Here is a 72,073-nt window from a genome sequence, read left to right as displayed (position 1 = left end):
TGTACTGGTGTATATACATGGTCCGTGCGAGGATATATGTGTGTGTGAGTGTATGTGGGTGTGTCTGTGTGTGTGGGTTTGTGTGTCTCTGTGACTATATGTCTATGTGAGTGTGTGTCTGTGCTAGTGGATATTGTGGTCTGTGTGAGTATATGTGTATGTGAGTGTATTTGGGTGTGCCCGTGTGTGTCTGTGTGAGTATATATGTGTGTGTGAGTGTGTTTGGGTGGGTGTCTATGTGAGTGTGTGTGTGAGTGTGAATGTGAGTGTGTATTTCTGTGCTGATATATATGTGTGGTCTGTGTATGAGTATATACATGTGTGTGAGTGTGAGTATATTTTTTTATTTTTTATTTTTTTAAAGATTTATTTATTTATTTATTTGACAGACAGAGATCACAAGTAGGCAGAGAGGCAGGCAGAGAGAGAGGAGGAAGTAGGCTCCCTGCTGAGCAGAGAACCCGATGTGGGGTTTGATCCCAGGACCCTGAGATCATGACCTGAGGCGGAAGGCAGAAGCTTTAACCCACTGAGCCACCCAGGCATCCCTGTGCTAGTGTATTGTGGTCTGTATGAGTATATGTGTATGTGAGTGTATGTGGGTGTGTCTCGGTGAGTATATGTGTGTGTGTGTATATGTGTTTGGGTGGGTGTCTATGTGAGTGTATGTCTGGGTGAGTTTGTGTGTGAGTGTGTATGTCTGTGCTAGTATGTATGTGTGGTCTTTGTGAGTACATATGTGTGTGTGTGAGTGTGTTTGGGTGTGTGTCTGTGAGTGTGCTTCTATACTGGTGTATACACATGGTCCATGTGAGGATATATGTGTGTGAGTGTATGTGGGTGTGTCTGTGTGAGGGGCTCTGTGTGTCTGTGTGACTGTATGTCTATGTGGGTGTGGGCCTATGCTAGTGTATATTGTGGTCTGTGTGAGTATATGTGTATGTGAGTGTATTTGGTTGTGTCTGTGTGAGTATATGTGTGTATGAGGGTATGTGGGTGTGTCTGTGCTAGTGTACATGCGCGTGTCTGTGTGCATCGGTGTATTTGCTCTTGGTATCCCCGTGTCTGGCCAAATACCTGTCATACATGGGCAAGAACTGCAAAAAGAGGTTTCAGGCTTTAAACAAAGAAGTCAAGGACGAATCGTGACGACGCAGAGAGCAGGAGCCGCAGAGACACAATCATGCATCGGCCCCTGTAGTCGGAGCTAGGACGGCTTCCTCACGCTCTTTGCTCCCTGAGTAGGAATGGCCTGTGGGAAGTCGGAGTAAGGACATTAACCCTGCTGAATCTGGCTCTTCCTCAGGGCAAAATCCCTTGGCACGCTGGCCGGTCAGGCTGTAGCTCGCAGTGAGCAGCTTTTCCAGTTGAAATGTTCAATCATTTTTCTTTCATTATTTTTCCTCCCCTGGGCAAATTTACCTCCGCACAATAATTACCTTATTCAGATTCTTTGAAAATGTCACTGGGTTTGATAGCTTCTCTGGTTGGATTTGCCCTCGTAGGCAGATGGGAGGGCTTTGACAGTATTTATGTCCCACTATGCAGAGTGAGCAGAACAGAGAAAAATGGGCAAGAAACACTTAGGTTTGGAGAGATGGTTACTTGGAAAAAAGCAAGTTTTGAAGAACAGGAAAAACAGAGCCATCGATTACTTTATTTTTATTTTTATTTATTTTTAATATTTTATTTATTTATTTGACAGACAGAGATCACAAGTAGGCAGAGAGGCAGGCAGAGAGAGAGGAGGAAGCAGGCTCCCTGCTGAGCAGAGAGCCCGATGCGGGACTCGATCCCAGGACCCTGAGATCATGACCTGGGCCGAAGGCAGAGGCTTTAACCCACTGAGCCACCCAGGCGCCCCCATCAATTACTTTATTAAATATATCTTAAAATTTTGTGTTTTCAAATGCATTATTTTTTTAGCCATCATTCATTCATTCATTCATCATTCTCCGCACTAGACTTTCACAGTATATACCCCACATGCTGTAGGGGAAAGGACCACAGACCTAGAATTCGGAAACAAGACTTCACCGTGCGCAAGATCTGCCTGGCTGGGAAGGAGGGGGAGTGTGCCCACCAGCAGCTCCCTCACACATTAAAAAGTCAAGACTTTCCTTTACACCTGAGTAAAACCCAAGACCCTTCCAAGGTTTGCCTTGTAATTCCCGGGGAAGAGGAGTCTTGTGACCCTCCGGCAGGGAAGGTGGAACTTGAAGACACAACCCAGAGGAGAAGGAGGAGGACCTTGGGGTTGGGAGTCAAACTCTTTGCAAGAGTTTTGGAAGGGTTACAAATGACATATATCTGTAAGGGGACACCAGATTTATCCCACAAAATATTTAGGATCATAGCAGGTCATGGTATTTATGCTGGGGAGTGAAACAAACAAAGTCTACGTAGGAGTTACAGCATCTGTCCAGGAGAATAAAATATTATGACATCCAGATTCTGTTTGCTGGGCAAGATCCTTTTCATTTCCAGAATAGGTGACCTGAAGGTCTGAAGTTACAGAGGGACTGATTTCCTGGCCATATGTGCCTTCACTGTGTGGGAGTCGAAGGTGATTTTAGTCTGGTCTCTGTCCTCTGGGTGTTCCTTGACTGGTGGGACAGAACACTAGAGATGGCCCAGACTTGAGAGCGACAGTGTTTGCGTAGCTTAAACTAGATTACTTCCAGGAGGAAACAGGGGGATATCTAAAAGTGAGCCCCAAAGCATTTCACTTCTCCAAACACCCCGGTTGTGAAAATCTCATTCTGGATGCCCATCACAAGCTCACACCAGACATTCAAGGAACCACGGGGAGATGGACTTGGAGGCCCAGCAAAGCCTCTCACCTGGGGCCAAGCGACTGTCACCAGTCACCTGGTGACTGAATCTACAGTGTCCCAGAATCTGTAGAGTAGATTTCAGAGCCACATTGAAACCCTCTCACCGCTCGGATGCTGCTGGCTTATGGGACTTCAGCGCTAAAGTGGGTAGGGTCAGGAACGCAGGACTAGTTATTGGTGGTCGCTGTGGGGTCTGGATATCAGAGACTGGACGGTCAGCTTCCTGGCTCAGAGGTGGCCTGGCTGCTCAGGACATGGCGGGGTGGGGAGTGATGGGGCGCGGGCCAACGACATTAGGTTCTTGGCATTTCACTTGACTCTCGGCATTTTGCTCGGTGGCCATAGTGGAGGCTGTTTTCACATCAGGCTGGAACTACGGCTCATTATTCTGAGTTTTACTTTTGGACGCTTAGCTTCTGATCTGTTTATCTCCCTGTGAGCTAACTTACCTCCTTTAATAATTCCTGTTTCTGGGGCTGCCTGGGTGGCTCAGGGGGCTAAGCCTCTGCCTGCGGCTCAGGTCATGGTCTCAGAGTCCTGGGATCGAGTCCCGCATCGGGCTCTCTGCTCAGCAGGGAGCCTGCTTCCTCCTCTCTCTCTCTCTCCCTCTCTGCCTACTTGTGATCTCTCTCTCTGTCAAATAAATAAAATCTTTAAAAAAAAATAATTCTTGTTTCTGCTCAAACTAGCCAAAGTAGACTCTGTTGACAACTAAAAATCGTGACTGGGCCACTATGTGTTTGAGGGACCTTGTCCTAAAAGTAAGATCAAAAGGGAGGTTGGAAAGGAGGGAGCGAGGGTGGAGAGAAGGTTGACCAATGGATGGAGAATCCGAAGCCTCTGGTTACAGAACTGAGCAGTGACTCTGGGCAAGTTTTTTCTTATTTCTTAGCTCTAGAGAATTCATAGTATTCTGGGTAAGGTATTTAAAAGTTATTATTATTATTTTTTATGAGTAAGTTTTAAAGGTCCCTTCTGGTTTAAACATCCTTTGAAACAATGTGATAGTTCAATGTTTTATATGATATTTGCTTTTTGAGTCTTTCTTTTTGCCATCGAATGAGTAGAATAAAGTAAGATTTAGACGGGACCAGAGTCACTGATTTAGATCAGTCCAAGAAAAAAAACAAAACCCATTACATTTTCTTCAGGAAACTGTGGGCAGCAGCCTCTCCCTTTCCCCCACTACAGGGCTGGGGCTCAGGGAAGAAGGCAGAGCTCCCCATGCCTGGAAAAGGCTTCTCCTTGGCTGGCAAGCTTTGCATCATGAAGCAGCCCATTCCTGTCTTTCATAGTGTGATATAAAAATCCATGAAATGGAAATATAAAAGAGACATTTATCGAAATCCTCAGCGTGGTTAAATCGGTGAACTGTGCACCAGCACATTTATTCTTATTAAGCACTAAAATGGCAGAAACAAGGGGTTGTCCCCGTATCCCCCAGCAGACCCAATAAGGTGGGAAGACTACCTAGCAAAGTTTCCTTCTAGAAGACCACGTGGGCTGGCCAGCTTCATGGTATGGGGTGTGTATCAAGATGGTGGGGTCTGAGCTTTGTGTCCCTCTCTCTGAATGAAGGCACTGTCTCTCTGGCTGTAGATGCAACACCCTGTTTCAGGGACAGAGGAGGCCAGAGCAGGGGACAGCCTGTCTGTCATGAGGAGAGTCTCAACATTTCCAAATTCTCCTCCACCCAGAAAGAGAAGCGGTGGTGAGACTAAGCTGGGATTCCAGCTGTCGGGGTTGGTTTTCTGTGTCAGCGCGGCTGATGCTTCCCAGTTGTTTGGTCAGACACTAGTCTGATGTTGCTGCGAGGGTATTTTTAAGATGTGCGTGACATTCAAATCAGTAGACTTTGAATAAGGCAGATTACCCTTCCTAAAGTGGAGAGGCCTCATCCAATCACTTGAAGTCCGGAAGAGCCAAGACTGAAGTTTCCTGAATAGGAAGGAAATCGCAGAACGGCAGCACAGAAACCTGGCCTGAGTTTCCAGCCCATTGCCCTGTGGAGTTTGGACCCAAGACCACAACATCAACTCTGACCTGAATTTCCAGCCTGTCCTATAGTTTTCAGACCAGCCAGCCCCCACAGTCTTCTGAGCTGGTTCCTTAAAATCTCCCTCTCTCTCTATATATATCCAATCTATGTCTATCTATATCTGATCTATATTTATCTAGCTCCTCTTGGTTCTGTTTCTGTGGAGAACCCTTCTGATTATTCTATCAGTCCTGTTTCTTTCCCCATTCATAGTGTTTCCTCCATATTGTCAATCTCTTCACCTGTAGAATGGGGATGAGACAACATCCCTATGAAGTCCACTAAGAGTTTTTGGAAATACACTCCCATCACCTTCCGTGTTAAGATCTCTTCCTGGGCTATAGTCTTTCAGTTATACGAATGCCCAGGCCCCCTCTGAGAGTCTGGGTCAGCGGACTCAGGGTGGGCATTGGGCATTCAGTCCTTAAAATGTACTTCCAGATAGGATGTGTAGGGGAGCACAGTTGGTTAAGAATCTGACTCTTGGTTTTGATTCAGGTCAGGATCTCAGGGTTGTGGGATTGAGCTCTGCATTGGGGTCTGTGCTCAGGGTTAAGCCCTTGGGATTCTCTCTCTCCCTCTCCCGCTGCCGGTTCCCTCCACTCACACGTGCTCTCTTTCTCGGAAATAAATAAATAAAGAGGGTAAATAAAAACGTACCCTAGATAAGTTTGGTGTGAGGGAAGCTGAAGACCATCGACTTGGTAGAACACTGGGCTTTCTTCCCATCCCAGGAGTGTGATGATCTGTTCACTCTCACCATCTCGCACACCAGTGGAGATGTGTGGAATTTTCATACCTTCCTCTCTGACTGTTCCCGCACACACTTTAATCCGACTGAAGTCCACCCCAGCAGACACATGCTCTCAGGTTCAGCAAACTCCTATTCATCTTTGAAGGCTCTGCAGAGAGGCCACGTTGGCCGGGTCTCCAGGGCACTTGCCTATACGTCCAAAGCCTCTGTGATGACACTGATGGCATCTCACGTTACCATGGTACCGTCTACCTGCTCTTCTCTGGTGGGCTGCAAGCCCTCAGAGTGGAGCCTCACATCTTGGTGTCCTCATGACCCTACGTGGTTCCTGACATATAAAGTTCATTAAATTTTTGCTGAATTTAAATTGCAAAGCAAGCTTCTCTTGTATGGATGCCAAGCTCACCAAGCAACCTTTTGATAATTTGACTTCCCCGGTGGCTGCCAGGGATGGAGCAAATGCGTGTTCCGACAGATGTGACTGTCTGAGCCACACGACAGGGCATTCATTTTTAGCAGGGAATTAATAAATTGGAGTCTTGGTTTACATATACAAAGTTGGCTGAATAAATGGCTTGCTTGTGGTCATAGCTCAATTACGCAAATACAGATGATCCTCCTAGCCTATTATTTGCAGACTGATTTTTATTTATTTTCTTGAATTGGCTCTTGTTTTCAGCCCTGACTTGTTTCCTCTCTCCTCCCTTTTTTATAAGCACCGATGTCATGTCACCGCTAATGTCCCCGATGGTTGGACTCAAATCCAAGGCGGGATCCGCCAGATGTGGGTACCGTGGGTCCCAGCCCCATTCCTGATCTACCTAGATTGCTGCGGCAAAATGTAGCTCGGGACGGTGTCTGCGTGCATGCCGTGAGGAAGACAGGGCCCTCACTTCTTGGTTGGAAGGTGGGTGGTGAGGGCTGAGTCACGCTGACTGGTGTAAGTAGACTCTGATCTTCCCGCCCTTGAGGTCTGAGACAGATGGGCCATCTCATGTACTTTGCTCTTCGGAGCTGCTCTGACTGCGGACATTGGCATTCTAGCTCGGTTGCATAAAGCAGGCTCTCTTTGGTGGCTGTTGAAGGCTGTAAGCCCCTGGGCAGAGGAGTTTTCCCCAGATGAGCCCTGGAGTCAGTGCAGGATAGCCAGAATCCCCTAGCTAGGGATCGGTGGGTGTAGGTCCCAGCTCTGCCTGCTTTGGTCCCTGTGCCTCCCTCCCGCCGTGGTCTTACCACCTGCGTGCACATTGTGGGGCTGCTGCAGGAATGAGACCCCCTCCCAGCCTACCATCCCGAGGAGCTACTGATCTTATGCTGAAGAGGGGAGGGTGACAGGGGCCGGAACAACCAGCCCCCCTGGCTTGTGCAAAGACATGTGATGAAACCGTAACACAGCTGCCCAGGAGACTGAGTGACCGCACCAGCCCTCTGCGTTCTCTCTCTGAAAGTCTGATTTGGGGAGGTAGGGTGGGGGTCCTGATGCCTGGAGCAGCCTGGGGTGGGTCCTTCAGCCACTGACGGGGTGCTCTGTGTCCTGTGGGGGTTTGAGAAGGCAGTGGGGGCCGAGACGAATCAGGGAGAGCAGGTACAAAGCAGAGCCCAGAGGTGGGAGCTGGGGTGTGGATGTGGGCAGAGACCAGGCTGGAGCATGGAGAGGCCCCAAGCTGAGTGGGGGCAGGGCTGGTTCCAGGACACAGCAGGGCGAGTGTCATGGAGGAGAAGAGCCTGCCGGGGAGCCGTCTGTGCACTGTGCTGGGCAGTGACTCTACCTGTCCACGATGAAGACTACAGGTGGCTCTCCCAGCCCCTCCTCCCTCTGACCCCAGCCAGGCCCCCCCACCCAAGAAGCTCTCTGTCTCTTCCTGGGCCAATCTCAACAGACAAGAAATAACCACGAGGAACCCCAGATCACTGCTTCTCCCTCAAATTGCTTCATAATATGCCTGAGCCCCATCCAGAATTCTTAAATTACGTTTTTCAGGGAAGGAGCCCAGGAATATGTATTTTTAAAAAAAGCTTTCTAGGGAATGCTCATCTGTCTCTCCAAAGGGGCTTTGCTATGATACATCCGAGTACTTTTTACAGCTTACCCAGAAGTCGACACTCAGTCCCTGGTTCACCTTTTATGGCTCCTAGTCCTCTTTCACAGACAGCGCTAGGGAAAGGGCAGGAACTTTGGACATATTTAATGATGCATGCAAGGCCCGGGAATTAAAGGCCACAGTAAGCACACACAACCAAGCACACAGACGTTCCCAGATGATTGCATGTGATTCGTTCCACGGGAGAGAAGCGTCTGCTGCAGGAAAATGACAAAGGGCCAAAGAGAATGAAAAAGAAACCGGAAACCACCTACATTCTCTGTGCGCTCTCAGAGACGGCCGATCCCAGGTGCTCGCGCGTCGTCTGTGGCTTTGGATCGACACGGGGTCATGCTGTGTACGCTCTTTTATGACTGTGCCCAAGCAGGGATTTCATTAGGAAATCATTATCAAAAATATCTCAAGGATGGGATATGGGAATCCAAAATTAAAAGTTTGGGATCTCCCCCAACCCCAATATGTATCTGACATGTACATCCATCCATACACATCCTCAAAACATAGCATGACACATTAAATATTTAATTTGAACACATGATATGAACGTATTTTCACTGTATTACTTTTCTGCTCCCTCTTTCCAATAATTTGGTGATCTGTTAATAATTGTAACAAACTCCCCTCAAAGGTGGTGCCTTAAAACAACAATTCATCATTTCTCGTGGTTCTTTGGGTCAGCAATTGGGGCTGGGATCAGCCAGACACTCCTCCTGGTGAATTCACCTGTAGGATTCTCAGATTTAGCGAGCAAGGATATCCCGTTAAATGGGAACCTCAGATGAGCCGTAGCTAATTTTTAGGGTAAACATGTCCACGTGATATTTGGGAGAGAATAATGGCAGCAATTACACTTTCTACCATTTCAGCGGGTCACCCTCCTCACCTGGGGTCACTCATTCTGGTTGGAGCGCCCTGGTTCCCCTCCGGGTGGCGGCTCACCTTGCTTTAAGCTGGATGGGAGTTCATCACAAGGTGGGCTCAGAGCAGTGTTTCGAAAGGGCAAAGGTGGCAGCATTGGAGGTCATGCAGTGTCCCTTCATCCTCCTTCTAGAGGTCCAAAAGTCACAGGCCAGCCCGGTTCAACAGATGGGAACGAGGCTCTTACTTTTTGTTTTTTTTTTAACATTTTTAAAATTCATTTGACAGAGAGAGAGAGAGATATCACAAGTAGGCAGAGAGGCAGGCAGGAAGAGAGGGGGAAGCAGACTCCCTGCTGAGCAGAGAGCCTGATCCCAGGACCCTGGGACTGTGGCCTGAGCCGAAGGCAGAGGCTTACCCCACTGAACCACTCAGGCGCCCCACAGACTCTCACTTCTGATGGGAGGAACAGCAAGGTGATGCTGTGAAGGCCCTGGATCTGGGGTGGGAGGCATTCTTGCAGCCGTCTGTGCAAGCAGAGAGTCAGCATCTTTCTCTAGCATCGACAACATGGCCTTTTATTCTACTGTGCCATGATTGTTTCCCATGGTCCATATTTGATATTTAGATTTGATGCCAAGAACAGGATTTTTTTTTGTGTATTTGTCTGATTTTCTTGTATACTTTTTTTTCCTTTAAGAGTTAAAAACAGCTGCCTGGGTTCAGAGCCCAGCTTTAGCACTTGCTAGCTGTGTTTCCACGGGGAAAATCACTTGACATCTTTGAGACTCAGTTTTCTCATCTGCAAAATGGACACACCACTGTGACTCACCTCATTTCTTACTGGGATGCCTAGATAGATACTGAATTTAAAATGACCAGTCACTATTGGTCCTTATTAAAGGTAAATTCCTAGAAGTGGAATTTTTAGGTTAAGAGATGTAGAGATAGTTAAGACATTTGCTATCTATAAATTAAAGGAATCATATTTTGAATTCAGGAGAAGAAGGCTGAACTCAATAGCCTAGGGGTTAAGAATACGACTTTAGAGCAGGAGGCAGTCAAATATTACTATGACTTGGCATGTATGTATGTAGGTATGGTCTATACTCAGTGTGGAGCCCAGTGCGGGGCTCAAACTCATAACCCTGAGATCAAGACATGCGCTGAAACTAAGAGTTGGATGCCTAACTGACTGAGCGACCCAGCTACCCCTGTTTTGTTGTTGTTGTTGTTGTTTGGTTGGTTGGTTTTATTGGAGCACAGTTATGTCCTTCTACTAATGCATCATCTCACAGTGCTTTTGCCCTATGAAGGCAGAGTTGAGTGGTTGCTGCAGAGACCTACTGGCCCACAAAACTGAAAATATTTACCATCTGGCCCTTTCCAGAAAATTCTTCCACTACCAGTTTGGAGTAGGAGAAGACTGCACTCTGCCAGGTATCCTCTGTGTGGTGGCAGGTGTGTGTGTGTGTGTAACATGTATGTAGCCAGAGTATGGGGCATGACCATCCACCTTTGAGCTGTTTAGAAAATTTTCTGTACTCTTAATACTGCTATTGACAGAACATGCTGAGCAATGCTAGAAGGTGCTAGAGGAAGATGTGTGGAAGTCTGGCTGTGGGAAATATTTAAGGAAGTTTTCCATCAGCAGGAGCCTTTCCAGTGTGCCTGCTCCCCCAACAACCAGTGGCACTGGTCTTGCCTGCATGGCCTGACCTCTCCTAGCACATAGCTCTGGCCCCACCCACTCCCAATTCTGGAACCTTCTGAGCTCCTCACACTGCATCTGTGAAACCGGGGATCTGTCCTGCCTTCTGTTGACCAGAGGGCCATTGTGTGCCCTTCAGTCCATGGACCAGGGCAAGGGTACCAGTTAGGTCCTGAGCACTACACTCTAAGCTGAACATTGGTTACCTTGGAAGCTCTGTTTCCATCTTTACACCAATGCTCTGAGGTGGGTCTTATTCTCTTGACTTTATAGACTCAGAAACTGAGGTTCAGAAAGGTCACATAACTTTCTCAAAGCCACACAGCCATGAAAGGACTGGAGCTGGCGTTTGAGCTATGTGACTCCAAAAACTTGTTCTTACTACCGCACCAGAGATCTGACAGTCTAGCAGAAAAGAGGTCATGGTACAAACATTTTAATGAAAGTCCCAAGGACATCTCTTCCATATAAAGGTAGATAAACACTAGGAGAGTCCAGAAGAATAAAGGGTTATCTTATTAGATAGAAACATTTGATCTTGATTGGAATTCCAGATGGCTAGGATAAGAATATATGTTTTTCCCAATCTGAGGTCTGTGGTAAAATTAAGGAGACAGAAACAGTGGAACCAGATATGTTGGGTCAAAAACTGGGAGGTAAATGATCATTTCACTGAAGAAAGAGGTTGACTCTGGGCGATGTCATGGGGAGGTCCTCCTGCGTGGGACCCACAGGCTGCTGTGGTGACTCCAGGGGGAGGTCCATCACGGGCCCCAGAAAATGTTTAAGGCAGACACACCATCACTTGTGTCGGGCTCTGTCTCTTGGCTCCTGAAGCCACCCCACCTGGTCTTCACTGCGTTTGCTGACAGTGCAGCCAGTTGAAGTACTAAGGTTGTGGGCGCCCCCTCTGCCCAGTCCAATCCTGGAAGGGAATAATTGTCACTCTGCACTCTCTTCACAAGTCTTGAGAAGCAGGAAACAGTCATTCAACAGCACTAATAGGTGTTAACTGTGTGTCTGTGGACAGCAGTTCCCAACCTGTGCACCTGCCAGCCAAGTCTCCAAGAACCTCGTCTCCGGTCTAGGTGAGAACTGGCGAGGCATGTCCTGCAGAAGCATTATGAAGGGGCGATGAGACCCACATGCTCATGCTCCCACCCAGGATGTGTTAGGTCGAGGAGCTCAGGAAGAGCTCATGGAGGGAAAGAAAGACAGAACACCACTGAATGTCTCCATCTTGGAATTGCTGAGCCCAATGCTGTGCAGACGTGACACATTTAATTTTCAAAATATGATTCTCTGCATGGATGTTTAAGCTGGAACTAGAGGAGATCAAAGACAACTGAGTTTCAGCTTCAGGTAGTCCAATTTCATTGGTCTGGGAAGGAACCCGGGATGATGTTCTTAAAATGCTCTCCTGGTGATTCTGACATGCTGTCAGGACTGAGAAACGCTGGGATGTAATCCAACCTGAGTTCCAAACTTTGCAGGGAAAGAAACTGAGGCCAAGAGAAAGGCTATTGCTGGGAAGCCACCTGCCATGAAACAAAATGCAGAAAATCTGCGAGGCTAACTCTTGGGGCTTCTTTCATTTTGTGTTCCTTGTTTCTCTTTCCTCTTCAAGAGAAGTTGAACTTGGACCTGTGGTCAAGATCAGACATCAGCCCTTTCCCCGGACCGTCTATGACCCTGTGACTCCCTCCTGTCCACTTTTTGTTTCCCAAGTGACTTGGTTTCCACTTTTGTTTTAATTGATAAAATGTCCCTTCTGGAATGTCATGTCTGTTTTTCCTGCTCATTCTCCTGGAAGCAAACGGGAAAGATTTATGGCTCCTTGTAAAACCCCAGCCTTGTTTAGAAATTGCTTGTGATTGATTAAGTAATAAAAATGCTTTTAAGACAGGGAGGTAAATCTCCCTGCTAATTGCCCTGTGCTTTACATTAGAACCTTGTTACACTGCCTGATGCTTTCCCAGGCTGGACAACTTTGTAATTTCCATCACCCTGAAAAGTCACATTGGAATCATTGTCTGCAGCTTTTTTCCAGGACTGAGACTGTTAAAAGACACAGACAGATAATTAATGGGCCAATAAACACAACCAGCAAAGCATTTGAAACAAGAGAGCAAATCCCTTCTTCCCTCTGAGTGTGAGTTCCGGCGTTCATCTGGGGGTGTGAATGGGAGCCAAGCCCCCATGGAAGGATGGTCCAGATGGGAGATAGAAGGAGTTTCTCAGCCTCCACCTGCCCTTCCCCTCTTTCTAGCATAATGGTCTGCGGACCCTAAAAGATGAATGGATGATGAGTCAGGATCACTGGATTCCAGCCAGAAGGGATGAAACTTGCATCCCAGGGGGGAGAACACATTCCTGGACAGGGGGACAGGGCACAGGGAGCATCTGGTATGGGGTCTAGTGTGCCTGGATTAGATGGTTGGCTCTCTGAGCCCTGAAGGGATACAGTGATGCAGCCATCACCAAATTCACTCTCATTCTCCATCAACAGAGTCATTGTACTCTTGTACAACCCTCTGCAGTTTTCAAAACTTTTGAAGCCCACAAGAATGGCACGAGATACTGAAACAGCTCTTTGTGCCCCTCTTCTGACAGCTGTCTCTGGACACGGGCAGTTTCTAATCAATCTGGGGAGCCAGGGAAATAGTTCCACTATGGAAACAGGAAACAGGTCCCCAGGGAAGGTATGGTATAATAAGAGTGATATTTGGTCTTTGTCCCCGGTTCCTGGCACCAAGCTTCTAAGTCCTGGGAAGGTTTTGAGTGATAAGGGTGACAGAAATCCTTTTTGTTCTGAAGAGGTAGTGGGTCCTTAGACAGCTTCAGGATGGGGACTAGTAGTCAGAAATATTAAGCTTTGATTAGAAGCTTGGAACTTTCAGCCTCACCTCCCAACCTCCTAGAAGGGGAAAGGGGCTGGAGATTAAGCTAATCAGTAATAGCCAATAATTTATTCCATCATGCATATATAAAGAAACTTGAATAAAATTCCCTAAACAATAGGTTCAAAGAGCTTCCAAGTTGGAGAACAAATCCACATGCTGAGAGGATAACACACCCTAACTCCAGGAAGGCAGAAGCTCCTGTGGTCAGGACCCTTCTGGACCTCATCCTATGTACCTCTTCACCTGGCCGTTAACTCATATGCTTTATAATAAACAGGTTTCAATAAGTGTTTTCCAGAGTTTTGTGAACTATTCAAGCAAATGTGAAAGGGAGGTTTTGGGAACCCCCAGATTTTGTAGCCAAGTCAGAAAGATGTGTGGGTAATCCAGGGATCTGATATTTGTGGCTGGCATCTGACGTGGGTGCAGGCTTGTGGGATCGAGTCCTCAGACCTGTGGAGTCTTTACTAACTCCAGGTAGTTAGGTTGGAATTGAATGGAATTGTAGGATACTAACCAATTCTGGTTTGGTGGGGGAATTGTCAAGAGTTCTTACACATTTGGTGTCAGAAGTGTGAGTATAAACACCTGACAAAGGGTTTCTGAGTGTGCGGGGAGAACTACCTAAGTGGTCTCTGACGTTTCTTGTCTCACCATGGCCAGCTGTCTGATTACCTCTACTTACCACTTTTTAACAGTAGCAGCTTTGGTAGGCATATTTGCCTCGGGGCAGATCTGATTAGCCAGCGTATTCTGCCTGGTGCAGATGTTAGGGATATAGCAAGTGCCTGAAAAAATAAGGCAAATTTGTAATTGGCCCAATGAACTCAGGAGAGCCCTAAGTAAAATTATTTAGAGAATGATTTATGGTTTTGAGCATTTTTCTGAGGAGGGTCCACTTCCTTTATCAAAGTTTTAAGGGAGTTACAAATCAAAGACAATTTTAAAAAATTATAGGGCACCTAGGTGGCTCAGTGAGTTAAGCCTCTGCCTTTGGCTCAGGTCATGATCTCATAGTCCTGGGATTGAGCCCTGCATCAGGCTATCTGCTCAGCAGGGAGCCTGTTTCCCCCTCTCTCTGCCTACCTCTCTACCTACTTGTGATCTCTCTCTGTCAAATAAATAAATAAAATCTTTTTTTAAAATCCTAAAGTTGGGTTAAGACTGTCAGAAAGGTCGTAGGAGCATCAATTCTGACTCAGAGGGTCACGGTGGGGCTTTACAGAGGAAAGGACATTTGGACTAGGACTTGAGGGAGAATAGGTTGTCCAGGAGACAAATATAGGGATTGCAGTAGAGGTATCTTATGTGCAAAGGTTCAGAGTTCTGGAAAATCATGACTTAACTGCAGACCACAGGGAAAGGAGTTTGGAATAGAGAGCACCAAGGAGAATGCACCTGGAAAAGCAACACTGCGGGATAGGGTTTAAGCTTGACCCTTAAGTCCCCAGACACTAACTCTCCCTTGTGTCTACTGCATGATTTTTCTGTTTGGAACAAGACTGTGACCAGTTCAGAGAAGGGAAGTGAGGCTTCAGTTAAGTCCAACTGTCAGGGGGCAAAGCAACTTGGGGGACAGTGACATCCAGAGGACTGAGTGGGATAAAGAGAATACCCTACCTCAAATATATGACTTGGCCAGCTATTCTCAAACTTACTTAGGACTTCCCTAGGACTTTCTGAGTCCCAGCATTTCTGTACTGGCTTCCATGGAAAGTCATTCTGCTCTAACAAGTCACTGTGGAAAGACTGTTTTTCTGGGGGAGTTTCAAGTTTTGACCATGGCCAACTGGAAGCTTTTCACCTGTCTTAAGGATAATATGTAGGTCAAATGACAGAGACAGACCATGAGTGTAAGTATGTCATTATGCTTTTGTCATGGCATTAATTTAGCTATTCCTTTCTTGTAATGCACTGGAGACACCCAAGCTTCAAGTTACCAAAGAGAGATGTTGGCTTTGGAGAGATGACTTCACTCAACTCCTGGCATCCTCAGCATTCCCGAGAAGAAGAGATCAAAAAACCATAGCTCCTGGAGCCCTCCATGTAGGAACAGGGAAATGATGAGAATCCACAGTGAAGGTGGGGTCTTGGGTGTAGAACTGCTTCTCTTTGGGTTATGCCTCTGGTCCTGCCATGAAGAAACTGCTCAGATTTGGTCTCAGATGAGTGAGAGCCTTCAAGCTCATGTGATAGTAGCAAACAGATGATGGGAAGCTCCCTAGCAGCTCTGCCCACTCCTTCTGACCATCCTTCTAGCCAGGCTCTCCTGAAGTCTTAAGCAGGGCTTGCAGTTCTGTCCTGGCAGTGGGCCAACTTGTCACTGCTATGTCCCCTATGAAAGGTAGAAACTGGGGAAACTTGGACAGACAGAGGTCCCTGCCCTCCAAGACCTGGCTGTCTATATTGCTCTGAGCCTAACAGAGGAACAAATTCTGATCCAATAAAAGAAGTCGTGAACCATTACCGAGTACATCCCAGGAGTTATGGTGTTTTGTGTCTGATTATTAGTGGGGTTATTTCATTGAGTCCTCCCAACTGCCCTGTGGACTTAGCACATGTACTCCCACTTTACTGATAAGAAAATCAAAGATTGGAGGAGAATCAACTTGCCCAGATCCCCACAGCCAGTTAATAGTGGACTTATGATCCAGAACCAAGCTACCTGGCTTCAGAGGCACACACTTAACCACTATGCAGTCCTGCTGCTGAGGTCCATGGTCAGCTGGCCTTAGTCCCCTAGGCATCCTATACACAGGGCAAGGTGGAGGAAAAGGCTTCTGGGTGGCTCTTATTCTAGACGTAAAGTGGAAAAAGAAGAGGTGTCTCTCAGAGATCCGAGTTGATGCGAGTACACAGGAAGCATGTCATAACTTATGGAAGGATGGTCTGGATGGCCACCAGTCAAGGTGCCAGGCTGTCCAGGGGGCTTGAGGCATAGAGGCTGCCCAGCAGATTTCTTCCAGATTTTTCTCCTGGGTGGAGAGAAAGCAGTCAACTGGTTGACCCTTCTGGGGTGGACAGTCCTGTAGATCACTGAGTGAGGCTGGGAGCAACAGAGCCTGGCTTTGCTGAGGTCGTTCTCATGTGGAGGGCATTACTTCCTCTCTTTGTCCATCTTTCCAAAATGCCGAGGAGAAGCAAGGGCAACCATATGTCTCACACGACGCACATAACAGTTACAACAGCCATCGCCATATTGAGGAACTTAGAGAAGTCTCATTTGTTGGCCTGAGCTGACTCGTCCTCCAGAAGTGGTCTGTGGCAGTGACTAATGGTGGCCTAATGGGGTGTAAACTAACAGGAGAACCTCAGCATCCTTCTGAGGAGCCACTGACTCAAACCACCTTTGGGGCTGCCTTCCCCACTGTTCCTGAGTCCTCCCTGGGAAAAACCTCATGCCTCTTCCTTCCAAGCTATGTCTTATGGTGTCCAGTCGTTCATCGGGAGGAAAATATATTTCTCAAACGTGTTGGCTTATCAGAGTTGAAAGGAAACGTTGTTCCTAATGGAAAGTGAAGTAGGTCAGCTCCTTTCTATTCCTTTTACAACGTGCAAAAGCTTAGTCTTGGGAAGTGTGTGTGCAGGTTGGATAATTGCAGCAAATATTTTAACCATGGTGATCTCTTGAAGGTGTTTAAGCAGGGAAATACTACAATCAGATTTGTGAGTTCTTGTTCAACAACTGAGGGTTATAGTTAATACTCTGCTTGGTTGGGATGCTCTTGAGGATAAGGAATGAAACCCTCTTTCTGCACCCCTAGCATCTGGCAAACAAGTGCCTTATACTTACTTGCTACTCAGCAAATCTTGAATACATGGAAGAATGTGCATGAAAGTCTGCAAGTGCAGGCAGGAATGAGGCCGGAGTTGGAGGTTGTGAATTGGAAACTGGAAGGGACTAGAACCAGGGGAAGAGGCCAGAGAACTCAGACATAATGCCAGGGAGGCGGACCCATTATAGAAATGGGTTCTGGAAAGGGAAAAAAAATGGGAGGATGCAGGACATGTCATACAAGCAAGATGGTCACTTATTTCTATGATGTGGAGCTGTGCTGTCCAATAGTACTTTCTATAATGATGGAAACGCTCTGTATTTACATTGTCCAATATGGTAGCCATTAGCCATATGTGGCTCTTTGGCACTTGAAATGTGGTTAACGTGGCTGAGGAACTGAATTTTTAATTTAGGAAATTCGTAATTAAATTTAAATAGCCACATGAGGCGAGTAGCTACCATATTGGGTAGTATACTCTATTATCTCCAAATCACAGAAATGGTTTTGTGGGTCCGGGAAAAAGATGGCAGAGAAATTGAAGACAAGAGTAGCAGCAGGAAATTCTACGGTGAAATTTCAGGCTTGGGCTGTTCATCGTAGGTGCAAAGTTGGGAAATAAATAAAATGACAGCATCCCAAAGATGGTCAATCTTATATCCTTGACATATGAGCTGACTTGCAGCTGGAGTCATTTTGCCATTAGTTTTACGGTCAAAAATGATACAAAGTGTCTCTCTGCTTCTTTGGCATTCGTTCTGGTCCAGGTGAGGATGCTATCGGTTTCCCTTTCTGTGCTTCATGCAGAGGTGTGTGGATGAGTTTTCACTGGGAAGGATAATCCAATTCAGCCAAATCTAGCCAGGCCTTTCATGGGCACTTACAGCAAATTAACCCAAATTTGCTCTGGCAGAATATGGGGGGTAGGTTTTTATTTTGCTGGCATCATGTGCATGTAATAAAAGTGCCCTTTTTAATAAAAATCAATGACAACTCTAAATACACAGTAAATGTTGCAACATTAATAAAACACACTGTGCATTAAATCTAACTTTACTACGCAATGTGCACTATTTACAGCTTTCACTTCAGGCCTGATCATGCTTCCGGTAGTGAGTTAAATGGCCTCAAACAGCTGTCAGATGGTGTGAAATGAACACAGACACAGGGTAAATAAAACTCACGTGAACCCGGATGTTCTTTCTCAGCAGCGAGAACAACCCTGGGTGACTAAGGTGGGTGTGTGGTCTGCAGCCATCTGCATCGTGTCATACAGCCTTCCTCCCTCCGTCTCTTTCTTCTTCTCTTCCTCTCTGACTCTCTCTTCTTCCTTCTTATGCATACAACTTGAGCAACACAAAGGAGATTAAAGGCATCTCCTGTTATCTAGAGGCTTAACAGATGATTATGCAGATTAAACACGAACTATATATATGACACAGTTCTGCATGGATTCCCTGATGTTTAAAGAATATAGGTTTCTGATTCATTGTATGTGCTATTTCCTCCCACTGAATTGCCCCGCCTTTCCTTCCCCACCTAGAAAACTCTTACTCATACTTCAAAACCCGAATCAAATGTCACCTCCTCTGTGAAGACTTCCTTGAGCTCCCAGGCAGAGTCCATAACTACATTTTTGTAGTTATTGTTTGTGCTCTCATCATACTATTTTTTCTATTTCCCAATTATAGAGATTATCACACACACACACACATACACACACACACACACTCTGTTGTGTAATTCCTTGTCTTCATATTTTGTGACTCTTACCCTGAGACCTCCAAGGACAGGAATTTTGATATGCACATTTCTGCATCTTCGGTGTCTCTTGCCTTGCCTAGCACATGGAAAGTTGCATGACCAACACTTCTTTCAAGTGAATTTGGTGACATATGTAAGGCTGTGTTAATGTAGCTTCACTAAGCACTGCAGAATTTGAAGGAAGTGTGTGGGTCAACTCTGTCTGTTCACCTAACTGAAGACCTATAATGTCTTCATCACTCAGAGTGGTGGGCCTCCGTCAGCCACGCTCCCTCTGTCTTGTGGCTCCATCGTCTTTAACACCTGTCTTCCAAGGTCCCTGGGCTTGACTTCCTCTAGCTGGCAGAAGGGAAAGAACCTGAAAGGTGTTAGGTGGTGATGGGGACCAGGCATATGGAAGGCAGACGCGCACAGCACACTGTCTACAGCTTAGGCCATGGCCATGCTGAACTGGGAAACATGACAGGCTGGGAAACAATTCAGCAAACTGCCCAGAGGAATAAGTCTGCTGCTCATATAGCCAGTTTGAAGAGGTAGGCAGGGCCCCAAATATCTCCCCTTTATTCATGATGTCTGGACACGTTGGCTTTCCTGATTTTCTTTGTGCCAAGCACATTCCCCCTCCAGGTGTGCTGTTTCCTCTGCCCAGATCTTTTTCCCCAGGTATCCTTGATCAGTCTCGAGAGGTTTACACTATTCTCCCACCCAGCTCCCCTCTTGCATGTTTTATAGCGCTCAGTACTCACTTCGGTCAAATTGTCACTCACCTCCACTGGGTTGCAAGTTCACAAGAGCATGGTCCCTTCTAGCAATAGACCACTGGGCTGCTCCTGATTGCATCTCAAGGACCAGCATCTGGGCCAGAAGCTCAGGTTCCTCCAGGGGCCAATCTGACAGTCTCATTCTCTTTCATATTGACGAGTCCCAAAGAAGATTCTTCCAGATCTTCTACTGGTTCTAAAGAACCAGTTGGCATGGAGGATGCCTGGATGACTCAGTCAGTTGAGCATCCGACTCTTGATTTTGGCTCAGGTCATGATCTCAGGGTCCTGGGATCGAGCCCCATGATGGGCTCTGGGCTTAGCAAGGAGTCTATTGGAGGATTCTCTCTCTCCTTCTCCCTGTGCCCTCCCCCACCCCTGCTCATGCTCTCTCCCTTTCTCTCTCTAAATAAAACCCCACAAACCAACCAAAAATACCCAATTGGCATAGGATGTGGGATAAGGCAGTTGAGATGTCTTAGGATCAGCCCCATCTTATAGGCAAATGCAAGACATGATACGTTCTATAAAAATGAACGTTAGGAGGCTCTGTCTCTGAATGGTCAAACTGAAAATTTAGGAGATGACTCGAGACCAGCTACTTTCTGCTTTACGTGAACTTGGGAAACAACTTAAATTCCATGGAGTCAGTTTTCTGTAAAAGGGCCTGACAGTACAGAGCAGAGCACAAGTAGAAAGCATTGGGGCTGACGTCTAGTAGGAACTCAGTATGTACCTCTCCCATTTCTCTCCCACTTTATCCTTTCTTTTCCTCCCCGCACCCCCCACCATTTGCCTTCCTCTTCCATGTTTGTTTGTTTGTTTTAAATAGCGTGGGTCTTATATGAAGATCCAGCAGTGTGTCTTGTCTCCATTTGCCTCTCTCTCCCAGAGCTTGCAAACCTTTTCCACCTACAGGACTCTTCCTAGGGCCTTGTTGACTTCCCTTGTCCCCCAGCTTCCAGCACAGACCGACTTTCCTGAGAGACCATGTGACGGTAAATTTCTAGTACATGTAGTTAATAGGTTAATCGGTTTCAGGAGACCCAACTTGGCCCATATTCAGAATGTAATAATGATTTGTGCTTTAATTGGTTTTCCCTCATTTGGGGGCCATGGGAACACAATTTCCTCAAATTCTCAGTAGGATCGATGGTTGGAGTAACCACTGATGTCTGCTTCAGTCAGACCAAATGTGAAAAGGTCCTTCTAGGACATAACACACATCTCTGTTCTTTCCCACAAATGGGGGCACCAAGTAAGGTGCCCACGTGCCTGCTAAGGGACCAAATCCAGTCCCTAGAGAGACGCTTTCAACCAAGTCATTCACAACTGCGTGCTCCATTCGCTAGGCAGCCATGACAGCGTGGCTCTTCTGGAAATGCAAGTACCATATGGACAGGAGAGCCCGAAAATACTCTAAATTTTTTTTAATTGGCTTGCTTTCAATGAAGAGTGAGAAAGGTGATCATATAAAAAATTCTGGGGAAGGATATGAATGTTTTGACACTCCCTGGGTTCCATCAAATGATTGAAACGGACAGAGGCATGAGTACTGAACGGTTCTTGGGTGAGCCCTTTGAGGGGATGTCTTTGTTTGCCTTCTTGTCCCAGGGCCTAACCCATTAAAAATGCCTCATGTTTGATTTCATGAAATAAAATGAAAAATTCCCTGGACATTTAACTAAGGTTGGAAAAGGTTGCACTGTACAAGAATACAGCTGGCTAGCATGTTAACTACATGCTCTTTTCTCCATCCTATGGCTTGGTTTGTGTTGAAACCTCTCCTGTTCTTTTCTGGGATGATGGAGCCTAGATTTTTATTATCTGAGTGAGACAGAGAGACCGAAGGAGAGAGGGAGGAGAGGGCTCATGCTGTCTTCTGGTTTTGTCTTGTTTTTGAGTGTGTACTAGAAGGGATCCCCCGTTCCCGGGCACTTTCACAAGTGTGCTCTTGTTACTCTCATTGACGGACGTGAACATCTCAGCCCAGAGAGGTTGAGGAATACATCAAGGTTCCACGTCTGAGCTAGCATCGAAACCGTGGCTCCCCACTCTAAGACAGAAGCTTCCCCCACCGCCCCCCACTAAGTCCAGAAAAGGTCCAGGTGAGGTCAGCAGGAAATGAGGGAGGAAATGGGGTGTCCACAGCACAATTTTGCATGCCCATTGGCCAGAGGAGTTACGGAAACCCTTCTGGGGCTGTTATCTCTCGATTCTCTGCCTTCCTCTGACAGCCTCAGTGGCTTACATTGTAGGTTATGTGATGGAAGGTGCAGGTGACCTTGAAATCCCCAAGGAGAGCTGTGATCACACAAGTAAGGGATGGACCTGGTAGTTGTTTCCCTCACACTTAGAGACGGGGTCTTGGGAGGCCGGCACTTTTCTTAATCCCAGGGAGAATGTAATTCTGTTGTGATGATGGAGGGGAGAGGTTTAGACTCTTCTCTCTTTCTCTCCGACGGTTGCTCAGAGGTGGTGATGGTGATACACAGAAGACGAATTGTAGACTTTTGCAGCCTCTGGCTTCAGTTTCTAGGGACAGCTGGAGAAGAGAGTCTCCCCTTCTGTGCTCATGAGTTCCTCCAAACCTCTCCGCCAGACCTCCGGCAGTGCTTGGCCACCACACTTCAGGCCACCTTCGTGATCTTTTCTGCTACTCCCTCAACCCTCTTGGGGCCATGAGAGCAACATCAGACTTGCACCATATGTAGCTTTCTGGGTATGAAATGTGATCCTTTTGAGACAACAAATCTTGTAGAAGAGCCAACATGTCTCATGGGACAGCCCGTGGTGGCCTGGAGCCAGACGAACCTAGGTTGGAATCCAACCTGGAGCCTGTTTGATGAGGACCCGAGACTTCTGAGCATAAGTCTTCTCATCTGGGAAACAGGGAGCATGAGTCCCACCCAGGGGGTTAGGGCCATCGGTTATCTTTTGTGTAAAACTTAACAGGAACTTGCTAGGCCCTGGAGCGATATGACGGTTTCTGCTAGATGACAAGCCCAGGCTCTGGGGTCTGAAGTTGCTGTGTCAGATTCTGCACGTTACTGATCAGTGTGCACGCTTGCTTGTGTGACTGTTTGAGCCTCTCTGATGCTGTAATTAGGTACTAACTAGAGGTCCATCCAGTATAACCACCTTCTAGGGTCAGTGCGAAGATGAAAAAATATATGAGAGGGGTTAGCATAGATCTTGGTACAAAGAGGGCAGTTAATAAATGTTAATTTGCTATATTGTTAAATATTGCATGTCAATTGATATTGATATGCAAGTATTAAATATTACAGTAATAATGCTGTAACACAGTAATGATGTTGGGCTGTGCTGCCCTGACTCTTCATTCAGGATCCAGATTCTCATTCCCTAGCTGCTGGGACTATTGGCTACTGATGGCTCATAGCCAACTTGGGGGCCCTTCGCTGAGGGGAGCGGCTTCACCCAGTGACTGGCCTCCTTGCTCCATTGGGAAAACTCTGCAGGAACCTGCCTGCTCCAGACTCCCCGAGGCCAAGGCCCCTGTTGTAACTGCAGTGTGACCAATCCTTCTTCCCTTCCCAAGGACTGACAAAAGCTCTAGGCAGGCTTTCTGAATTCCTCTTCCCTACCAGGCCTTGACTTCTGGGCTGCCGTGTTTGTTTCTACAATTGCCTGGTTTTGGCAAGGATCCTGGAAAGTTCGGTTGGCCAGAATTCCCCATCCCTGATATCTGATCATCTGGTCTACCTGGACATCTGAACAGTCTCCTTACTCCCCACTTTCCCTTGGTGATGTCTGGTCACCCTGAACTGCCTTCAGTAAGAACCCTGTTAAGTTGGCTTAGCTGGAATGCCCTTTACCCATCATGCCCCTCATGCTTCCTCTGAGAAATTTCCCCCATTCTGCTCCTTGGCTATAAATTCCCACTTTGCCCTGTTGACTGAGGAGCTGAGCCTGCTCTCTCTCCCCTGTTATAAAATCCTAATGGAGCAGCCCCTAGCCTCTTACATAATCTCTTTTGTGGTTTGTTAATGAATATTTTTTTTTTTTAAGAAGGACTGTTCTCTAGCACTTGCATTAAGCCTCCTACATGAAAATCTCACCATCTCAGAATCTCCGTGTTTCTAGGATTTACTCTATTCAATATCTGAATCTTCTTTACAACAGAGTAAATCAGCACCAAGACCCTACCCGTGCCCCCCGACCCAGCCCTCGAGACACAGGGAGCTCTCCCAAACTACTCTGCAGACAGTTCTAATAATTAGAAAACTTCTAAAAATAATATCCAACAATTATGTGGCTCTTTACTCTTACCAAGTATTTCTATATATCTTATTTCTCCTGAGTCCCACACAATCTTGGTAAGGCAGATCTTATTAATAGCCCCATTTTACAGAAGAACAATTCCAGAAAAATCAACAAAATTAACTAACGTGCCCAAGATTACTTAAGGGATGACAACTAGAGACAGATACAATCAAACTGGTTCCAGGATTTTTTTTTAATTAAAAAAATTGTTTTTATTTTACTGTTACTATTTTTTGGCTAATGCAGGTTGAAAAAACCTGGGTTGGAAAGACTCTAGTCTTCTTGCCACCATTCTCCTTATCTTTTTAGTGGATCACTTTAACACATTTAAGTCACCCGTCTGGTCTCAGGAGAGAATGTGAATTCAAGGAATCTTACTTAGAAATGAAGGAAACTGGATTCAACCTCTGGTCTCTTAACTTCGGAACTGTCGGGCACTTATACCACGCCATCTGTTTTTCAATTTCCATGCATGTCCTCTGTTGGGGGGTCCTCCCACAAGCAGAAAATCCACCTGGCATATGACAATCTTTTAGTGAATTCAAGACCCCCTGTGCCTTCTTTTCCTCCATGTTGAGCTCCCCAGGCCCCTCCACTCTTCTTCATGAACCATATGTGATATTGTGATTTATAACCAAAAAATATATATTCAATCTGCATCTCTATTTCTGGCACAGAATTCCTAAAATCCTCGGAATTTCCTAAGCGATGAGAGTCATAAAGGTGTCTTGTTTTGTTGATGAGGTGACTTTGGGAGGGCACAGGAGGTTGGGGGCTAGCTTCCGAGAGAAACAACCAGGTGATTGAGGGTTGGAAATTTCAGTCCCACCCCATGACTTCCAGGGAGAGGAGGGAGGCTGGAGATCAAATTAATAGCCAAGGGTTGGTGGTTTATTTAATCAACCGTGCCTATGTAATGCAGCCTCTATAAAGACCCCAAAAGGACAGGGTTTGGATAATTTCCAGGTTGGTGAACATGTGGGGATTCAGGAAGAAGGGGCACGTTCAAAGACCATGGAAGTACTGTTCTCTTTCCAAAGCTTCCCTTTGCCCAGAGCCTCTCTCCCATCTGGCTGTTTCTGTGTTACATCCTTTTCTAATAAATTGGTGATCTAGTCCGTACAATGTTTCTCTGAGGCTTGAGGGCCACTCTAGCAAATAAATCAAACCCAAACAGGTGGTCTTTGGAACCTCTGATTTAGAAGCCATTGGTCAGATGCATAGGTAACAATCAGGACTTACAGTTGGCATGTGATAGGGGCTCAGTCCATGGGACTAAGTCCCTAATCTGTGGTATCTGACACTCTCTCCGGGTAGATGGTGTCAGACTTGAGTTGAATCGTGGAACACACAGCAGGTGTTGGAGACTTCCTGATGTTGTAGGGAACCCACCCCACCCCACAATGGAATTAGAATCAGAATCATAATATGGTTATGTGTTCACTTGTTATACTGGGTCCATTTAACTGGATGGGCTCCGGTTCGGTAATAGTGCTCTTAAAAATGGCCCTAGATGGTCCAGATGTGACCTGACCGGGCAGTGCTGTTTAACAGAAGCTCAGTGACCTCCAGATCACCACAATCCCGGTTTAACGGCGGGTCACATAACTTCACAGATCTCTTAAGTGTTTAAGTCTTCCACTCAACCAGGAGAAACAAAGCTCATGCAAGAGTGTGTCACTTTCTTTATTATCTCTCTTAAAGTTTATGTGTTCAAATATGGTCTGGTTATGAGTTAACAACACAAGAACAATCAATACCAGACTCTGGAAAGGAGAACTCACAACATGTCTATAAAAGTGAAATTAGCGTCGTAAAACAATTATGGATTCAAGTCTTATTTATTTATTTATTTGTTTGTTTTTGCCTTGGCGAGGGGTAGGATTGTCTCTGTGCTCCTAAATTAAAATTGCAATGTTTTCAAAATCCATGTTACCTTTTTTTGGAGGGGCGTGTACAGGATTTTACCATTATTTGGACCTGGCTGCGCCGTGTTCTAGCTCGTTCCATTTGTGAGAAAATGATTACGAAAGTGAACATGAATTCAGGACGTACCGTGTGCCCACAATCGTGCAAAGCAGGTCAGAGATATGTTCTTATTTTATCCTCACGACAGCCTGGAGGAGGAAGGTTCCCTTCCTGAGTAGCTTGCCCCGGATCACACAGTGGTAAGGAGGGTTCTGCAAGGGTGTCTGAGAGCAGACTTTCTCCATGCTCAGGTCGAAGCTTGCTTTCCCTCTGCCTATTGGCTGAGCCTATGACCCATGACCCAGTTGGTTGTGAACGTGAGCAGCAAACATAGATATCGTTTTTAGTTCCCTGAACAAAATCACACTCTGTGCAGAAAAGCCGGGAAGAGATCTCTGTCTCAGGGATCTACTCTGTCCCCCCTTGCCACCCCAGACCTGCACCCTTTTCTGCTTCCTGTCTGAGATCCGTTCTAAACTCTAAACAATTATGACTCTCCACCCTCTACTAATGTCCCAGAATCAACATTATTAGAGGTTTTAAAGATCACAGGAAAAGAAGAAGGAGGCAAACTGGGGAAAATGCCATCTAATTTTACAAGAACTATTTGGCACTTCATTCAAAAATTCCCTTTCGAGGCACAAGTTCGAGAAACCTAGTTGGGGGTTCAATCTTTTACAAAGGAAAATGGCAGGGCCGTTGGTTTTTAATATCCTATATAAAGTAATGACCTTATTCTATATAAGGTAATTACCCAAACAAGGTAATGACCAGTTTTGTAAGCCGCCTTTGGGGATGTGGCCGGGCAGACTGAATGAGACATGAGGTGACTCCTTGTGAAGTACATTTCCAAACACCTTTTATAAATGCCTGTTGTGGCTTCAATGGGCTTGTCAATCGTTAAGTGTTTCCAATGTCATCCTTGTGGGAGATGCCTTTTTACTATGCCGTGGCACTAATGGAGAGCCGTTTTGAGGGCATCTTTCCCACACATTGACTACTTGGCTTGAGGAGGAAAGGCCAGAACTATTTCAAGTTGTTGACATAGCTCTATTTATGGAAGCAATAATACTTGTTCTTGAAATGTCATTGCATATGGTTTCCTTTAAGCAATAATTATACATTTAGTACCTTCATAGTTGATGTGATCTAGGGCTTACGTCTCTACAGTACCTCCTTCTCTTGGCCACAATGATGTCTTCACAATGTCACGTATCTGTCTTCCTCCTCCTCATTGGTTACTTTTCTGTGATGGGTGAGAGTTTGCCTTTTAAAGGCAGAAAAGCACGTTGTCCCTTTGGGTTATTGATGTCCCTTGTTTCCCTCGATCCTTGGTGACTCCTTGTAAGAAAGCAGAATATGTCCTTGTTTCCCAAGGTGATTTGGGATGAGAGGTGAAGGCAGAGAGCCCAGAATAAAGTTTGGGCGGTGGATAGAAATGGAAACTTGTTCCTAAAATTCTGATGGGTCTTGGTCTGATTGTGGGAAAATTGTGATACGACCAAGAGACTGATATCTCCCACTCCATCTGCTTATTTCTATGAGGACAACGACTGGGAACATATGGCCCTCTGGTCCCCTCTCCAGCCACGTAGATAGGACGTAAGTACTTGATGTCCTGCCCTAAACTTAGCGCAGTGGGCACATACACGGACTGTGGGTCATGACAGTTTGGATGCCAACACCATCTTTTACTTCCTTGTGTGACACTTGGGGCTGGTTAAACTCTCTGTGCCTTAACTTGCTCATTTGCAAAATAATCATGATAGCAAGGAGAGGTTGAGTGTTAGAAAGTCCTAAGCAAGCAGTATGTGAGGCCAAACAGACCAGAATTTGAATTTTATCTGTGCCAGTTTCCAGTTTTCTGACCTTGAACATAGCTGACCTGCAAAATGGATGTGTTAACCATGATAATCCTCATCTCCTCCCCAGGACTTGGGGTGAGAACTGATAAAGGTGATTAATATACGCTCTATACTAAGGAGAGTGCCTGGCATATAAACCCTCAATAATGATCAGTTTTATTTAACAATTAATACCATGGTTGTTTCAGTAAAAAAAAAAAAAAATCTTTCTTTTTTTAATTTAAGAGCATGTCTGTAGAGTGCAATCTGACCCCAGGTACTTGTTGTCAGACTCTGGGAACTCAGTGGGGGCACCAAATAACGGAGCTAGGGCAGGTCCCTAGCGGCAAAGGCACTGGGAGCAGGAAGGGGACATGCAGCTGGCAGGGAGAAGGGCAGTCTGTGCCGGGGGCGGGGTGGGGGGGGGGTGCCGCTGCAAATAGGCTGCCTTTGTGTGTGCCTCAGGCGGGCTTCTGAGAACCCTAGGCATCGCCCACCACCCCCACATGGTTCCACCTTGACTGGTCCTGCGGATCCCGAGGGCTCGCTCACAAGTCCCACTGGCTCCCCGTGCGGGCTTGAGGCCACAGTCAACACCCATTTTGAGACAAGCGGGAGGTAAAGAAAGACAGCTTTAGCTTCCCATTCCCAGAGCTACTGTTGGCACTAAAGAGCCTTATTAAGGTCTAGGGAGAGAGAGAGAGAGAAAAAGAGAGAGAGAGAGAGAGAGGAAAGAGGGTGGCAGGGGCAGGAGAGACACTGCCTCGTCTCACGTTCGTAATATGGCACTCTCTTTCCAGGAGGAATGGATTAATAATTTACATAAGGCATTTAATTAAAAATGTGTCATCACCTCATTAATGTCTTCTCTGAGGATGCATCATTATTCTCTTCTGTTAATAGACTGGAGTGTGTGTGTGTGCCCCTGCCACTGGCTTGCCCGCCCGAGGACCAGGCAGGTGCAGAAAGAGGGGTGTGCGTGTGTGTGTGGGGGGGTGTGCTGCCTTCGTGGTGGCCTTACAGGTCCTGCTCCAAGGATCAAGGAGGACAACCTTTCCCTCCCCACTCCTTGTGTCTCTTTCCGGGGCGCTGCCCTCCGGGGGAGATCTGCTCCTGCTGGGTGGTGGGGAGTCGGGGTCTAGCAGCCAGCCAAGGCTGCCGGTGCGCGGTGCCCGGTGCCCGGTGCCCGGTGCCCGGTGCTCGGTGCTCGGTGCTCGGGGCAGCTCCTCTCTCCCGGGAGATCAAGGGAGGCTGTGGAACCCCACACCGCGACAGTCCCCAGCCCTACGTTTCCTTTCAAATGTAAGTACAAGGAAGCAGAAAGGAGCACAGAGGGGCCCCAGAAGAAGGACAATGAATTATTCATCTCCTCGTCGGGGGCTCGGGGGCTCGGGGGCTCGCAGCGCCTCCTCTTCCCGTCCTGAAAGGCAGCCAATGAGAAAGGCACCTTATTCACTGGTTGAATTACCGCGGATGAATGGCTGGAGGATCCGTCTCAGAGCCGCACGTAGAATCGGCCTATTAAAAAGGCAGCCGGGATTTGTTTCAGAAGCTACCCTGGCAATGAATGAGGGCGCTTCCATCTCTGCTGCCTGTTGAAAAAGCTTCGCTTCTCACAGAGCAACTCTTTTAATTAAATCAATAATTATGTTTTATTGAATTCAATGCTCTTCAGCAAAAACCAGCACAGAGCCTCTCTGCCTTTTGAAAACTTAATTTAGGCCAACAGCGGGGTGGGGGAGGGAGGGGGCCGGGGAGGGAGGAAGGGAGGGAGCAGAGAATAGCGGAGGGAATTGGGTATTTTTAATGGCACCTGTTAGAATGTCTCCCTCCCCACACCCCCCACCCCCTGCCCTGAGAGAGGCGCTGGTGGGAGTCCAGCTTCATTTGGAAACAAGCAGATTTTCCTTTTGGGTCGGGGCGGAGTGGAGAGATGCTGTTTAAACCCAAGCTTTCCAATGTCCATTTTTGTTCTGGTTCCAAGATGCCTTCATTGTTCCCAGGCAACGGGAGGGGGTGTCCTGTTGGCTCTCGCCGGCTGCTCCACAGATATGATCGTGGATAGATTCTATTTTATTTTACTTTATTTATTTTTTAAGCCACAGGTTTAGGCTAAATTACTGATAATTGCAGTGACTTCCTAACTGGTCTTCCTGGTTCTGTTCTGGGGTCTCCCTCATCTTCAGAGTCTCACACTGAACCTGTCTGGTCCAGTCACTTTCCTCCTTTGGAAAGGAGGCTGCGTCTTGCTGGTGTGCACCATCAGGGCCAGGCAGGGAACCTGAGCGAATGAGCGAGCAGGAGGTGGTGGGGACTGGGTCCAACTGGTGAGAGACACTCTTTGGTCTCAAAGCCATGGTTAGAGCTCAGCTCCAACCAGTTGCTGGCACAGAGAAACAGAGCCCCGCCATCGCCAGGTATTTTGACTTTTTTTTTTTTTTTTCTCAATAAAACCTGGCAGTCCTGTCTTTTCTGTGCCATCTGTCAAGTTTTAAGTATTGGCTACAGTGGTAACTAAAATAATTTGTTCAAAATACTCATTATGCCCTTTTACTAGGCTCAGCTTGCAGGAGAACTTACATTAACCAGCCTATGGGGGGAGAGGGCTTTGTTTACAGGGCAGGTTTCGCCAATGAAATATAGGTGGGATCAATGTGTAGGACCTAGGAGCAGAAGCTTTAAGAACCATCATGTGGCTGTGAATTGTGTAAGACTGATGATTCACAGACCTGTACCCCTGAAGCAAATAATACATTATATGTTAATTTAAAAAAAAGAAAGAAAAAGAAAAAAGAACCATTGCATGGTTCTGTATTCCTTTTTTCTCCTCTCCCAGAATGCACCTCCCAGACAGGGGCTGCCCCCTCAGCCTCTGTGTCACATACACAGACCGTGGGGCAGGGCTGGGGTCACTCCTCAGCTGACCCAAACGTGTGCAAGAAAGAAAGTGCAATTTATTAAAAGCCACTAAATTTATGGGTTATTTGTTACTGCATTGAAGCTGATACACTTACTAAGTAAAATATTCTTGGGGCACCTGGGTGGCTCAGTTGGTTAAGCGACTGCCTTCAGCTCAGGTCATGATCCTGGAGTCCCGGGATAGAGTCCTGCATCAGGCTCCCTGCTTGACAGGGAGTCTGCTTCTCCCTCTGACCCTTCTCCCCCTGACCCTTCTCATGGTCTCTCTCTCTCTCAAATAAATAAATAAATAAATAAAATCTTTTAAAAATATATTCTTTTGGAAACATGATGGAAACCATAAATCTATGGGTTGTCATTTTCAAACCTGGTTTCTAAAGAATAGAGTTTTTCTTTTCCTGACATATGGGGCCCTTTCCTAGTTATGTGGCTCTCTTGCCTTGACCTTGGCTCTGCACTAGTCATGACACTCATTGTAAGTCACTGTGTACAAGGGACGCTTTGCATATGCCTGAACGTATTCTAGCCTCAGTCTGGAATACCTGCCTTCTTTTCTTCATCTAAATCTTTGCCCATAAGATGCAGCTTGAGATCTACCCTCTTTGAATCAGCTTTCTTGCCCTTATATCTCCCTACTCTCGTGCAGGATTAAGTTCCCTTCCACATAACCTGCAGAGCACACCATTCAGATTTTGATCTTCCATAACCCTTATGATTTTTTATTGTAATTATTTGTAATGATTTTATATACAATATAATAATTACAATAATGTAATGATTGTAATGACTTTTATTGTAAGTATTGTTTTATTTGTCTGTCTGTCCCCACTGGAACAATGAGCTCTTGATGGCAGGAATGCACTGGTCTTGTTTACTGCAAGACCAAATGTCCCGTAGCAAATGTTAAATGGATGAATGAATGTTTTCTCACAAAGCTGTAAATGGACCAGTGTACCTCTCAGGGCTCTAACAATAACTGTATAATTTCTGAATATTAGAATACAAAATCCTCAAAAGAAATCTGAGCTGGTCATAAGCATTTCAAGAATAAAACTTTATGTCAACTTCAGACATGCTTTAGGAGGATGAACAATGTTTAACTGAAATGGGGCGTAGAAGTATACTAAGAGTTTGCAATACACAGATCAAGATAACATGACCCTATGCCCCTTTAGAAGTTCACATAAAGAATCATGATTAAAAAAAAAAAAAAAAAAGGATCGTGATGAACAGGGGTGCCTGGGTGGCTCAGTCGGTTAAGCCTCTGCCTTTGGCTCAGGTCATGATCTCAGGGTCCTGGGACTGAGCTCTGCACCAGGCTCCCTGCTCAGCACCGAGTCTGCTTGGGATTCTATCTCTTTCTCTCTTTCTCTCCCTCTGCCTCTATCCCTGCTTACACATGTGCTCTCTCTCATTCTCTCTCAAATAAACAAATAAGTCTTAAAAAAAAAAAAAGGAATTGTGATGAGTAGATCTCACAGATGGGAAATATCTTAACTCCATAAATAATGCATTACTTTTCAGGAGAAAAAATAAGGATAGCTAGCAACTGGTGGGGCGGAAAGAAAAATAATTTAAATTTAAGAAACAGATATCCTATAGGAAGAGTTTGAGCCACTTCTCAAGTTAAGTGGCCCTCCAAGGCATCCAACCTCAATGACTGAGTAGCTCTTAGGCAGGTAGGTGGGCTCATTCATGGTGTGATAAAGGCTACCCTTTCTAATTCCTTCAATAGGCAGAGCTTGTCCTGAAGAGAGATGGGCAGATGGGTGTAGGAACCATGGGTCCCCTAGGGAGAAAAGGGAATACAATGTATGACTCTACTTGAAGGTTCTATAATCCTAAAATATCTGTGTTGCCTTCAGAAAGTTTCTATAAAGGTAATTGTAAGAAAAAGACACAGGGTCTCCTTAGTGCAACTTATCATGAGGGGTAGGGTTCTGGGCTGGTGGTTCTCAGCACCAAGGCCTCAACATTTATTCCAGAAGGAAGGGTCACTTAAGGGTGACCAGTGGTGATATCTGGATCTACTCACTGTGGTGGAGGGATCTCATTCCAAGCTCAAGGACTGAACACATAATTTAAAAAGCTGTGAACTGAGAAAGCTGTGATCTTGGATATACAAGTCTGGGACTAGTACAGGAGTCTTTGGAAGGACCCAAGGACATCATGGCAACAGTGGATAAGAGCACATCTTCCTGGAAGGAACTAGTTTTCCAAAGAGGCACTGTTCAGAAACCATAGAAAAAATGGCCACCCAAAGTTGACAGCTAGTGGACTGACCATTGACTACCTACTTCCCTCCATCTGGTATTTGCAACGAGGACTGAGTAAACTCTGTACTAACAAAATTACCTAGCATAGACAGCGGCATCGGTGTATCTTTAGAGACTGATTGTCTTAATATTATCGGCTAGACATGATTCCACATAATTTATATGTAATCCTTATCACAGTCCTTTAAGGGAGGTGCCCTTATCACTCCTATTTAACATGAGGGACTGGAGGCACAGAGAGGTTAAGTGACTTGCCCAAGGTCACATAGCTGCTAAGTGTTTGAACCAGCCTTCAGATCTGTGCAGACTAGAGTCAGACAGGAAAGCATTAACTGAGAAAATAGAAGCTGCCAGGTCTGTCCCTGAAGCTGATGAAAAGGGTGATGTGGGTTACATTAGGTGTGAAATGCAATTTAATAATTCATCTCGATTCAGTGCAATTCAACAAACCTCTACTGAGCAACATCTCCTTTTCAGTTGTTCTACTAACTCGAGGGATTCACAGAACAAACTGTATCTTTTCCCAAGGAGCTTTTGACCAAAAACCATTCTGTGTTCGGTCTCTGTTCAGACAGCAGCCTAAAGTTAATAGGGAAAATGCTCCATTTAAAGGAAAATTGCACCCAAAGAAACCCACACACAAAAAAACCCCAAGAACAACAACAACAACAACAACAACAACAACAACAATAAACAGCTCTCCTGGTGTGTAGGAAGACTAAAAGATAAAACACCAGCCTGCTGCTCTGGGGCATCTGCAGGAGAAGAAGGAAGGATGTGATAGGGTGTCACCAGTGCGTCCCCCCCCCACGCCCCCCCCCCGCCCCGCCCCTGCAAGGAAGCACTCCACAGGAGCATGTTTAAAAGCTCCTTTCATTAAGGTGTTTTCAAACTGTGACCACTGATGAGAGCTCCTCTATGGCTCAGAAACCTCCTTTGATGCTGAGTGGGTGCTCTGGAAAATCAAAGTGATTTGCTGTCTTTATAGAGTACTGTGCATGTGGGTGTCATCGTTCCTTTCGGCGGCTAGAACAGAGCACCAGACCGGATGGCTTATAAACAATAGAAATGTATTTCTCCCAGTTGTGCAGACTTGGAGGTCCAAGATTGAGGCAGCAGCTGATTCAGTGTCTGGGGAAGACCCTTCCTGGATGTATTCTTGCCGTGTCCCCACATGACTGGGGGAGGCACGAGGCTCTGTTACATGGGCACTAATTCTAGTTTTGAAGGTGTTTTCATCATGACCTATTCATCTCCTAGTACTATGACCACGACCCCACCTCCTAGTACTATGGGTTAGGTCTCAACGTACGAATTCTGTGGGGGGACACAAATATTCAGTCTATAGCAATGTGTGTTGATGTATGAGAGAAATTGAGACATATCTTCTTCAGGCAGGACTCTCATGGGCAGCCAGAAACCATAGAGCTTAGCTTCCTAGAGTAGTGCCTGTTTGGGGAGGGAGAGTTCAACTTCATAGAGCAGAGGTTTGCAAATTTTTTCTTTAAAGGACGAGATAGCAAATATTTTAGGCTTTATAGACCGTATAGTCTCTGTGATGACAACTCAGCTCTGCCTTCATAGTATGGAAGCAGCCATAGGCAATATGTAAATGAGTGACCATGGTTGTGTTCCGATAAAACTTTATTAACAAACACTGATTGTGAACTGGATTTTTGCCCTCAGGCCCTAGTTTGGGGATCCCTACTTTAGATCCTTCAGTGCCAGGCCCATCTGGACTATGGGAAGGGAAAGAAGAGTGTAAAACTTTATGCAGTGGTGACTCCTGGAGTGACATGGAAAGTCCGTGTGATGTAGAGGGTCGAGATAGATTTCTTGAATGCCTGGAATTTTCCAGATTCTGGAAAGTGAAGGTATCATTTGCTTTGGGGCATGGGCTTTGGACAGAGCTAGCACAGGTATGGTTATATAAACACCTTTTCGTTTTGGGATAATTTTAGATATACAGAGACATTGCAAAGATAATAGAGTTCACACACACCTCTCATCCCCTTTCCCTTAGTGTTAATATATTTTTTCATTTGGTAAATTTGACAAGTTACATTTTATAAATTTAAGGTATACAGGGTATTACTTTGATATATTTATATACTGTAGTATGATTGCATCGAAGCACTATTTGCCACATCACATTATAATAGTACAATATTTTTGTCTTTATTATAGTGTGCATTAGATCTCTCAAGCTGATTTAGTACTCAGTTGTACTGCTAAACACCATCCCCCATCCCCTAGTAACCACTGATTTTACTGTTTGTTTTTTTCTTACAGGTTTGACTTTTTTAGATTCCATATGAAAGTGATGCAGTACTTGTCTTTCTATGTTTGACTTACTTCAATTAACATAATGGGTTCAAGGTCCATTCATGTTGCAAATGGCAGGATATTCTCCTTTCTCAAGGGTGAATAACGTTCCATTGTGTATACCTATCCCATCTCAAAAGAATTTATTTTTTTAGTTTAGTAGATACACAATGTTACATTAGTTTCAAGTGTACAACCCAAGTGATTCCATTTCTCTGCATGTTTTGTGGTGCTCACCACAAGCCACCATCCATCACCATACAACGCTGTTACAATAGCATTGGCTATATTCCCTATGCTGTGTCTTTTATCCCCATGACTTATTTATACCCAGAAATTGAATTGCTGCACCATATAGTAATTCTGTTTTTTAACTTTGGAAACCTCCATATTGTTTTCCATAGTGGTTGGACTAATTTACATTCTCACCATCAGTGTAAACGGATGCCCTTTTTATCACATCCTTGCCAACACCTGTTGTCTCTTGTCTTGTTGATGATAGCCATTCTGACAGGTATGTGGTGATATCTCATTGTGGTTTTGATTTACATTTCCTTGATGATGAGTGATTTTGAGCATCTTTTCATGTGTCTGTTAGACATTTTGAAATCCTCTTCCACAAAATGTCTATTTAGTTCTTTTGCCTATTTTTCAAAACTGGAATTTTTTGTTGGTATTAAGTTGTGTTCTTTATATATTTTGGATATTAATCCCTTATCTCATAATGGTCTGCAAAGCTTCCATTTTGTAGGCTGCTGTTTCATTTTATTACCTGTTTCTTTTGTTGTGCAGAAGTTTTTGAGTCTGATGTCGATTAGTTGATTTTTGCTTCTGTTGTTGGTGCAATTGGTGTCATATTTTAAAAAAATCATTGCCAACGTATATTTTTGTTCTGTATTGTTTGAGAGAGAGAGCAGGAGCATGAGTGCAGGGGGGCACAGAGGGAGAGAGAGAATCTCAAACAGGCTCCATGCTCAGCACAGAGCCTGATATGAGGCTTGATCCCACAGCCCTGAGATCATGACCTGAGTTGAAATCAAGAGTCAGATGCTGCATTAACTGAACCACCCAGGCACCCCCACACAGCCAAGACAAATACTGATGAACTTCTCCTCTATGTTTTCTTCTAGGACTTTTATGGTTTCTCGTCTTATGGTTAAATCTTTGATCCAGGTCAAGTTAATTTTTGTGAGTGGTGTGAGATAGGGGTCCAATTTCACTCTTCTTTCTATGTTTCTTCACTTTTCTCTTAATGTTCGTTTTTTCCATTACCATGGTGCATTTGTTAAATCAAAGTAACCTATTTGTGCTTTACTATGATATAATATAAGATACATGTTTGTTTTTTGTCTCTGGTTTCTGGCACAGAGCCCCTAAACCCCTTAGAATTTCTTATATGATAGCAATGTCTTTTGTAGTTCATAACAAGCCCCCTTAGACCGCACCTGAGTTAATGCTAATGAGATGGTTCTTGGTGGTGGTTTAATAACATCAGGGTTTAATAGTTTCAGGATGGGGGCTGGTTGCCAGAGGAACCAAGTGCTTTCAGCCCCTGTCAGCCCCTGGAGAAGGAGGGACTAGAGATTAAGTTCAACCACCAATGGCCAATGACTTAATCAATCATGCTTAATGTTACACAGCTTTGATAAAACCTCCTGAACAACAAGATTAGGAGAGCTTCTGGATTGGCAAAAACCGTCAGTGTGCTGGGAGAGTGGATCACTTGGAGATGGCATGGAAGCTCTGTGCCATGCTCCCCTTTCCCTAATACCTTGCCTTGTTCCTCTCTTCCATATGGTTGTTCCTGAGTTGTATCCTTTATGATAAACTGGTTATTTTGACTAAAGTCCTTTCCTACATTCTGTGAGTCATTTAGTGAATTATGAAACCTGAGGAGGGCTCTGTGGAAACCTCACATTTGTAGCTATTCGGTGGAATCTTACGGGGCTGCCAGGACGGGTAGGCTGGGCACCTCATATGCAGCTGACATCTGAAGTGGGAGCAATCTTGTAGGATAGAATCATAAACCTGTGAGAGAGGTCTGTCCTAATTCTGGGTAGTTAGTATCATAATTGAGTTGATTTGCAGGGCACCCAGTTGGTCCTGGGGAATTGGCTGTCATTTAGAAAAAGCATACACAATTGCTATTAACAAAATCCCAGATTTCACGTGGGACTGCATTTCCCAGAATGACTTTCAGCCAGGGCTAGTCACTTCAGAACCCATGGTGAAGGGCAGGCATGATTTGTGTATGCCTTCTTTTGGGAAACTCTCTTGTCTTGTCTCATCTGCAGACGGGCTGCAGAGGATTCTAACGCCTTAGGGGCTGGTAGCACTTGGGTTTCTGCATCATATACGTCAAGGAAAGACACCTGTCATTTGGGAAATACGGCAATGGATTATTACATTGAGCAAGAAACAACCTTCTACTGTGTTAAGCCCGATTCATTTGCAGCAGCTGCTAGCAATCCTTTAATGGATAATTCCTCCAGCAGAGGCTGGGGGCATCTTGACAACCAGAATTGGGGTGCTCCTGGAGCAGGGTACTGGGAAGAAACCAGTGGTGCTGAAACACATCCTCATTACAATTCATTGATCACCTACGATGCCTAGAGCACTGCACTCTGTATTTAAAAGCAAAACAAAACACAACAAGATAATAAGCAACTCCTTCTATGGCTACTTATGTAGCCTTCTCTTGTTTACAGAATGCATTCTTATTCATCTTTCTCATCTGACCTTGAAAAAAAATCTTGCGAGGCTGCCAGAGTCAGGAAAACTCATCTCTGATGATGAAGCTTTTGGAAGACCAATTGGATGGGTTGATAATAAAATAACACAGGATTTGGCCCTTTTATGTGAACTCACAGCACATAAATATACATCCTTTCACCAACATTTTGATGTGGCCTTTTATGTGAGTTTGGATCTACTGATTGGGGATATACATTGTTTTTCATACACAAGCCTTATGCATAATGCATCAGCTACAATCTCTAGGGTTAGTTTCTTTAAAGTGAAATCAAAATGTAAAATACTTTCAAGGCATTAGGAGCTTAGAATTCTTCTAGATGTTATAAACTACCCCAATCATTTATGATTGTTTCACTCATACCTAATTACATGACAATAAAAAAACCCCACTTCATGGAGGTATGATTGACGTGGCAAAAGCAGTGCTGTAAGTTTGGGAAGTGCACTAAGTAAGTTTGGGAATAAGTGTGCACCTGTGAAACCATCACCACGATCGAGGCCATACACATCCATCATCGTCCCAAGTTTCCCTCAACATCATTATTATTATTACTTTTTTTGTGTGGCAAGAGCACTTAATATAGACCCACCTTCTCAGCAAATTTTAAGTAAACAGTGTAGTATTATTACCTATAGGCACTATGTGGTATAGTAGATCTGCGGATCTTACTTACCTTGCATCACTGAAATTTTATACCCATAACCCGAAGCTCCCCATTTCCCCCTCTCTCCAGACTCTGGCAACCACCGTTTGTTCTCTGCTCCCTTAAGTTTGACCATTTTAGATTGCACATGTAAGTGGGATTATCAAGTATATTCTTTATGTGTCTTATTTCACTTAGCATAATATCTTTAAGATTTATCCATGTTGTTGCAAATGGCAGGATTTCCTTCTTTTTAAAGGTTAAGTAATGTTCCATTCTATCTATCTATCTATATATATATATATATATATCACATTTTCTTTATGCATTTATCCATTGATGGACATTTAGGTTGTTTCCCTATTTTGGCTATTGTAGATAATGCTGCAGTGATCATGGGAGCACAGGGTTTTTTGTTTTTTGGTGGTTTTTATTTGTTTGTTTGTTTGTTAAGATCCTGATTCTGTTCCTTTGGATAAATACTCAGAAGTAGGATTGCTGGATCACATGATATTTCTGTTTTTAATCTTTTGAGAAACATCCATTGTTTTCCATGATGGCTATACCATTTTACATTCTGGACACAATTTTTAAGGTCTATTGCCTCTGCTGTGATTTTCCTAAGTATTCAACTTAGTTTCCATAGAAATAAAATCTTTCTGCACTCATATTTCATTGGTCTAGATAATATTTAATAAAACCACACAGTTGTAATAATTGGCAAACCAGGTTTGTGAACAAATGCGGCCGAGATTTGGTGAAAACAACAGCGTGAGGACACACTGTGTATGTGAGTCAGTGCACTGTGGGCTCAGTCTGGGTATTTAGCAGAAGAAACTGAGAAGATCAGTTTGTTCAGTAAGTGATTATTAGACTTCCCACCCATCAGATATCTTTTCCTGGGCCGAATGGCCCCTTCTGATGTGCAAGGCTTGATAAGTGAGTCCCAGGCAGGATTAAAAAAAAAAAACAACACCCTCCATGAGTAAAAAAAAAAAAAAGAACCCTTATGCAGAGCACAGTCCTCCTGTGATGGTCCAGCCTATCACATCAGTAAAACTTAGACATGGCTCTGGATGACAACAAATTAAGTGACTATCCCAAATCACCAAGTTATCAACTGGGGAACTGGGACCTAGTTCTAAGCCTTCAACATCTGATCCAGAGTGGACTGAACGAGCTGGTCCAGGTATCTGGATAAGACATCTCATCTTGTTTTGGTCATAACCTTTCCAGTCTTACCCAGCATTTAATATATCCCATCCAGCTCTGCACATGGCTACTCCCAGGACTCTGCCCAAGTGTATTTTGATTTTCTCACCAAATAGGACCTCAATCTCTGTACTTATTCTTCAAACACCTGCTCTCTCTCTCTTGTCCATTAAACTCCATGACTTTTCAGGTGTCCTCCTGCTGCCTGTGGTTCTCCACTCTGTACTTTTGTGCTGAAATTTTTAAAATTCCCATGCAGGGCAGCTGGCTGGCTCAGTCAGTTAAAGGGCTGACTCTGGATTTTGGCTCTGGTCATGATCTCAGGATCCTGGGATTGAATCCTCAATAGGGCTCCCTGCTCAGCGGGGAATCTGCTTATTAAACTGCCTCTGCCCTGCAACTCACTTCTGCTCTTCAATCAATCAATCAATCAAATCTTAGAAAAGAATTCCCATGCTGGGGTCCATGCACAACTAACTCAATCAGAATTTCTATGTATAGGACACAACCATCATCCAGGTGATTCAAATACACAGTCAGGATTGAAGACCACTGACTTAGAAGGGTCTGAATTATACAATCTGCCTCCTGATTGTGTCCTCTTGTGAATAGGTAATTAATTATCTCAACTTTGTATAGCTTATCATACCAACAACACAACTCAGAGACCAGAGCCAGGAGTTTACTTTTCCTGCACATGAGGGATTCTTAACTTCTATTTGTTGGATGATGTTTAATTGGATTTAGGGAGAAGCTCTGTTCCCAGGAGGAGCTCTGTTGCATACTTTCTAGTAACAGAGGCATTGGCACAGCCAAGAGATGGCAAGGGTAAATCTGGGGAGTGGAGTCCAGCTCTCTGGCTCCAAATGATATGAATGTCCAGCTTTGTAATATGGTTGTATAAGTCTGTGAGTGGTCAGCGTGTTTGGAGGAGAGTGACCGAACACTCCACTTGACCACAATGGCAACTTGAGGTCTACAGAATGAGCTTCACACTTCTTCTTCTGGCCTTTGTCATCTGGCCTCAACCTACGTACTTGTTCCAGCCTTCCGTGTCCAAAGTCTTACCTTACAATTAGGTTAGTGTTATAAATACATAATGGTTCTCTTGCTTCCAGACCCTTCCCTCGGCCCTTTCTAGAATTCTCTAGTTTCTTCAGAATTCTGTTATTCTCTTTTGTTGAATTCTTTGCCAAGTTCTTTATGCGTCGCTTCTGTGCCAGGGAGACTTCCCATTTTCTCCCCAGCACATCCCCTACCCAAGAAATCGCAACGTAGTATGATTTTGTTAGGAACAGAGGCAGGCTACCTGCACCAAAAATGAACACTGAGGTTAGTATGATTCGCTCCTTTGAGAGAGACAAAGTTGGGGAGCAAGAATGGATGTACAGACCAAAAGATAGAACAATTGTCTTGGTTCCTGAGAGCTTTCAGATTTTCAGTTCTAGCATCCACCCTCCCGTGTATCCCGTGAACAAACACGTACTGAGGGTTTACTCTAGGCCAGGCCCTGTTGAAGGCATTGGTCATAGAACAAATGCAAGTGATTATTTTTGTCTTCATGGATGATCTTACATTCTAATGGGGGTAGGCGCCCATAACTGAACTGGCCAGGTGTTGAGAAGTGCTATGGAGAAGGTTTAAGCTGAGTAAGGGCGATAAGGAGTCTTGGAACAGATGCTGTTTTCTTAGAGGGTGGTCAGCAGAGGCCTCTCTAGCAGGATATTTGAGCAGAGACCTAAATAAAACAAGGGAGCAAATGATGAGGATATCCGGGCAGGGGAAGGTGCCCCAGGCAGCTGGAATGCCAAGTGCAAGAACCCCAAGGGATGGTTGGTGGGATTTTCACGGAATGCCAAGAAGCCCTTTGGGGCTAGTGCAGAGTGGGTAGCTACTACTTTGGGGCTAGTGCAGAGTGGGTAGCAGGGAGGTTGATGGAAATGATGACGGACAGGGGAGCAGCAGGCAGCTGGGAGGCGACTGCAGAGGCTTCAGGTTTTTCTCGGAGTATGATGGCGAGCCACAGAAAGAGAGCATCTTCTGGGTGCCTGGGTGGCTCAGTGGGTTAAGTTGCTGCCTTCGGCTGGGGTCATGATCTCAGGGTCCTGGGATCGAGTCCCGCATCGGGCTCTCTGCTCAGCAAGGAGCCTGCTTCCCTCTCTCTCTCTCTGCCTGCCTCTCCATCTACTTGTGATTTCTCTCTGTCAAATAAACAAATAAAATCTTAAAAAAAGAAAAGAAAAGAAAAAGAACATCTTCTGATTTTGGCTTAAAAGGATCGCTTGACGAAATAAGTCCATCAGAGAAGGACAATGACATGATCTCACTCATATGTGTATAAGAAATAAGAAATAAAACAGAGAAATAAGAAATAAAACAAGAGGATCGTTAGGAGAAGGGAGGGAAAAATAAAACAGGATGAGATCAGAGAGGGAGACAAACCATAGGAGACCCTTAATCATAGGAAACAAACTGAAGGTGGCCGGAGGGAAGAGGGGCATGGGGGCAACTGGGGGGTGGACTTTGGGGAGGGCATGTGATGTCATGAGTGCTGGGTGTTCTAGAAGACGGATGAATCCCAGACCTGTACCCCTGAAACCAATAATACGTGATATGTTAATCAATTGAATTTAAATTTAAAAAAACTGTAGAACCCCAAAAAATGCTATATGGAAGATCCCAACAAAGGGAAAGAATCTGATTAAAAAAACAAAAAAGATCACTTGCACTGTTGTGTGGAGGCTGAACCACACAGGGAAGGGGCAGGAGCAGGGATGCCCAGGAGGCCACTTTGCGATTTGGGCCAAGGTGGTAGCCGGAGATGAGGACAGAGAGAGTTAGATTCTGTATCTTTCCAGGTGGAGAAGACAGACTTGCTGGTGGTTTGGCTGAAACGGGTATGTGAGAGGAAGGACAAAGTCTTTGGAAGAGACTGTGGCGAGCTGAGGCTTCGGGTGAGAATCGGGAGTCTTGCCTCGTCCGTATAAGGGAGCGTTGCCTGTTTGAGATCAATGGAAGGGTAAGAGATGCGAAGGGAGTCAGACCAGCTGGATATGCAGGTCTGGAGCCCCCTTGGTGCTTCCCTTTCCCTCACGTGCATGTCTAGTTCACAGGAAGCCTGCTTTCGCCCTTCTGGTGGGGTTTCACTTCCCCCAGAGTAAAAACCAAAGTCCGTGGAGGCCCCCGTGCTCTGGCCTCCGAGCCTCGGACCTCGTCCCCTGGGACTGTCCCCCTGCTCACTGTTCTGGGCCACGCCGGTCTGGCCCTGCCGCTGGCCTCTGCTCCCTCTGGTCCTAGGTCTGGAATGCTCCTTCCCCCTGGATCAGTAAGGCTTACTCTCATCTCCTTCAAGACCTTGTTGAAATAGGGCCTGCTGGGTGAGGCAGGTGTAACAGCATCACGCGGGCCCCTCCTTCCTCTCACTGTTCCTTCTCGGCTGCCGGGTCTCCTCTCCTTCTGTGCATTTCGTTTATTGTCTGTTTCCTCCCACCAGAATATCAGCTCCAAAAGGGCAGGCATTTTGTCCCGACAGCTTCCCTGCTCGACCCCCAGTACCTGGCACACCGTAGACACAGCAGATGTTTCTTGAATGAATAAACACACGTAATGCTCTTCTCATCTTTGTTGTAATGCTTCCTTATTTTCAATAACCTACTTCAACATCCTACTTCCTTATTTTCACGACAAATCCCTCTTTACTTAGAGTAAGTGGATTTCTGTTTCTTGCAACAGATTGATGCTCGTCTTATAAAAAGTCCTCCTTCCTCCTTGGGTGCTGTCCAAAGCCCTTTACAGCTCTGCTAGGACACCTGGTACATAAGGTAGCAGAGGAGTCTGCTCCTTCACCCACAAATGCACCAAGCTTGAGGACTTCGTGTAAGCCCGGCACAGTGCCTAAGCCATACCAGGAGCAATAATCATTTGTAGAATGAAATAATTTGTAAAAAAAAAAATTTTTTAAGAGATTTACTTATATATATATTTTTTTTTTGAGAGAGAGAAAGAAATGTGTATGCCAGTGGGGAGGAGCAGAGACAGAAGGACAACCAGGCTCCCCGCTGAATGTGGAGCAGGTCATGGGGCTCGACCCCAGGACCCCGAGATCATGACCTGAGCCGAAGGCAGATGCTCAACTGACTGAGCCACCCAGGTACTCCTAGAATAATTCTAATCAAAATATACATCCCTTTCAGGCTCAAAGGTGAGGCAAATTAAAAGAGAAAAATAACTACCAAAGCATTCACCAAAGGTAAATCACTCAGTTGTATCTTAGGACACATTTGCTTGGCAGACAGGAAGCTGAATTTCTTCTCCAAGGGGACACCTCACAGGAGGGGCTCAGCTACTTGGGAGGAACATTTTGCTAAAACTGAACAAAAAGAAAACCTGTAAAGAACCATTCTGAGGACTTCAAATGTATTAGCTCCCTTATTCCTCACGACCTTCAGTCATTCTACAGATGAGAAAACCAAGTCTCAGAGAAGGGAAGCAACCAGCCTCAGGCTGCACAGCACGTCGGACCAGTAACCAGGGAATAGAGATTGAACTGAGATTATCTGGTTCCAAGTTGCCACCCTCTAAGGAAACCAATGTCTAGATGGGGGACAGTGAACCACCCAGCGAATGAGCCGTGACGGCTGGAGTCCTACAGTTGGCAGATGAAGAAAGGAAGGAAACAGCCTTGATCCCTCCCGGCATGGGGCATGGCTCTCGCTCACACAGAAGCGGCCTCCGACCCCCTGCTACCCCGGAAGAACTTGCCTCCTGTACCGGGGATGGCCCAGCAGGTGGACCGTGTTTTCAGAGTTAACTGTTGAACCAGTTTTCAACCGTGTGACCCAGGCCTGGAGGTGCCTTCAGCAGCTCAGCTTCCGACTCCTCTTTCCTGCTGCTCCAGGAAGCTTCTCCGTCCTTCTGCCTTGCTTCCTGGGTGCCGGCTGGCCTGCCTGCTGAGTCCCATCTGTCTGGATGCCAGGCATAGCACTCACCCCGCCCCCCCAGACACCTGGGTACCTGCTTTCCTTGTGGGGCCTAGCCCGGTTTCTCTTCTGAGTGGATTCTGGGACGGCTAACTGGATTTATTTATTTATTTCTTCTCTTCTGGGTGCCTTGTTCTTCTGTCCTGCCAGGTGGTGGTGGGGGGCGCATACCATGGAGGCAAGACCATTCTGGAAGCAACCTGTTAATCCACAGATGTCTTCTGAGTGCCTCATGTTTCTTTGTCATTATGTGACGTGCTGCATAGAAGAAGTCAGGAATGTTAGCCTCAGTTCTCCCCTCGAAGCAGTCACACCTTTCTTAGGAAGATGAGACTGTATGGAAAGTGATTACGGGTTGAGGGGACTGTGTGTCTTGAATTACTAAATTGCACAGCGATGCTATAGGGGGCTGGGGGTCGGAGAGTGAATTCATCCGAGGCGCTTGGAATAAATCACAGAATGTCACAGTTGAAGAAGGCCTTGAATAGCATCCTGGTTGTCCCAAGGGGAAAAGAGAAGTGCAGAGAACCCAGGCCACTCACTGGAGATATGGCAGCAAAGGGCTGGCAGATCTGGTGTGGGGCTCCAAGTCTTCTAAAGCTGGGTCAAATACTCTTTTCACTCGCCTGAGCTCCGTCTGGGCAAGCGAGGATGTTGGTGAGGGCTGCTGGTTACAAGCGAGGATGTTGGTGAGGGCTGCTGGTTACAAGCGAGGATGTTGGTGAGGGCTGCTGGTTACAAGGAGTTGATCGGCGGGGGTTGTAATGCCCCAATAATGGGTCTGTGATTAAAGGAGTGAGACTGATACAAAACGAAGGTCAAGCAAAGCTTTATTTTGTGCCAAGCATCAAGAATCTAACCAAACGTTTGGGGACGCACCTCTCACAAGAGAGGGTGACCCTTCTCTGTTTCACAGACTAGCTTTTAAGGGCAAAGGCCATGCCATCGGGCCTGGCCACGCACAGGTGGCCAATGAGATTGTAACACACACAGAAAACTCCACAGAGATGCTAGGTGACCAACTGAGTTACAATTTACCCTAGTAGACATTTGAATCAGCCTATTACACCTTGATTGGGATTGGCGCCCACAGGCGGGGCCCATACTCCTTGGTAACCAGGGAGACAGTGTGCAGCCCCCCACTGATTGGATATCTCCATCTGGCCTGACCCACCTTTGTATCTGGGCTTTGTTACCTGAAGCTGGTTTCCAAGTAAATCCCCTGGGGGAAGGGGAGCAGGGACAGTTTCTAAATCGGTCCTTACAGGGGTGTGAGCTGGGGAGAGTGCCCAGCGAGGAAGGAGGAGCAAGGATAAAGGTAAGGAGGAGACAAAAGAAGATCCATCCAGGAGAAAGGTAGAGGGAGAAGCCCAGCAACCCTCTCTTGGTCAAGCCCAGTAACTTGGACGCTGTGTTGGTGGGTCCTGCCTGGCCATTAAAGTCTCGTTGCTAACTAAGCAGGCATCTCAATGTTTCAGAGTGTCCTTATGGGCAGTAAAACTACTGAGGTGTGAAGAGACGCACATCAGAACCTTTGGATGAATCATTTCAGAAGGAAGGCAATGAAAGTCCCATCATGGGCATCATTTAGTCCCTCCATCTGGAGAGCAGGTTTTGACAGTCTTCCTAGAAGCTCTCCCAAGGGTTTCCACTCCTGTAGGGGGTGTGAGGAGCATCTGGGGGTCCACAGAGCTGGCTGCCTCCTTCGTGTGGTTCCTGAACATGTTTATACACAGTTTATGCAGCTGCTCTGGGAAGACAGTGTGCTGACCTTGTTCCTTGGATGTTTTGCTCTGTTTCTTACTGACTTGATTTGATAGGATAACACCACACACAGGGCTCTTCTGAGAGGCTGGGGAGATACTGAAGGCATTGGGATGGGAGTTAGGGAAAAGGGTTTTTGACTCTACCACAAACTGGCTGCGTGACCCATGGCCAGTAACTCAACCTCTCTGGGCCTCAGGCAGTTCAGACTAGATTATCTATGAGGTCCATTTTGGTTCTAATAGTTTATGACCCTGAGAAGACAGTATTACAAAAGAAAAAGAGGGCACACACCACAGTCGGATGGGCTAGATTCAGAATTAGGACTCTAAACCCAATTCATTGTGTGCCCTTGGGAGTGTTGCTTAACTGCTCTGATTTTTTCATATATAAAATACAGTAAGGGGGAAATAAAATAATGTATTTAGAATAAAGCCAGATTCATATACTCATGTAATAAAGGGTGATCTCCTCTATTTCTAGCAATGTAAGGAAGCCAGCTAACCTTCATGTAAAAGTAAGTCTTCCTACCTCTATTTCTACCTCTCTTCTACACACCTTTCCTGAGCATCTCTCTTCCATTTCCTGAGTTAGGGCTGGGGATGCACAGGTGAGTGTGGGAGAGTGTGATACCTTGTGGCACACCTCCAAGACACCGTGGGTTTGGTTCCATACCACAGTAAAGCGAGCCAAATGGATTTTTGGTTTCTCAGTGCATCTAAAAGTTATAGTCGCCCTATATTGTAATTTATTAAGTGTGCAATAGCAGTATGTCTGGAAAAATAAAAACAACAGACGCACCTTCATTTGAAAAACACTAAAAAGTGCTAATGATCGTCTGAGCTTTCAGTGAGTTGTAATCACTGGTCACAGATCACCGTAACAAATACAATAATAAAGAAAAAGTTTGAAATATTGCAAGAAGTACCAAAATGGGATATAGAGACCCAGAGTGAACAAATGGTTTTGGAAAAATGGTGTTGACAGACTTGTTCATGCAGGGTTGCCACAAACCTTCAATTTGTATTAAAAAATATAACATCTGTGAAGCACGATAAGGCTAAACAAAATAAAACAACGTGCTCCTGTTCCCAGGAGGTCTCTGGGGATTCTTTACACAGGAGTCAGATTTGTGGCTGGTTTCTGGATGGAATCTTGTGGAAGCAGGAGAGAAGGAGGGTCTGCAAGTGGGCATGGGGGGCAGTTGTGATGTGGTTTGGGGCAAAGGATTGGGGAGTGGCCACAGGCTCGCTTTGCTGGGGCCAGAGTCTTTGCAGGCAGAGCAGGCAGCGGTTAGGGCCTTTACCTTCTTCAGGCTCCATTAAACTATGCATCTTTCCCGGGGGTGGGCGGCAACAGGGCTCCAGGAGCACAGATTAATTGATCAGCCTGGCCAGCCCAGACGGGGCTACGTGGGTCCCTGGAATGCCCAACGGGAACCATGGCAGGGGGGCCATATCTGGTTTGGGAAATGCCTGTCACTCACCCGCAGGAAGTTTCAGGGGATCACAGAATGCGTCTCTAGACTTCCCGGCCTTGGGTCTGTCCGGCCCTCCCAGCGTCGCCTTGAGCTCTGGGAGAGGCGAGCGAATGGGTGTGTGTCCTGACCGAAGGTCAGCGGGCATCGCAACAAACTTGTAACCCTACCCAGGTCAAAGTGACAGAACCTGAGCTGCTAGATGAGCCAGACCTTTCCCTTCGGGGTGACATCCGAGCCACGGGCTCACCACTAAGTAGTAGTAACCTAAGAAACCCCAGGGCCTCCCGGTCCAAGCTCCGGAGTGTTTACTTTCTCCTGGTGGCAGCCTGGGCCTTCGTTGACAGCCTGCCTCGGGGTTCGGTCCTGGGAGCTGCTCTCTTCCTCCGGGTTAACCCCTTCCTCAGTGACTCACACTGTGTTCCTGGGTGGGGGGGAGGCATTAAGTGGGAGGGTTCATGGGTTGGGGTGTCCCCCTTACAAATACCCTTTGTCACCTACTTGTGTACCAAACAGAAGTTGAAAGGGAGGTGACGTCATTGCCTTAAAGCAGACCCCACTCTGCTCATTCGCCTCTCAGGGCTTGCCATTTTAAACCAGGAAAATAATTTTATTTGATCTATGGGACACATTCCTCCTCCTCCCCCCACCCCAACTCCTACCCCCCATGGTGATAAGAGGAGGTTTTCCCCCAGGATGGTGGGCATTCGCTACATCTGTCCTTAGGGGTGGCAGCTCTCCTGTCCCCATGTTCCAGAGCAGAAGGTCAGTGGGAGGGGCGGGGAGGCATCCCCGGGTGGGGGGGGGTGTTGGCAGCCGTGCGGACTCGGACTCGAAGGTCCCCATCTTGGCAGTGGGGATTTGCGCTCTGGAAGGGGACGGCGGCCCATCTCTCCCAGGGCAGCGTTTCTTATTTTCCTCTGAAAATTCACGCTGCAGGAATGGATCGTTTCTGACATCCTTCCTGACAGGTACAATTGTCGCCAGAAAGAGAATAAAGAGACAATGCAAAATAGCTCCTCTAAGTTGCCTTTAATTGGCTCTTAAAGTCATTTTCCCGAGATGGATTAATCGCAGCAAGACACAGTGTGCTAGCACAGCTCATAAAACCTGTTTCTCCCCCTGATCATCTTCCAAGGTGAGGGGATATTCTGGGCCGCTCTTGGTCCTAACCAAGGTCCTGTTATTAGATTTTGATAAGGGTCCGCTGAGGGGACACGCCCGCACAGGTTTTCCCACTCAGTGCCTAGTGGACAGGTGTGGCTCCTAAGCTCAGAGGTGGGTTTTCTTTCTGTCTTAAGGTGCATATTAAATTCTTTCTGCCTGTGGAAGAAGACAGACTCCCTAGCCACCATTCTGCCAACCCTGGCAGGGGGTTAGAGGTATTATGCAAAGTCTTATTCTGGGCTTGGCAGAGCTAACCATTAAAATTCTATTTCTTATTCAAAGAAGTGTCTATGCTGGTATTGATCTCAGCGCTGGCTTCCATTTTCCTGTTGAGGGAGCATCCCAAGTGTAACTGATCCCCCCCACCCCACCTTCCCCAAAGTTAGTGAATTTGAAGAAATCCATTGGACGTGGCAGGTCTTTCGATTTTTGTTTTAAAGCTCTGTTACTTGGGAGAGAAAACCATGAAGGCTCAGCTTCCATGAAGAATTTAAGGCTGAAATCAAATAAAAACTTGCACAAGTTAATCTTAAACACTTAATGGTATGCAAATTTGAGTTCCTATTCATGTAAATCACTGTAATGAGAATTGGTTTCAACCAGCCAGATCAGATTTTACAGTTTCTCTCTTCTTGTTTCTTTATTTTTCTGTAAGAGTGATGCGCAGGCATGCGAGCAGTTTCCCTGGGATTTCTGGGTGGAGGGAGCAGATTGCTGGGGTGTTGGGGGTCGGGGGAGGGTACAGAGAGAGGGGAGGGAAGCCAGAAGGGCAGATGGAAGGCCAGCTGGGCTAGATGGTCTGTTCATGGCCTTGGCTTCCTCCACCAGCCTTCAGTTTAATCCTCTTTAGGTGCTCAACATAATGGCGAAGGGGGCCAGGGTTGGAATCAGAGTCACAGGGCTCTGGCTTCTTGCTGGCTGGCTGTTGGATGCTGTCCACCACTCCTTGCCACCTGGGCTTTTCCAGCTTGTTGACTTACTTTATCACCCCAGCACAGGGTACTTCTACAATTAGTCTGTTAGCCAAGGGGAATCATATAGTGCAATGTAATTGTGAGAGTGACATCTTGTGACTTTTGCCATTTTTTTTTATTGGCTAGAAGCAGGTTCTAGACCCCATCCACATTCAAGGGGAGGGGATGTGAACACCAGGAGGTAGGAATTATTGGCAGGGGGTGCAGGGGACACCTTAGAGATTGTCCATCAGGTCCTTTCTGGTGAACTCCATTAACAAAGGTCTTAAAAGGGTTAAATAATGTCATCTTTCAAGTTACCTTGGAAGGATATCCAGAGTAATTCCCAGGTTGCCAAGGGGGTGGTCCTTCTTACCTTTCAAATATTCCTACCTGTTTCAGATGTTTAATATTTCTCTAAAATGAGCTGATTTTTTTGGTTGTTGTTGCTATAAATTGGTAGAAGAGAGAAGTCTTAAATGTCAAATGCTTCTCTGAGGTTAGTCATGATTGAATTTAGTTACCCCAACTTGGTCACCACAGTTCATGGCAAATGTCAGAACATTAATTATTTGCATGGGAAGGGAGATCTGTTAGGAAAAAGCTAAGGTCCCCCTGGATAAAGGAGGGATAAAAACTAAGAAGGGAGATAAGGGGCTTTGTCATTTCCATGGATCTTGCATCCTTGAGTGATACAAATCTAAACGATTGCGCACACAGATGGCTCAGCAAACGTATTGGTCAAAATGTCCCAGAAGGGGGAGATCCAGAGTCTCCCGTATGTTCACAAAATCCTGGGTATTCCAAAAACAGTTCCATCAGAAGTTGTTAATCTGAATTATGTACTGTACAGTGGCTAATTGAACATAGGGGGAAAAAAAGAAGTTGTTAATCAATTGTTTAACTGATAAAGAGAGCCTCCTATTGTGATGAACTTATGAGACCCTGACCTGGAAAGATGAGAAGAGGGAATAGGGAGAAGTCCCCTGAATCACAGAAGACTTCCTCCAACCCCTGGATGATATCTCAGATTTCAGTTGTCCCTTGTAAACTGTAAATTCTCCTGGTGAAGCATTCTATCATGCTTTGTTAGTCATTCACAGTCTAGTATGAATGAGGGAAGAGGGAAATTAATTTGCCATATCTTTCACTGCCTCTGGAGTGAGAGAAACCTCACATTTCCATGGAGAAAACATTAAAACATGAAAATGAACTTTATCTATGTCCCTTCTCTGCTTGAGAATTTCAGTGGGCTCCCATTCCACATTATGGAAAATAAAACAATTTTATTTGGCCTGAGTTAACTCAATAGCTTTATCACGAATGCTCTGTCACTTGTACATTAACCTTTTGTCACATAAAATACTCCAAACTCCCTTACATAGGTTTGCTTTTCACTGTAATTTTACTCCTAGAGTGCCTCTCTGTTGCCTACAGCCTGGATGCCTGCTGAGGTCCAGTGCCAGGATCATCCTGTAGGGGGAAGTTTCCCCAACTTCTCCAAGCAGAAGTTGCTTTCTTCTGAGCACTCCCATCCTGCAGCTGCCCTGGTCAGTTCACACCAGCAAAGGTTATATACAGGTTGATCTCTCCCACTATTTGAGGGCAGGAACTGTATTTTTTTTTTCCCACCTTAATCTCTGTGATACCATCCCAGGGGATGACAAAAAAAAATTACCAATTTCTATTAAACATTTATTATATACCAGACACTGGCTACATATTATGAATGTATCACGCATTTGAGTGAAAATAATCCTTTGTGTTATTATCCCTGTTTTAGTGAAGGGGAGACTGAGGTATAGAGAATTTATAGCTTGTTAAAAGTCATGCAACTATAATTGGCAGAACCTAGATAGGAAACGAAGTTGTCTAATTCCAGAGATTTTGCTCTTAGCTATCAATGGTATTATGCATTCTACACAGCATAGAGCTCTGATGAATACATATTTGTGGCATGAATGACTGGATGGATATGTCACAAGCTGGAGCATGGCCTTGTCCTCATAGCCCCTCCCCAGTGAAGCCATACCCCTGTCCAGTTTGGCATTTGGTTCCTGTAGTCCTGGCTTGCAGTCCTCGCCTTCATTGAAGCAGAAGGAAGCATCTGGACGGGTGGCCCTGATGGCTGATATCTCTATTTCTCCCCTGCCCCACTCTAGGCAGCCTGACCTTAGGAGCCCTTGGTTCCAGCTTGTTTGTGACCTGATACTTCAGCTTTGGGGCCCAGGAGCCATGAGCCTCTGGGCTGGCCCAGCTGCAAGGGCCTGATGTACATTCCACACCTGTCAGCACTCCAGGTCTGGCCACTGATGGGACAAGGCTGGACGGGAGGGTGCAGATTTTCTTGGCTCTTCCTGAAGAACTTTATCAGGTGTCCATAGCAACAAAGCCCCAAGTAGATGCTGAGCAGAGAGTTGGCCCTCTGCCTCATGGGGCCAAGGATACAGTGACCTTTGAGCTGCCACTTGTGACAAGGCTGGGAATACTGGCATGTAGCTAGCCTAAAGATGAGCTTTCCCCTTTCACTGGAGGCTACTGGAACTCAGTGTTTTCTGCCAACTACTATATGCCTGGCATTGTTTTGGGTGTTATAAACATAGAGGGCTCCCCTTGGCCCTTGAAATACTTTGAAACTAATGGCAATGGTGTCCACATAAACTAATTATTGTAAAATATTATTATCAGGACTACATTAGACATACAGGTGCTTTGGAGAGATTGAAAAGGGAGTTCTTAATTCTGCCACCCAGCAGAGTGGTGTTAGGGTAAGCTGCCAAAAGAAGACACAGTTTAGCGTAAAATAAAGTGAGTATAGCTCCTGCAGAGTGATGGGCACACGATAGTGTAAGCACAAACAGTGTCAGTGATATCAGATCGTATTATCAATAGCAACAGCAGTAGAACTCCTAGATCTAGAAGAATGGGTGAGTGATCTAAGGGACAGGTATCAGGAAAGGGCTTAAGAAGAGAAAATATTATTCCTAAGGAATCTATTTAGAAAAGGTATTTTAAAAAGCAGTTAAGTTTTCAATTTGGGAAATTGGGAAGACACCCAACTTTAGCTCAGGGTTATACTTTCGGTTGGATACAACTGTGCGCTTTGGGCATATTCTTTCTCCCCGCTTTTATAATTAGTAAATGCAGAAAAATGGACTACATGTTATTCAAGCGTCCTTCTAATAGCAGAATCTACAATCGTCACAATGTCTCAATCAAAATGTCTTGGAATCAATAAAATATTAGTAGACATACATGTCTAGTAATAGAGGAGGAAAAAGTGTATTTCATAGTCAAGAGAAAAAAACAATAGAGAATGACTCTGAGATATTGGAATGAACAGATTAGGACGTTAAAACATCTATTTTAAATGTGCTTGAGAACTTGAAAAAAATATGGTCACAATGAATAAACAGATAGGTAATATTAACAGAGACATGTAAAGTACAAAAAAGAATCCAATGGGTATTGTATAATTAAATATTAGAATGAAATTACCCAAAGTTAAAAAATAATGTTAGGGAAGTAAACTTGGAAAATTAATAAGAACTCTTCATTCTGAAGAACAGAGGGAAAAAAGCCTTGGAGAAAACCCAGTTGAGCCTAAGAAACCAGTGTTACCGTATCAAGTGATCTAACATATATTAGTTGTAGTCCAAGAAGAAGAGAGTAGAAAGAATGGGGAATAAACAATATTTGAAAATATTGGAAATGCTAAAAAGGTCTGAAATTTTGTGGAAGACAACAAACCTAACAGATCCAAAGGACGCATTGAACTCAAGAAAGATACATACAAAATAGGCCACATTTAGGTATTACATAGTAGATCTGCTAAAAGTCAAAGAAAGAGGAAAAAAGCAAAAACCTTGAAAGCAGACAAACATGACACAATATATACTGAGAACATTTATATGTGTGATCACCAGCTTCTCTGCAAAAAGAGTGGAGGCAAGAAGACAGTAGAAAATATCTCTTAAAAAACTGTCAACCCAGAATCCAGGAATTCTATATCCTTCAAAAACAATGGCAAAATGAATAATTTCCCAATAAATACATATTGAGGAAATTTGGTGTCAGAAGGTTGCAATTTGAAAAATGCTGAAGAATTTTTTTGTTGTTGTTGTTCAAGCTAAAGGAAAGTGATTCCTGATAGAATATCATATCTTCAGGAATAAATGACCAGCACTGGGAAAGGTAAATGAGTAAGTATAAAAGACTATATATTTTTTCTTCTTATAATTTCTTTAAGAGATATATGACTGTGTTAAGCAAAATTAATATTGTGTGGGGTTTATAACACACATAGATATACTATATATTACAGTGATATCAAAAATAGAGGAAGGCAAACGGAGTTACTCTGTTGTGTGGTTATAGTATCTTACAAGAGGTGTTTCTATGTAAACTCTAGACTGTGATAAGTCAAGGATACATGATGCAATCTTTGGGCAAGTACTAAGATATAGTGCATAGAGGTAGAGCTGAAAAGCCAATAGCAGACTTAAAATGGAAAAAAAAAAAATGATTAAGCCTAGAGAAGGCAGAAGGGGAGGAAAGGAGGAACTAAAAGCAAATGAGACAAATAGAAAAATAATGGTAGATCTAAATAGAAAAAATACATGGCAGTTCTAAATCCAATCATATTAATAATTACATTAAATGTAAATAAATTGCACATGCCAGTTAAAAGGCAGAGATTGTCAGGCTGGATAAGAATTCCAAGACCCGGGCGCCTGGGTGGCTCAGTGGGTTAAGCCGCTGCCTTCGGCTCAGGTCATGATCTCAGGGTCCTGGGATCGAGTCCCGCATCGGGCTCCACAGGGAGCCTGCTTCCTCCTCTCTCTCTCTGCCTGCCTCTCTGCCTACTTCTGATCTCTCTCTGTCAAATAAATAAATAAAATCTTAAAAAAAAAAAAAAAGAATTCCAAGACCCCACTATATTCTTTGTATAAGAAATGACATTAATGTAAAATACAGATGGCTTGAAAGTAAAGGATGAAAAAAGATACACCATTCTTTATCAGGTAGACTACTTCTCTTCATTTTATTGAAGTCTTTTTCTGAGGCTTTGTCCTATTCTTTTGTTTGGAACATGTCTCTCTGCTTCCTCATTTTGCCTGGCTCTCTCTGTTTGTTTCTATGTATTAGGCAAAACAGCTGTCTATCTCAGTCTCGAAGGACTAGCCTTGCATAGGTGGAGAACTTCATTGTTCAGCCTTGCCTTAGCTCCTGGTTGTCCACTGAACCTTTGTTGTCCATTGAACCTTTGAACCTGGTTGTCCTTTGAACCTAAGCAGCCTGACATATTCTTGATAGGTCCCTCTGCCAAGGCCAGTGTTCCAAGGGCAGGAGCATGAGTTAGCGCCTAGTTTCAGGTTGATTAGAAGCTAGGCCCTCATGCAGCACCTTTTAAAGTATGCAAATATAGGGGCGCCTGGGTGGCTCAGTGGGTTAAAGCCTCTGCTTTCAGCACAGGTCATGATCCCAGGGTCCTGGGATCGAGCCCTGCATCAGGCTCTCTGCTCAGCAGGGAGCCTGCTTCTTCCTCTCTCTCTGCCTGTCTCTCAACCTACTTGTGATCTCTGTCAAATAAATAAATCAAATCTTTAAAAAAAATAAAGTATGCAAATATATATATCTAACCCCATGGGATTGCAGTTATAAACCCTGCCAGCCTCCAGACCTGAAGAACTGATGGTATCCCCTGAGTAATAGTTGCAAAGATCAGGGCTCCAGATGGGTGTCTAAGCTTTTTCCTGGGGGGGTGGGGAGGAGTTACCAGCAAGTTGTAGACAGGTCAGGGGAGAGTGTAAGGAGGGTGTTTCCTGAGAGCTCTTCTGTAATTTCTAGATTTGTGGCCAACCTGACTCCTGTCCCTCAGTCTGGGGATGCAGTAAATAGGGCTTTTTCGCAGAAAGACTGAAGATGTGCTTCAGTTGACTGTCTGTGCTGTGCTTTGACCATGGCAGCCTGCCAAGAATTGTCCTTCCTTTTGTTACAAGTCCCATGGAGTCCAAGAATGCCAGCCTCCCTGGCAACGAGGGCCAGAAAATCAAGGGGGTATTTCCTGTGTGGACTTCGAGTGCCTTCTAGCTTTAGCGGCAGAGTGGGAGGGCATGGTGGGCCGGGCATGCCCCCTGGCTTCAGGGAGGCAGCGAGAAAAGACTGTGTCTGTACGTGCCCACCAGCTCCAGCAAGGCAGGGGGAGAATGCTGTGGCTGTTCAGACCCTCCGGCCCCAGCAAGGCAGCAGGAATGTGTGGTTCAATTGCACATGCCTACCCATTTCAGCAAAGTGGTGGGCGCGCACCATGTCCATACCTGCCTAGCAGGGTAAAGAGAGAATGCAGAGAGGGTCCTTGCCGGGGTGTCTATCTCTGCAGACGGTCCCAGTTGTCCCCTGCCCTCTGGAAGATGCCTTGATATTAGCAAATGAGGGTCTGTCTCAGATATTTTAGGTGCTTTCCAAATTACTGCTTTGGCACTGGGTTCCGAGGGAGAGTGAGACCACATGTGAATCCTTTAAAAGGAGGATCTCAGGTCCCTATGGCCCTTTGGGTCCTTTGAACCCCAGTCCTGTTGGTTTTGTAAGCCAGACGTTTTGGGGGCTTGTCTCTCCAAGGCAGGTCACCAAGATTGGGTTGCCTGGTGGGGTGCACAAACCCTTTGCTCCTCCAGGAGAGAGTGCCAACTTGTGAGATCCTCCCTATGGTGTCACTGCACCGCGGGGTGGGGGTTTGGTAAGACCAAATCTTCTTCTCCAACGCATCTTGATGTGATCCTTTTATCCTTTGTTGTGGTGGAACAGTTCAGTTGGTTTCTAGTTCTTTATCCGAGGGAACTCTCCTACGTGTAGCAGCAGACCCGGTGTGTCTATGGGAGGAGGTGAGCTCAGGATCTTCCTGTGACTGACCCAAGGACAGTCTTGATTTTAGTGTTGCCTGAAGACGCTCTCCCTGCCCAACTCTCTTGTGTCTTGTCACCAAGTCTGGTGGTAGCGGGGATGGCTATGCTGCTTCAGACTGCTTGCATTTTTTTTAAAGATTTTATTTATTTATTTGAGAGAGAGAGAGAGAGAGCATGAGCAGGGGCAGAGGGAGAGGGAGAAGCAGACTCCCACTGAGCAAGGAGCAGGACATGGGGCTCAATCCCAGGACCCTGGGATCATGACCTGAGCCAAACTCAGATACTTAACCAACTGAGCTGCTCAGGTGTCCCCAGACCCTTCACCTTTAAAGTGCCAAGTTAACCCTTGTTCCAAGGGCAAAGCAGCCGGGGTGGCGCGGCCACATCTCCCACAGGTTTGGCTCACAAGGGCCCCCATCCATGGCTTATGGTGCCGTGGACTCCTTGTCCCTTCAGCCAGGATGAGGCTGCTCTTTGCTTTGTCTGGTGTCTCAGTTCGGGCAGCCAGGCAGCAGTCGCGCAGGTGGCTCATGGTTAGGGGGAGTTCATTTCAGAGTCACTTTGGATGTACGAGAACTCACCACCCCTTCACTGGGCTGAAATATGGCTGTCAAGTCCCTTCCTCTAGCCAGCACCCTTTAATTTGTAGGGGGCCAGGACAGCACTGCTCAGTAATTTCCCATCCATTCCCCACCTTACATTCATCACTTCCACGTGTAATTGCTCATTTCATCCTCCTAACAGGTGTTGGAGGTAGGCATTACTGAATCCCTAACAACAGTGATACTAATCAGAAGAACGTCCATAACGACGGCGTCTATCGCGAGTGCCTGGGTGGGTCACGGTGCTGAGAACCTTGTGTTTCTCCAGTCAGTTCTCCTGGTCGCCCTGGAAGGTGGCCTTCTCACCCCGCCATTTAACAGAGGACAAACCTGAGGCACAGAGAGTTTAGGTAACTTTTCTGAAGTCACGTAGCTCAGAAGTAAGGGGACAGAAGTTTGATCTCAGGTGGTCAGTGTTGAAAGTGGAAAGAGGCTTGTCAGAAGGGCTGGTCTCAGGTACAGTGGGAGAGGAAGTCTCTGTTGTCATCCTTCCTCTTATGCTGGAGTCACCTGCCTTCCTGAGCATCTAAGTCACTGCGTCACTTGCAGGCCTGCTAAAAGTTCTGGAGGCTGCTCTCCTATCCTCGCTGCGGGACCTGCACTCACTCCTGTCCCCTGCTCTCTCCTCTGTTTCCAGGGAAAAGTCTGCATTTCTCCCTAGCGAATGTAAATCCACTGAAAATCCTTCCAGGGCTTTTGTACCTTCAGCTTCTCCTCTTCTTGGAGAGCACACACACGGGCGCTGATAGATCCTGGAGTAAATTCCTGGGCAACTTCCTTATGTAATGAAACCCTGGTTTTCTCATCTGGAAATGGAAATAATGCTGCAGAGGGTTAGTACAGATTAAATTTGGATAATGTACCCCAAACAGCAGCTCCTGTCCCCAGATTTCCTTTCCTTCTACTCTGCTCCCCTCTTCCCTTAGGAATTTCATACAAACAGAGAAGTGAAGGAAATCTTTGGAGAGACCGGGGGATAGGCTACCAACTCTGATATCGTGCTATCAAGGCAGGCTTCTTCTGATTGGCAGAAGGCTATGGTGCATGTGTGTATCTGTGTGTGCGTGGGCTAGTGTGTATGCAGACGTGTGTGCTGGAGATGGGGCAGGAGAAAAAAAAAAAAAAAACCCAGGAAAGTAAAAATCAGGGAAACCAGAGCAGGAAATGGGAAGCTCCAGGACAGTAACAGTACATGTAAGTCACCGTTATAGATGGACTGGGCACATGCGTGTACTCGGGAAAATCGTTATACTAATCAGCTTAAAATGCATCTGAGGGGAGGGGGAGGTAGCTATTGTTTGAGTGAGATTTGGTTTCACTATCAGATTAGGGAGAAGATTACCTGAACTAAGTATTAGCAAGCATGGGGAAACGTGGTCCTTCCAATACTTTGAGCTATTATCCGTCATCCCTCCAGACTTTGGTCGTGTCTGGGTGCCATGCGTACTACTCAACATTGACTCGTTTTTAAACTTTAAACTTCATCACGAGCATTAATACCTGAGAAAACATAGTTTTATTATGCTAATTAGGTTTTTTTTTTTTTTGTAATATAGGTTGAAATATAAACTATAGAATTGCCTTTTGAAATTTAAACTGGCACCAAAATCATCCCATGTGCCCCTGGGGAGAGTGGGACACATTGCAGAAAGCCTGTGACCTGGGGCCAGTGAGTCCCTATTTTTCTCTTCATCTCAGCAACGTTGCTGAATGTACGGTCTGTCTAAGACATTCCAGTCCCAGAATTCCCCTCTGCAACCTTTAAACCAAATGTTCTTTCAGTCCCTGCTGGGCACCCCCAGGGTTGTGGAATAGCCCTGTGGGGCAGCCCTACAAGCCCAGGGCTGTTCTGTACCTGTCCCAGATGGGACTCCCTAAGCTCTGCCCTTTGCTTCTGGTTCTCCCTTTTGGAATACATTCCTCCTCCACATCCTTGCCAGCCTTGGGGACAGCTGTCACATGCTTCTAGGAGGCTGAGCAGCAATGAGCAGGATAGGCTCTCATCTGTTGCGCTTATGATATATCTGTTGGTGATGTTTGTAAAAATAATGCCAGCCTCTCATTGATGGACACATCTCTGTACAAGACACCTTGTTGAACCCTGCACAGGGGGGGACCTCTGCTCAGCCTCCCTATCATCCCTGCTATGGATGGGATGTTTGTCCCCACTTTGAGGACAATGACGTTATATCGAAAAGATGCTTTAGGATACGGGCCATGCTGAAAACTCGTATTGGTCTTACCTCTGTCTAAACCCTCAAGCTGTTCCTCTATTAACACTGTTTAGCCAAGTCTCCATACTTTATTTTTGCACGGTTGGTGTTGGGGATCCTGGGGAAGGAGCTTCCACTTGGCTCTGTTGTGTTTCATTCTGTAGGATCTGCTCCAACACACAGGACTGGCTGAAGTCTTTTTGAATCCCAGCTGTGTCATATGACATATATCTATCTTTCTCAACTGAGTGTCATCAGAAAATTTGATGAGCATGCAGCCTTTATTTTCATCCTAGTCATTGATAAAAATGTTGACTAGGAAAGAGTCAGGGGACTAGATTCTCTGGGTGATGTTACACACCAGTGTCAATTTATTACTACTCTTTGTGTACTAGCATTATAGTAGCTATTAAGTCATCCTAATTGTCCAGGCCTGCACTCATTCCTCCATCTTATCCATGAGATACTAGGAGAATCTTGGGTCTGGGATTATGGGGATAAGAGGAAAGGAGTGCGGTAGAGTTAACTTTGCCCAAAGAAAGGTCTGGTTCTTGCCCAGCTCTTGAAAGGTCTGGCTCAGTCCTTGGAATGTCCAAGCTTGATGAGAGTGTTTTTGTTTGCCTGGAGGCCTTGGGCCATGGTAGATAGTCTTTACCAACAATATGATTTAGGGGGGACCTCAGGCCAAATGGTAGCTTGAGCTCTGGGGGAGCTAAAGTCAGCCATGTCTACATGACCAATCCCCAGTAAAAATCCTGGACAGCAAGGCTTGGCTGAGCTTCCCTGGTTCGCAATGTAGTTGCTGGGACAAGTAGGCAGCATCTGCATGATTCCTCCGGGGGATGGACAACCGGAAGCTCATGCCTGGTGGCTCTTGAAACCAGCTCTATATGCCTCTTCCCTTTGCTGATTTTAATCTGCATCCTTCCATGATAAACAATAACTGAGTATAATGGCTTTTCTGAGTTCTGTAAGTCCTTCTAGGGAATCATTGAATCTGAGGGTGGTCTTGGGAACCCCTGAATTGCAACAGGAATCTCTGGACCATATTAAATGTGTTTTTCTTTGAAGCCAGAGGACTGAGTCTAGCTAAGCTTCTGCCTGGGTCTGCCTGTGGCTTCCCTAAATGCCTCCTTTGTAGCATACAAAGAGAAGCAAGTAGGAGGACCTTTTTCTGGGTCTGCCCCAGGGCCTTACCTTCCGCTGTTGGCTGCCCCATGTGGTTTAATGCATGCTCATTTCAACTTACTGTGGGTGAGATATTATACTATCCAAATTTGGGTCTTGGTTCCTGTCTTAGAAAATTCCTTGCTAAAATTCAAATACTAATGGGAAAGCACACACTAAGCTGCAGTCACCCACTCATATTCAGATTACGATAATCAGTCCACAAATAGAACCAGACTCTCATTAAGATGGATTCCAGAAATGGGAGGTTTGGATGCAGGCACTGCGGGGGCTTTCCCATTCAGTTTGTGAGTGAAGAAGCTTCCGCTGTTGGGAGGGTGGTGGAAGTAGTGTTGTTCACGTCTCCACAGGGCAATGTTGAGGTGTGAGTGTTGGGGGAACCAAAGGAGGAGTGTGTTGAAGCAGACTGATGGAAAGCTGAAAAAAGTTAGAGGCGAGCCCTAATTTTGTTAGAAAATCAGAGGTCACAAACCAGAACTTCATTCCTAGTCTGGCATCTGTTGTGTCTCCTTGTGGGCAAATGGGCGATGATTGTCTAGAGCGTGGAGCTTTGTTGGGGTGATGGGGAAGCTGGACACGTGGCACAGGTGTGTCTGCAGAGAAAGAGGGACTATACTCCTTGACTTATTTCTCAGGGGTCTTATTGAAAACAAGGTTCATGGTGCTTCAGGGGAAAGGTGTCATTAAGTAGAAGAGGGTGATTCCTTTCTGTATAGGGTTTTTACCTTGCTCTGTGCTACACAATTCTGGGGAGATGAACCAAGAAGTGCTTTCAAATGGGGACAATTTTACTTGAGTGCTAACAGAAGGGATTATGACCACAATCTCTTTATTTTTGTCATCAGAGGTAATTTTGATGAATTCTCACTATGAGGGTGGTTTTTATTTAAACTGTTCTTTAGATTTATGTTGGGAGGTTTTATTCCCCTCACCTCTCCCTTTTCTTTCTTCTGCAGTCAAGGAGCATGGAGAAGTTTGCCCTTAAGATAATCACTAGGGGGCGCCTGCGTGGCTCAGTGGGTTAAAGCCTCTGCCTTCAGCTCAGGTCATGATCTCAGGGTCTTGGGATCGAGTCCTGCTTCCACTCAGCAGGGAGCCTGCTTCCTCCCTCTCTCTCTGCCTACTTGTGATCTCTGTCTGTCAAATAAATACATAAAATCTTTAAAAAAAAAAAAAAAAGAGATAATCACTAGGGACCTATGAGGTGCTTAGATCCTGTGCCCTGAAAAGCTCTACCCCTCACAGAAAAGGGAAATCCTCAGAAGTCTTTATTCCTTCCCTCCTGTCATTGCAAGGAGTAGGAAGTGCAAGGAGATAAGAGGGGCTCAACCAGAACCCCTCCCCAAGTAAACATGAGACGTTATAATCAGTTCCTGGCCTGACAAGTCTTCACATTTAAAGCCATTAAGAGTGGAAGTTTCTGGAAGGCAGGGACCACATGAACTTGTCCTTGAATATGAGGGTTCAGCCAGGCCTGGCATTGAGGAGGGAATGACTAAGTTGCTGCCTGACTCCTAACTCAGGACCTTGGGACACGGAGGGCAAGGGGGATCAAGAAATGCAAATTCTCGTTCCTCTGTCACCCCAACGTGCTCGGGCAGCTGCCAACTGGATGCCTGGACGGCTCACGAGCATTCCCCCAAACTCTGCACCGGGGTATTGGCCACGAGCCAAGTCCCTTCTGTGTAGCCATGCTCCTGGGCGGTCATGAACCTCAGTGAGCTCACTCTCCAATTTCACACACTGAAGTTGTGCTGTGAGTCTGCTGGGCCCCTGCTGTGGGATTAAAAATGGTCAGACATCACACACACACGGGCTGCTCCTGGCGATGGAATCAATTTAGTTAAAACAGGGGCCTCCCAGACTTTAGTACCCCGGAAATTTTGTTCATCAGCTGTGCATCCTCTGGGGGATCTTGTGAAAATGCAGATTCTGATCCCGGAGCTCTTTTGGGGGCTGAGGGTTATCCACCAAGCTCCCCGGGGATGCCCCCCACCACGCTCCGAAAGCCGGCCCCTAAAGGACACCTAGGTGCTGACATGAAGAAGAGGATTAGGTGACCAGTTAGCCAGTCAAACTCTTCTGACACGGGCAAGGGGAAGGCCCAGAAAGAGGTCATGGATCCTGCCCTGGTCTCGAGGAGACTCAGCCCAGGCCACCTCGCGGAGCTCCATTACCTGGATCACGTGCTTGCAGCAGCAAGAGGCCAGGTGGTGTCACGGTGAGTGCCCAGCTTCGGGGGCCAGCTTGCCTCTCTGCGAGCTGTTCCCCCCACCTCGCTTTGGTCATTTGTGAAACGAAGATGCGGCGCTAACAGTACAGCCCCCCAGGGAGCCGGTGAGATTTAGCAGGTTGCGCAAGGGACCCTGCTGGGAGAAGATGTCCTGTGCTTATTTGCCTCTGGGCCAGCGTTGCAGTTCCTGAGCCTGGGACCTCAGGGGGCCCTGGGCTTCAGTGCCCTGCCCGCACAGTTGTGCAAGCACTCTTGGGTCTCCTGTTACCCAGGAGCCGGCAACAGACCAAAATAAAGGGAGGGGACGAGCGGGGAGGGCCGAGCGAGCCTCTGCAGGGAGTCTGACCAGGTCAGCTGGGAATGCCTGTCAGCCGTCCAGGGTGGCTCCTGTGTGGGCCTGGAGGTGGGTGAGTGACTCACGCTAGTGCCCTCTCCACCCCCGAGCCCAAATGCTCAGCCCTCCCCAGCCCAGGGCTCACCTAATCCCCACAGTGGGAGTCGGGGGGCCTTTGCACCCGAGCCGAGGTCTAGGGTTGCACCACGGTGACTTCACACGCAGCACCATGTGCAGCTGAGCGACCGTGCAGCCATCTCCCGCGAGGTGGGCAGCGAGGTCAGCCTGGCAGCCGCTGCCTCCCTCTAGCTCCGATCTGGCCACAGGCAGCCGCTGCCCCGGGGACCCAGCGAGGGGATGGCCGACCAGGAAGCCAGCGGGCTTCAGGTCCTGCTGCGCACGCTTCAGGTAGGAAGAGGTGGAGGGGGGTGCGGCCCGGCAGGCTGGGGCTCTGCTGGCCAGCCTGCCTCGGGGCTGTGCTCCCGCCGTCCCCTCTGGCACCGGTGGCCAGTTTGCTAACCAGGGACAGCGGAGCCCGGGAGCCAGCAGCAGCTCTCACCTTGAGGCTGACCTAAGTGATGCTGTGATCTTTAAATATTAACAACGACTGTGTCAATGAGTGTGTCTGCTTAAATTATTGAACCTGGTAGGATGAGAGGCTTGGGCTGAAGGACCTGGGTTTGCTAGAGGTGGGAAAGATGGAGAAAATGTCTGTATGACAAATGAAGACCTGGCAGGAGCCCTGCCAGCAACGCCTAGAAAAGCCTGGAACAAAAGGGGAGCAGGGGAGAGGACTCCTGTGGGCTTCTCTTGCTCCATGGTTATTGCAGGGGCCCCAGAGCGGGGTCTGCAGCAGGACTGCCTAGGATGCATGCGAAGCCCGCGTCTTCCCAGGTGGGATGTGGCCAGAAGGGATCGGAATCACCAGGGACGGGGCCTGGGAATCTGTCTCCTTCTGGGGGATCCTGTTCATTCCTGATTTGAAGAATTCTTGTCCTAGAATAGTAGTCTGCAAACTTGTCTGTGTGCTAGAATCACCTGCAGGGTGTTAAAAAATGGGGGCGTCTGGTACCCACTTGGCCAGATTTGGATTTGATTAGTCTGGGGAGCGACCTGAGCCCCGGAAGCTTGAAAACTCCCTCAGGGGACTCCACACGCAGCTAAGGCCCAGAACCTTCACTTTAAGGCTCGGGTAGATGCTCGCACTTAACCCGGGGCAGGGGATGCCCCACGGGAGCTGAAAAGGTCTTTTGCTACAGCATTCTAGACCTGAAGTCCATGGACGGACCTCATAAGGGGGCAGGCTTTAGGGGCTCTGGGACCCCATTCCCTGGTTCAGAAGGTAAATGTTTTGTACTGACGTTCCTCTTACCCTTCTATGAAAAGCTGTCTTAGTTTTCCTCTGATCCTTAAGGAAATCTGTATCCTAAAAAATTTAAGTACCAATACGGGGCACCTGGGTGGCTCAGTGGGTTAAGCCTCTGCCTTCGGCTCAGGTCTTGATCTCAGGGTCCTGGGATCAAGCCCCACTTCAGGCTCTCTGCTCAGTGGGGAGCCTGCTTCCCTGCTTTCTCTGCCTGCCTCTCTGCCTACTTGTGATCTGTCTCTCTGTGTCAAATAAATAAATAAAATCTTTTAAAAAAATTAAGTACCAATAAATTCTGCTTTCCAGAAGACAAAGAAACCGAGTCTGGGAAGTATAACAGCTTCCCCAAAGGTCATGAAACTACCTAATAGAGAAACTGGGACGCCCACCAAAGAACTCCCATATCCGGTAGACTTGGTGTCTCTTGACCCCTTCTCTCTGATGTATGAAAGGCAAGAATGCGTTTTAGAAGGGTTGGGGGTGGGAGTGGACCTCAAAATAAATCTGCATTTGGGCAGGTTCAATCTCCTGTATTTCCCACCAGTGGGGATTTGTAATTGATATTTAGAATGATCGCTCCAGGGCAACGCAAGATTCTCAATCATCAAAGAAAGATTTAATTATGTTCAATATACCCTACTTATTTCCCAATTAACCAGAACATTAAAATAACCGGAACATGCTTCCCCTGTGCGCCTCACTGATCAGAATCCAGCGGTTGAATTGGTTTGGCTTCCTGGCCCAGCCCTCTCCAAGTGCCTCCACCAGCCCCGTTCCCATCTTGCCAGCGGATGTCAGAGGTCTGACATACTTTAAAAAAAGAGAACAGCGGGACGCCCGGGTGGCTCAGTTGGTTAAGCAGCTGCCTTCGGCTCAGGTCATGATCCCAGCGTCCTGGGATCGAGTCCCACATCGGGCTCCTTGCTCGGCAGGGAGCCTGCTTCTCCCTCTGCCTCTGCCTGCCATTCTGTCTGCCTGTGCTTGCTCTCTCCCCCTCTCTCTCTCTGATAAATAAATAAAATCTTAAAAAAAAAAAAAGAGAGAACAGGGATACTCTGTGGAATGACATTTCGCTATGGGTTTGATGCTCAGGAGACGCTGGGTTCCTGAGAAATGTTTTGCCAAAATTCTTTCCACGGGGGAATCCCAAAGCTCTATACTAACTCAAGGCCGTCCCTCCTTCCTTGTGCACAAAGGTGATAGAAGGCTTTGTATTGCTTCTCAGACCTCTGAGGAAGACGGTGGTTACACGTGAGCAGAATGTGAATTGTGTCTTTTGGGAGCACCCCAGAACATTGCCAAGGGAAAGGAGAGAGAGAGAGAGAAGGCGAACAGACAGACAAAGCAAGCACAAGGCTGACAGAGGTCCCCATGGTAGGAAAGTAGAAATCCTCACCCAAGAATATCACCCCTTCTGCCTCTTTGGGACACAATAACAAAATAAAAGGGGTCATGAAGAAATCATCCATTTCCGCAGCTTCCCTTTCATTGCGCAAACAGGAAAGGGGGAAATGATTTTTCCCACCTCAATTGAAATGCAGGTTACCTCTGTCCTGAAGGTATGAGAATCAGATTTTCACCCAGACCTTTTCCAAGTCCCCGACTCACAGCTTGGGTTTGAGGCAGAAAATCAGATTGCGTCTCGGGGGCCTGAGTGAGGGAGAGGCAGGCCCCAGAGCAGGTGTGAGAGACAGAGGACGGGATCCTGTCCCCATTTCTGGCACTTCCCAGCTGTATGTCCTTCGGCAAGTCCCTTCGTTTCTGTGTCTGTAAAAGGGGGACAATAATAACGTTCCTCAGGGCCTTGTGCGAGGATGAAGAAAATCCACTTGACAAGGGTTTATAAACTATCAGTGGGGAACGACTGTTGAACAGTCGACTGTTCGAACGACTGTACTTTTTATGATTTCCCTGCTCGAGCGCCCACTGGAGAAGCTGGGAACGCTTGCCTCCCCTGTTCTTCAACTTGCCCTGCTCTGCTTCCTGGGTGAACTCCGACATACTTGGAAAAAAGGGAAGGTGTCTCAGTCTGTCCTGCTCTCGTCTCTCCGCGGGGTTTGAGCTAATGGGGAAGATGGGGAGCTGCCAGGGTAGCAGCAAGTGGGCTCCACGCCAGCTCCGATGCCGCGAGTCCTCACCCGCCCGCGTCCCACAGTGTGCCAATTAACTCCCTTATCAACACATGAAAAATGTATAATTACCCGGTCAGCTTTGGCGCGCTCTGAGCCGCGAAGGGGGACACAGTTTTCTGTTTGCATTTGTACTTTATTACTTTATGTTCTAGCTGCTCACTCTGAAACCAAAGTCTGCGTCTTTGCCAAAATGTGCGTCGTGAACTCCTTTTTTCTCGACCTGGGCTCCAGGAACTTTATCTATTATGGATTGAGAGTCAGACTGTAGGATGTGAAGCTTCCTGCCTCGATTTAGCATTAAGCTTAGGTAGTAGAAAACCCAGATGGGACAACAACTTTTCTCTCTCCCTTGGACTTCTTCCTCCAAGGATTTGCAAGATAGTAACAGGTGATTTCAGCCCCTGGGCTGAGAAGAGGGGATGAGTGACAAAAACGGTGATTGATATGTTTCATTCACAGTGCTTAGGGGTTTTGTTTCTAAAAGATCTGCTTGAAAATTTCCTTTCTAGAATTCTCCATGGAGGATGTGGGAATATCCATGTATTGGACATCCATAGGGCCAGGTGGAGTGGAAACTGAGACTTCCCCCTGGACATAAACAAAAAGGTTTGGACAAATCAAGAGGACTTTAGGTAGAAAGCACCGTGTAGACCTTTAGAGATCACAGAAATGCTCTCTTGGGGAGTCTGAGATGGAGGGATTTGCAGAGCCCTATTTCAGCCTCAACACAAACGGGAACAGAAACTGAAGTCTGTTTTAATTTCAAGCATCAGTAGAAGCAAAGAAAAAGAAAATCCCCTAAGGACAAGTGCCAAATGAGAAAGGGACAGAATTGGCAAGAGTTAGCCTCTGTCAGTGTCTGAGGAGTGAGTTGGTGCCAGTCAAACTGGAGAATGAAGGGAATGGAGGCGTGGAGGCGGATGTTGAGCTTGGAGTGGGGAGAAGCCTTTATTTGGTGCTTTGTTTTTCCAGGACCCGTTGCTGTCACTGTTCCTTAAGTTCTTCGGAATTAGAGATTGGAACAAAACGAACATCTATTAAGGGTCCTCTCTATGCCAAGTTTTTCACTCGTGACTTCACACCTCTCTCTGCTACCTGTGAGGGAGGTGTGGTTTTTCTCTCTTATAGACGAGACCACTGACTCCCAAGGGTTCATGAGAGAAACCTAGAAGATCCCTAGAGGAAGGATAGGAAGTGGATCTTGTCAATCCGAAGTCCTTCCAGTGGTCTGTGGTTCTTACATGACCTAGGGAATGCCCACTCATTCTTTATTTTGAGGGCACGACCTTGGCCTGATAGAACCTGAAGGTTGAGGGGATGTGGGTTCTGAATGAAAGAGAGAAGCTTATTTAGAACTAAAACCTTCCATATCTTATTTGTTATGTGGATAAATAACTCTTGATAAGGGAAGGTAACACTTTTGATTTGGGTAAATTAGATATTTTCAATATCCATCCCTCTGTCCATCTCTCGACCCATCTATCCATCCATCCTTCTATATGTCCATCCATCCATCCATCCATCCATCCATAGCTTCTATTTGCTCAAAGAGATCAGAGGAGACTATTTGGTAGGATGATGTATTGAGAAGGTCTTTGCCTCTTGGCTCAGTCATTCAAAACTTTTGTGCCCCAGGACAAACTACTAAACTATTCTTTACTGAAATTTTTTTTTTAATCTGTGAAACAAGAATTATAGTACTGACTCATGGGCTTATTATAGGTTTAGATAAAAATGCATGTAAAATATGAGCATGGTGGTATGCACCCAATAGCTAATAATTACTGTAATTAAGCACAGTCCCCGCTCTCATGAAAACGTAGCATTCACGTGAAAAGGTAAGGAATGAAAAGGTTTGTAGAGCAAGTCTGCATGTGACGAATGCAATGGTAAATGTAAATATCAAAAGCAAACTCTACGGAAGTTGGGAGAAGAAACTCCTCCTGGCTGGAGGTTCAGAGAAGGCCTCAGAAAATGGGTCAGATTTCAGCAGGGAAAGGGGTGGTTCCCACATTAGGGAGAGTACGCAGTGATCTTCCTCATGTCAGGAGAGTGTGGAGAGGTTTCAGGAATTGCCATGGCACTAAATTTGAGTAAAACTGGAAGTTTATGAAGGGGAAGAAAGGAAATAGAAATGGAAGTTTGCCTAAATGTTGGAAAATCTTGAGTGCAAGCTTCAGATCTAACCAGGTCCTTGGGAATGGCTTCCTGTCTCTAAATCCAGGTGGTGGGGGCCATAGGCGAGTCAGCCAAGACAAGAGTTCTAAAGAAATTTGGACAGGGGGGTCTTTTGACATGATCGCATCCGTTTTTTTCTTGTCAGGTAATGTGACATGTTCCCCATAACCACCCCATCTCTGACCTGCCTTCTGTTCTCATCTTATTCCTACCCCTGCCCCAGCCTCCAGCCCTAACCTGCAGACCTTTCCATTTTCTTTTTTCAACCCTACACTTTACCCCAAACTGAGCCTCTCCCCATTCCTAATCCCACCTCAGGGGGAAAGCCTGGGATGAATGGAGGCTCAGGGTTTGGGGGAGGAACACTGTTTTAAACATTTTCTCTTTTTCTTCCCTTTTTTTTTTATTTGGAAGAAACAAATTATTTGAGAAGCAGCATTCAAATGTTCTTGTGTCAAAGTGGCTCTGATAACATGGTATACTCAAAGACCAGCGTTGAGTTGAAAAGTCCTATCCTCTATGAAAACACTGATTCGAAGGGGCACCTGCACCCAGATGTTCGTAGCAGCCTTATCAACAATAGTCAAATTATGGAAAGAGCCCCAAAGTCCATCAACTGATGAATGGATAGAGAAGATGTGGTGTATATAACTGCAGTTAAGTATTACGCAGCCATCAAAAGAATGAAACGTTGCCATTCGCAAGGACATGGATGGAACTGTAGTGTATTATACCAAGTGAAAGAAGTCAGTCAGAGAAACACAAATACCATATGATTTCACTCATATGTGGAATTTAAGTAACAAAACAGATGAACATAGGGGAAGGAAAAAGAAAAGAAAGAGAGGCAAACCATAAGAGACTCTTAACCTTAGAGAACCAACTGAGGGTTGGTGGAGGGAGGCAGGTGGGGGCAGGCTAGATGGGTGATGGGGACGAAGGAGGGCACTCGGTGTAATGAACACTGAATGTTGATCACTAAATTCTACTCCTGAAACCAATATTCCACGAAATGTTAACTAACTAGAATTTAAATAAAAACTCGAAACTAACAAACAAAACAAGTGGGGTAGTTTAAAATAAGGTCACACAGAAATGTTTCTGATTAAAAAAAAAATTCGCATTACTGGTCACATGTTGAAGCAAATGGCCAACTTAGAGACCCGTACCCACAGTAGGAATCTGTAACCTGGCAACATTTACTCCACAATTTACTGTTACTAAAACTGGAGCCGCTTTTAAAAAAAAATTGTGGTAAAGTATTTGTTGTGTGAAATTCACCATTTTAATAATTCCTAAGTGTAGAGATCAGTGGCGTTAAACAATTTCACACTGTCGAGTGACCGTCACCACCATCCATCGCCAGAACTTTTTCAAGTCCCCACACTGAAACTTGGTGCCCATTAAACACTGATTTCCCTCTCCCCTTCCCCCAGCCCTTGGCCATCAGCCTTCTACTTTCTGTCTCTGAATTCGACTGTTCCAGGTTCTTCATTTGAATGGAAATCGCACAGTACTTGTCCTTTGAGTCTGGCTTACTTCACCTAGCGTGATGTTTCCACATGGACGCATTCTTACAAAAGCTGAACGGTCTCAGTCTGAGCCCTGGGAACTGGGGAAGTATGGAACCCAGGAGGGGAATCTGGTCTGTGTTACCAATTACTGAGTCTGTAAGAGTGGCACGGGCAGCTCTGAGTACGGCTGGGGGTGGGGTGGGGGGGTCTCTTCATCTTTCAGAAATGGGCACAGAGAAATGCATCTTCTCGGGGGTCACCTCCAGATCCTTTTTGCTAAACCTGAAATGAAGGAAGTTGGGGGGTCTGTGGGATCTGTACTTTTCCACGGAGCGAATATTACTTCAAAGTGATAGATCTCCAAACCAGGCTGTCATGGGTGTGTAGGATGAGGCAGAGATTAATAATAGAAGAGCTTCTGGGAACGAAACAATAAGTGGAACGAAGGACATGGAAACAAACAGCATCATGGGGAGTATGTACTCAATACATATTTTTTCTTTCCTTCCCTGCCTCCCCTCTTTCTTCCCTCCCCACTTTCTTTCCTTTTTTAAATAAATTTTTGCAAACTGAATCCATTGCTGTCACTAGGACCCAGATGGAGTAACGGGGAACTCTCAGCATCCCAGAACACCCCCTTCTCTCCCTTCAGTCACTGTTCTCGCAGTGTAGATGCTAGCTAGCAGCTAGCCACGCAGCCTGGTTTCTACACCACAGATGAGTCCTACACCCTCTGTACTTACATCAATGGAACCCTGCTGCCAGCCTGCTTTGTGTCTCGCTCGTCTGACTCAGCCCTGTGAGCTTCCTCTATGTTGGAGATCATTCCCGTTCTCCGTGCTGCAGACCATGGCTTGTTGTAGGAATAGACCATGATTTATCTGTCCTTTCTAGAGTTGATGGTATCAGGGATAGTTTCCTTTTCTGGGTTCTAACAAACATTGCTGCTGGGAACATTCTAGTACGTGTTTTTGTGAGTATCGGTGCGCATGCCGGAGGTGACTTGAGATGTTTTGCGGGGAGGGACCTTGTCAGCTTCCTGTTCTGTGGGTTTGGCCCCCCCTGTGTGATCCCTCTCATGGTACTAGTTCAAATAATAACTAACTTCTATTGAACAGTTGGGAGCCATGCAAATTCATTCCTCAAATGCCTTTTCTCATTTAATCCTTGCAGCAACCCTAAGAGGCAGGCAGTATCCTTATCCTCATTTTAAAGCACTAAAAGATTGGAGAGCTTGACAAGTTTCCCTCTGTCACAAAGTGAGAGCGGGGGCATCGCTGGGATTTGAGTGACGGACTCTGACATCAGTGGTATTGCTGGGTGTCAGTCGCCAGC

The 72,073-nt window shown here is 46.0% G+C and overlaps 1 long non-coding RNA gene across 1 annotated transcript; it reads left to right on the top strand.

Annotated features, from left to right (window-relative positions):
- The first annotated feature begins 28,698 nt into the window (after positions 1 to 28,698).
- LOC132029085 (uncharacterized) lies at positions 28,699 to 43,279 on the top strand. The gene is made up of 3 exons (XR_009407696.1): positions 28,699 to 28,905; positions 42,592 to 42,752; positions 43,227 to 43,279. It is a non-coding gene; the product is annotated as an uncharacterized LOC132029085 (long non-coding RNA).
- Positions 43,280 to 72,073: the final 28,794 nt, after the last annotated feature.

This window comes from Mustela nigripes, chromosome 13 (genome assembly GCF_022355385.1).
Source record: "Mustela nigripes isolate SB6536 chromosome 13, MUSNIG.SB6536, whole genome shotgun sequence".
Classification (NCBI taxonomy): domain Eukaryota; kingdom Metazoa; phylum Chordata; class Mammalia; order Carnivora; family Mustelidae; genus Mustela; species Mustela nigripes.
This window is presented reverse-complemented; position numbering and strand designations above follow the sequence as displayed.